General features: G+C 43.0%; 1 protein-coding gene across 1 annotated transcript; it reads left to right on the top strand.

Moving 5' to 3' along the window:
- Positions 1–16,556: 16,556 nt before the first annotated feature.
- TOMM40 (translocase of outer mitochondrial membrane 40) lies at positions 16,557–55,711 on the top strand. The gene is made up of 10 exons (XM_077457224.1): positions 16,557–16,715; positions 25,519–25,722; positions 31,436–31,503; positions 33,095–33,187; positions 36,790–36,891; positions 43,923–44,028; positions 47,012–47,134; positions 51,178–51,254; positions 53,352–53,454; positions 54,651–55,711. Exons 2-10 carry the CDS (start codon positions 25,524–25,526, stop codon positions 54,788–54,790), a joined length of 1,011 nt encoding a protein of 336 aa, XP_077313350.1. The 5' UTR covers positions 16,557–16,715; positions 25,519–25,523; the 3' UTR covers positions 54,791–55,711.
- Positions 55,712–72,089: the final 16,378 nt, after the last annotated feature.

The raw sequence follows: 72,089 nt of genomic DNA, 5'->3' as shown, positions 1-72,089 counted from the left end.
CCATTGATTTCAAAGGAGGTCGCCTCCAAGTCGGATCTCCGTCTATACGGAGGCGACTCTCACAGAATTATCAGCTCTCAAGAGGGAACTCCACACCAAATTTATGAAAAAAATTTGGCTTGGGTTCCCCCTCTGAGAGCATACCAGGCCCTTAGGTCTGGTTTGGATTTTAGGGGGAACCCCCATACGCCGAAAAAATGGCCCTCCCATCCATACCAGACCCTTATCCGAGCACGCTATCAGGCCGGCCAGAAAGCCGTACCAGGCTGCGCGCCCTCAACATGGGGGGGTGCCATGTGGCCCCCCCACCCCAAAGCACCTTGTTCCCATGTTGATGAGGGCCTCTTCCCAACAACCCTGGCCGTTGGTTGTCAGGGTCCGCGGGCGGGGAGCTTATTGGAATCCGTGAGCCCCCTTTAATAAGGGGGCCCCCGGATCTCGGCCCACCACCCTATGTGAATGAGTATGGGGTACAATGTACCCCTACCCATTCACCTGTGAAAAAAATAAAAAATGTAAAAAAAAAAAACACAAAACACAAGGGTTAAAATAGTTTATTGCACAGCTCCGGGGGTCTTCTTCTGTCTTCTCGCCGGACTCCTCCGCTATCTTCTGCTAGCTCTTTTACTAGCGGAGGAGCCCGGCATTCTTCTTCGCCGCCGCCCTCTTCTTCCAACTTCGGGGGTCTTGTTCCCCTCTTCAGCCCCCCCTTCCCCAAGGCACCCCCCCATGTTGAGTGCGCGCAGCCTGGTACGGCTAAGGAGGGGGGGGCGCTCGCTCGTCCCCACCCCCTTTCCTGGCCGGCTGGGTAGCGTGCTCGGATAAGGGTCTCATATGGATCATGGGGGGACCCCCACGCCGTTTCTTTGGCGTAGGGGGTTCCCCTTAAAAGCCATACCAGATACCTAAGGGCCTGGTATGCTCTCGGATAAATTTGGCATGGAGTTCCCCCTTGAGAGCTCATTCTCTGATTGGCCGTGGCAAAAGTCGCCTGGCCTGGGGCGACTTAAAGTCATGTTGTAAGTCGCCCCAAGTCGTGTTCAGGTCGTGTCCAAGTTTCCTCCAAAAGTTGTGTTGAAAGTCGTGTTGCCCCTGTGTGAACGGACCCTAAAGATGATGACAACGCCTAGGCAAATTAACCCTTGTCAGCTTCTTCCCAAGTAGAGGTAAATGAATATGTGATTCCTACTTTGTTCAGGCAGGCTGTGATTAAGATGATGGTGACCAAGTTGTCAAAATTAAGCATATGGTCAAGACACTCTAAAGGTTTAGGAGATATTTCCAAAAAGATAGCCACCACTGTCTACGGCGCATGTGCACTGGGCAGATCGCGGCGATATGCTGCGAGTGTCGGCTCCCGTGCGCATGCGCAGGAGTGATGTCATCGCTGCTCCGGCGAATCACAGCGCCGGAGCAGCGAGACCCAGAAGTCACTCCGGAATCCATGGCAGCAGCAGATATGAAGACGGAGGAGTGCTTTGGGGGCTTTGTTCTCAGGTAAGTTATTCATAATTAGCTAGTATGCTATGCATACTAGCTCATTATGGCTTTGCCTTGCAGGTTGCTTCTTTTTTTTTTTTTCCCCATGGGTTTACAACCACTTTAATCCAGCCTCTGACATTCTCAGGCTGATGACCTGGGTCTAGAGAGGCAGAGGCTAATGGACTTTGAATGCTTTGTGAAGATTTAAATACTCTCAAGAAAACAAAGGACAGCGCTAACCGTGCCTATAGTAGAATATGGTATAAATTCCCAGTATTATTGCTGATTAAGATTTTACGCTGGACTCTTCAGAAGTCAGTTCTGAAGTGCCTGCAGGTGTGGCTTGATTTAGAGCTATGCGTAAGAATGCTATAGGCACACATTTTGGCTATCTCTGCCTTCATCAGCATACAGTGGGCATCCAACACTTAATTATACTGTTTTTCAAGAAGCAATATGGTTGTGAGGATCAAGGTATAAGAATAAAAATGGTTGACAGTATATTTCTTTAAATGCTTATCTCGTCTGTTTTCAGTTGTTTTAAAGACATCATTCTTAAAGGCCGGATGGGTGCAGTCACGTACACACAAAGAGGAAGCCATGTCATAAGGGTCAACTGCTGCATCAGCTCTAAGAGCAGAAGACACTTAGAAATTGCCTTTTATAGAAGTTGATTTGTTTCAACATTTTTTAACGCCTGTTTTTCCTTTGTGTATATAAGACCTGTGTGATAATAAAGAGACTCAGAGTGAGTGAGTGCGACCGTCTGAGCAGACATACTGAGAACTTTTTCCGTGTCTCCTTGCTTAGATAAGACTCTAATAATAATTGGGAAACGGTAACATAACTTATGAATAGGTGACTTGCAGTAGTCACACCTAACATTTTTGGCGCCCGAACAGGGACTTCGCTAAAGAAACTACAAGAGGCGAACGAACATAAGGACGGAACAAAGAGGTCGGGCACATCAGGAACCACAGACAAATCCTGCGCAGGTAAGAAAAGCTTTATTTTCTTATAAACTCTGTGCTTCTTAGATTTGTGCCCACCCGATCTGTCTGTATTGTTCTTCAGGTAAAACCAACCTCTGTAGTAAGCGAGTCTTGAATTTAATATTTGACTTATGTTACCGTTGTTTCTTGTCTGTCTCCTTGTCATCTGTCTGTTGTGACTGAGATAAGCCCTGTTTGTATGGTGTGAATTGAAACATATATCATCCCAATGGGTAACGGAATGCGCCCTTAACTCGTAAGAGTACTTGGGGGTCCGACACTTAAGTTTGATATACGCTTTTTGATTCATGAGCCTAAAAACGGGTTGAAAGTATAAGTCCTGACTGCCTCAATAAAGCAGGAATAAGAAACGATTGCTGAGAGATTCCATGGTAATGGGAAGGGAATAAGGTCTCCACAAAGTCCGGAGATCTAGTCATATGTGTTTGGCCACCAAAAGGAATGCTTGTATATGTTGTAGCCGTCAGTCTGGTCATAATATTTGTCAGTTGGCTAGCATATAAAGTAATTCGATTTCAGAAATCTCATCCAGGAGAGGTTTTTAGTATTTTGGCACCCTAGGAGGAGAAGGCAACGAGACACTTAGTAAGTGATCCAAACGCCACCTAGGCAGGACTGTCAAAATGGGCCAGACACATGGTAAACCCCAGGAGGAATCTCAGAAATGTTATGCTGTTAAAGACATAATTACAATGTTGTATGGGAAGGACAAGGCACAGGGCACGAATAGGGTTCTCAAGAAATTTGGAATGGATGGAGAAAATGGGCTAAGTGTAGAAGGTTGGGAGAATATAAAGAGAGACAGACAGGGGGAGGTCCTGCAGAACAGATGGGTATCACAAATACAATGTTTAATTAAGGTTTCCAACAGGGCTAAAGAGGAGGGATGGAAGTATTGTCATGAACAGGGTGGATGGGATATGAAGGTCCGACGCAAGAGTCTCCCTTCTGCTCCCGAGGATGGAGTAAAAACGGAAGGTACTCCACCTCCTTATACCACTACCACACCAGGTAGCGAAAGACCAAAACTTTATCCTTCCTTAAGAGGAAGAGGATGGGTATGCCGAGTATGCGGTACCCAGAATACAGACTGGGCACAGGAATGTGTACATTGCGGAGCTCAAAGACCAGAGTCCGTAGCTCCAGTCCACAGTCGGACTAGGGTAATACAAGTAAATAATCCAAATGCGGGTCAAGCAGGACAGCCACCTACAGTGACTCGACAAGTCGTTCTGAGGACATGGACACCTTGGTCGGCTGACACTCTTATGGCATTAATACAGAATGCTCCTGATCCCGTAGCAAAACCTGCCGCATTCTGTAGATTCGTGACACAATTACTAGACACACATGAAGCAGCTTGGCAAGATGGGGAAGATTTGTGTAGACATAAAATGACACTGACGATGTTTAATCAATTTATGAATGAAATTGCTCCACATAGACCACAAGGGGATCCAGCGGCAGATCCACCAGGAATACACCCCCGTCATATAGACTCTAGACTCCTGTTTATTAATCAGTTACGAGAATTTTGCCAAAGGAAACAGCAGGAAAGGGGTTCGACAGCGCCCATAAAACAGGCCCCAGGTCAGACTGTTACAGAATTTTACCTCAACATGGAAAGCATGATGGCTGACGAAGGTCTAGATTTAGCCTTACCCGTCACCATTAGGGCTTTCAATCGACAGTTTATGGAAGGACTAGTACCCCAAATAGGTGACAAATTGAAGGCATGTACTCCCGAATGGAGAGCCATACGGGACAGAGGAACATTGTTGCAGAAAGCACAAGGCATAGAGGCTGATTTAGCAGAAGCTAAACCCAGAAGGACACCGGGAGTTAACACTGTTGCCCGGGTCAATGAAGGAGGGAATTCCTCCCGTAAACCTCTTACCTGTTATTACTGCAACAAGGTGGGACATATAAAAAGAGACTGTAGGAAAAGAATAAAAGACGAACAGGAAGGAAACACGGACAGAGACACGAGGGACTACAGACAGAGGCGTACCAACGATAGGGACGATCCGACCGCATGACTTGCCCCAGTCCTAGCTGAATCAGAGAATAAAATGCTCCACATGTTGATGAAGGTGGAAGGTAAACATATTCCTTGTTTAGTTGACACAGGAGCATCACGCAGCTTATTATCTGATTCAGTAGTCCCTCCACACATGACATCCCGTGACACCATACCCATAAGTGGTTATGACGGTCTTTTGTCCGATGCCCCACTGACTAAACCTTTAAAAGTAAAAATAGGGAATCACATGTTTTTGTCACGCTTTTTGATTTCCAGAGGAGCCCCTACTAATTTATTAGGAGCAGATATTCTTCAGAAAATAGGAGCAAACATTACTTATCATCCAGATGGTATGGTCACCTTAGCAATAGGAGATGACCCAGAGGGTATAGAAATCTGTAATAAAATACAATGTTTGGAAGTAGAACCAGAACTGTCCAATACACCCTCGCCGGAAATAGATCAAATTCTGTCTAGCCTTCCGGAAGGGCTATGGGAAACACATCCAGCAGACGTTGGGCTTTTGCCCATACCCCCGGTTACTCTACAGCTGATTCCAGGAGCAGTTCTCCCCCAGCAGAAACAGTACCCACTCAGTGCGCCCCAGGAAGCAGCTATAGAACTACAAGTGGAGGCTCTACTCAAAAGTGGAGCATTAAAAGAAATACAGTCACCAGCCAATACCCCATTGTATCCGGTCAAGAAAAAGACATTGGGGGATGGCCCAGTAAAGTATAGAATGGTACAAGACCTAAGGGCGGTAAACAAAATATTGGTCCCAATAACGCCACTAGTACCAAACCCGCATACTTTACTTTCAGAAGTACCATCAGATAGCTCCTCATTTACTGTTATAGACTTGGCTAATGCTTTCTTTTCTGTACCCCTGGCGGAGGAATGTCAACCGTGGTTTGCGTTCCGTCTCAAAAACCGCCAGTTGACCTGGACACGCCTACCGCAAGGAATGGCGCATTCGCCAACTCTATACTCGCAAGCCCTACAGACAGTGTTGGGGGAATGGCAACCACCTGACACTTGTGTATTGTTGCAATATGTAGATGACCTATTGTTATGTTGTCCGGATAACGATACTTGTTTAAAAGCCACTCTATCATTGTTACAATTCCTGGCTGAAAAAGGGTGCAAAGTGAATAGAACTAAGTTACAGGTATGCCAGAAAAAGGTTGTCTTTTTGGGCCACTGTATATCCCAGGGTACTCGACACCTCACTGAAGAACGAGTCCAGGCCATAAGACAAATGAATGTCCCACGCAACTTTAAGCAACTTCGTATGTTTCTGGGAATGGTATCATATTGTAGACAATGGATACCACATGCCAGTTCTCTGATGCAGCCATTATATGATTGCTTGAAAATAGTACCCTATGTACTCACAGAAGCAGGTCATAAGTCTTTTAGCACCTTAAGAAAGTTACTAATTTTGGCACCTGCGATCGGGATCCCTGACTATACCAAAACATTTCATTTGTACATTTCTGAAATCACGGGACACGCAACAGGGGTGTTGACACAACAACACATCAAACAAAGGCCGGTAGCATATTTCTCAGCGGCTCTCGATCCTGTCTCTAGAGGATCACCGTCCTGTGTACGAGCAGTCGCAGCAGTGTCAATTATCATTGACAAATCCTCAGAAATTGTCTTAGACAATCCTGTAGTGGTACATACCACACATGACATACACGCCATCTTGTCACAAGTTCAGCCAAAGCACATATCAATGGCGAGGCAGCTGCGTCTGCAATGCACCTTGCTCCTACCTCCCAATGTTACCTTCCAGCGATGCACTTCCTTTAACTTAGCACAACTTCTACCCTTACAGACAGATTTGACAGGGGGGAGTAATGGTGAAGGCACAGCACAAGAAACTCAGGATTCTGACACACTTTCATTTCATGACATAACATCTGATGAACACGATTGTTTTCAACTTATGGAACAAGAGATCACGGGGTTCCCACATGTCACAGACACACCCATTGCAAATGCAGAACACACACTGTACATAGATGGTAGTAGATTTGCCGATGACAAAGGTAAATATCACACAGGTTATGCTGTGGTAACGGACACACAGGTAATTGAGGCAAAGTCATTACCAGCACACATGTCGGCACAAGAAGCGGAACTAACGGCCTTAGAAAAAGCCTTAGAACACTTAGAGGGACAAGAAGGGAACATTTACACTGACTCTGCCTATGCTTATGGTGTTGCACATGATTATGGCCACATATGGAAAGCTAGAGGTTACCTTACAGCAGCAGGCACACCTGTTAAACATGGTGAAGGAATCAAAAGAGTCCTGAACAATCTTCAAAAAGTTAGAAGAGTAGCCATTATGAAGATAGCGGCACACACGAGCGCAAAAACAATTGAGGCAAAAGGAAATGCATTTGCAGATTTAACTGCAAAACAAGCAGCTCTAGGGGAAGTAAGCCCTGAGACCTTAGCTACGGTAAAGGTGAGCATCCCAGAACCAACATGGCAGCAGATGAGTAAACTACAGGAGCAAGCAGGAGAGAGCGAGAAAGATAGATGGGTAAAAATGGGAGCAGCACCAGGCCTTGACAATATATGGAGGGAAGGAGGCAGAATATGCCTACCTGCCTCTCTATACCCAGCAATGGCAGCGGCTGTCCACTTGCCCACTCATGTCAGCTCCAATTCTATGTATAGGATTGTAAGCCAAGGATGGCTAGCCCCTGGATTCAGTAGTACTGCAAGGAACTACTGTGCTGCATGCCAAATCTGTCTGTTAAATAACCCAGGACAGAGAGTGAAAACCCCACGTAAACATCAGGTTCGGGCCCAGTATCCCTTTCAGAGACTGCAAATTGACTATATCCAAATGCCTAAGAGCGGCCCATTTGAATTTTGTCTCGTGTGCATCTGCTTATTTTCAGGCTGGCCAGAAATTTATCCAGTGAAATCAGCTACAGCGAAAGCCACAGCGAAGAAACTGATCACAGAGTTAATACCTAGGTTTGGTCTTCCTGAAACCATAGAATCAGATAGGGGAACACACTTTACAGGAGAAATCATGCAGAATGTAATGGCTATGTTAGGGGTTCAACAAAGTTTCCACACCCCTTACCACCCACAGAGTTCAGGATCAGTAGAAAGAGTAAATGGGACAATAAAGTTAAAAATACAAAAAGCTATGCAAGAGTTAAATAAACCTTGGCCAGAATGTCTGCCTTTAGCTTTGTTCTCCATAAGGTATACTCCAACGGGAAAAACAGGGTTATCCCCATATGAAATACTTTTTGGGAATGCACCCAGACTAGGTTTATACTTTCCACAGAGTATGCAATTGCAATGTGATAGTTTGACTGCATATGTGATACAATTACAACAGCATCTAACTAAGATCCACAAAAGTGTGTATTCTTCTCTTCCAGACCCTAACTCAATAGCAGGTACTCATTCGCTGAGCCCCGGAGATTGGGTCTATGTAAAGAAACATACCAGAAAAGCTTTAGAGCCACGGTTTGAAGGACCATATCAAGTACTGCTGACCACTCCCACATCGGTCAAGTTGGAGGGTAAAGCAGCCTGGATCCACGCTTCACATTGTAAAAAGGAGCCAGTTGGCAAATGACAACATGTATCTTTTTATTCTTTTTGTTTCAGTAATCCTGACCAATAGTTTGGTTACCTCACAGAATGAAATTCACAAGGATGAAGAATTTTCTAAAAAAATGTTATTACTGAAGTTTAAATATGCTTATGCTCGGAAGTCAGGATATGAGAAATGTTGGATTTGCAGTAAATTACACCCCAGTACAGCAAACATACCACTGATGGCAGTTCCTATAAATTATACTGACCTTGCTAACAGTAGCATTAACATAACTGGAACAAATACCAGCAAGACAGTAATGTTTAAATCAAATGGTCTCGCCTTTCCCCCTGCCTGGTGTTTCAACTTAGGGAACACAACGGGAGGAAATAGAGAATGCCAAGACAGCAAGTTTAATTTGTCCATTGTCGTATTAAATGGAAGCTTCTACCCCAGTAATTCCAGCACACACCAGACATTATCTGACTTCCTCACTAACATTGTGGATAATAATGTTAGGTGGTTAGTATCCAACTTATCCCTCTATGGATACACCTCTCGTTATAGAAATGATATCAGTTCAAGATCAGTAGCTCTAGGAAACAATATATACATCTGTTGTGGGGATAAGTGTTATACCTGGATACCTAGAAGGGCTCAGGGATGGTGCTATCTCGCAAGTTTGGTACCAGTAATGGGAGTAGTGGGTGATGAACGAGGTGATCACCTACTAGAAGCTAGTATACACCCCAGATATCCCCTCAGATATCGTAGCAAGAGAGAAATATTCTTAGAGCAGGACATGGCATGGGCTTGGTTCCCGTCCTGGACAGGATGGGGTATAGACTTAATGAAGCGACTAAATAACTATACTGGAATAATTAATGATATTTTGGAGAAAAACTCTGATGACATTACTAAGTTAAATCTAGAGACCAGAGCCATCACAAAACAAATAGAATTACATGAGTTAGCGATTGAAAGTATGAGTGCAGCATTAACAGGACTCTGTGAGGCTACAGAAGACTATGAATGTTGTACTTGGATACATAACACCAGCATCGAGATACCCGACTATTATGACATCATTGCACGACACCGCACGGAAGTAAAGGATCTACAGGAGAAGGCCCGTAATATATTGGCCGTGACTGGGATCCTTTTGGTGGAACTTTTAGTTTCTCAGGGTTATTTTCTTGGTTCAAGAAGGCAGCAATGACGATTATAGTGGTGCTTTTATTTGTATTTCTTCTTTATGCGTGCTTTAAACTGCTCATGTGCTTTTGCAAGAAAGCCAAGGTAAATGCTGTAGAAAAGATGGAACTTTTGTAAGTTGATAAGTTGGATAAGATAGGTGGATTTAGTTTCTTGACATCACCCATCTTTCAGAAAGGCCACTCTTCCTGAATTTTAGATGTTGGTACTATCCAGGGGGATGGGTGTATACCCCTCTGACAACTCGCGGTCAGGGAGAGTACTTTGGACATAGGCCGACTAGAACTTGTTCAGGTGGACCCAGGGTAAGAGGGAGGGGTGATGTCAAAGGGGGAAGTTGTGAGGATCAAGGTATAAGAATAAAAATGGTTGACAGTATATTTCTTTAAATGCTTATCTCGTCTGTTTTCAGTTGTTTTAAAGACATCATTCTTAAAGGCCGGATGGGTGCAGTCACGTACACACAAAGAGGAAGCCATGTCATAAGGGTCAACTGCTGCATCAGCTCTAAGAGCAGAAGACACTTAGAAATTGCCTTTTATAGAAGTTGTTTTGTTTCAACATTTTTTAACGCCTGTCTTTCCTTTGTGTATATAAGACCTGTGTGATAATAAAGAGACTCAGAGTGAGTGAGTGCGACCGTCTGAGCAGACATACTGAGAACTTTTTCCGTGTCTCCTTGCTTAGATAAGACTCTAATAATAATTGGGAAACGGTAACATAACTTATGAATAGGTGACTTGCAGTAGTCACACCTAACAGTTGAAACCTCAAATTTGTTGTTTCAGAAATGGGATCTCCCATAGCTGTTGGACATTATTGCATCAGATGCCTTTAATCACCCTGTGGTACCCCTCACTGAAAACTGCTTTACTGGTGGCAATAACATCGGCCAGTCAGCACTGGTGGCCTTGGGGTTTAAAGAACCCATACTTGCGTACTTCCAGACAGGGTGGTACTCATGCCAATGCTCAAATTTTGTGCCTGAATTGACCTTCAGCATCCATATTACACAAGAGGTTGTCTTCCTACATTCATTTCAGGGAGTACTCAAGAAATTAGCCCGTTGGATGTGGCCAAGCTTTAAAATGTTTAATTAAGGCGATTTCTGCCATCAGGAAGTCAGAGCATCTGTTTGTCATTCCAGGTGGATTTTACGGCTTCCAGTAAGATTATTGCCTCTTGGTTGGTAAAGCTCATCTCCTTGGCCTACAAGTTGAAAGGGTTGGCTGTGCCAGGAGAATCACGGCACCCTTCACTAGAAGGGTCTCGACCTTGAGAGTGGCAGCAGGCCGAGTGTCTGAAACTATCTTCAAGGCAAGTACGTGGGGCACCAAAATATTCATATTCATGGCTTAATGACAGTTGAGTTTGGCAGACGCATCCTGGCTTCTGTTTTTTTTTTTTTTTTTTTGTCAGAATTAAGGAGTGTGTCGCATTATCTCTCCTCAGTTCCCAGCTGACATGGAGCCGTCAGGAAAGGAAAATTATGGTATTTTAATTCAATTTTCTGTTTTTGTGTGACGGATTTCTGTACTAAAAATCAGACGTTGAGTTCACATCAGACAAAAATTTCATAGCCTGCACATCCAGATTTTGCCTGATGAAAAAGTAAAATCGCATGTCGAATTTACCGTACTAAATAATGCAAATCAGTGTATATTATTTAGTTGGTGGGAAACTTATAGAGTCCACAAACTATGATATATATCTGAAAATTGATCAATCCTCATGTACTGACAGCCTATCTCATTACTTGAGGCCCTAAAATGCCAGGACAGTACAAATACCCCCCAAATCATCCATTTTTGTAAAGTAGACAGTCCAATGTATTTAGTAAGAAGCATGGTGGTTTTTTTGGAGTTGTCATTTTTTTCATGATTTGCTAAATGAAGGATTAAAAAAAAAAAATACATTTCAAAAATGTTTTTACATACTGTCACCAGTACAGTACCATCATATAACGGGTGTGGTGGTGATCAGGGACACTGACTGATGACAGTATGAAATATGTAATACTTTTTTTTAAATTTGTTATTAATTTTTTTTTTTTACACATTATGTTTGCCAATAGCAGTAAATTACATTGCTATAAGCAAGCAATTCTCTGAATGAAACTGAATCATTCAGTCTGTTTTGTTGCAATTAGCTGTGATTTGTCAAGGCTAATCACATGGTGCAGATGGGCTGTGATTGGCCCTGTATGTGCCATGTGATCAAATTCACCAATCACAGCTAGCAACACATTTGTGCACATTGGATGGCTTGAAAGAAAGCCATCCATTGTGTACAGCTATCATGTGACCTACTTTGATTCGTCAAAGGGGTCAAATGGTACCGACAATGAGCCATTACTCTGATCGGTCATTGGCTGTGTCCTGTGGACATGGCCGGTGACAGATTGCGCTGGGCATCCTGATGGGACATCATATGACGTCCAGTCAGGATGGGAAAGCACTTGCCCTTTAATCTGCAATTGGCTGGACGGGAACTGGTTGAATTTGAACTCGAATGAAAAAGTGTTGGAAACTCCGCTCAGGTCCCTGTATCTAAATCCAGCAGAACCACACCAAGGGTGCTGGCTCAGGGTAAGAAACTGTCCCAGCTCCACATGTGCAACTATAAAGAGGAAGTCCTGATGGCTGCAGTACCAAGATAACCTGATGCTCAGACAAGTAGAGGCAGCCTCCACCTAGCTCCAAGCCACGCTCTGACATGTTTCACTTCGCAACCGGGGGCTTAGTCAGGGCGAAACGCATCACGGACATTCTGCCAACCAAATCCGTCGAATTTTGTCCGTCGGATTTTGTCCATCCGATCTTGTCCAAAACTGTTGCATACACACGGTCGGACTAAGTTGTCGAAAAATCCGATCATTCAGAACGTGATGACGTAATTTCGTTACGATGGGACTACGTTCAGGCTAGTAGCCAATAGCTTTGATGTAGAAACTTGATCTGAGCATGCGTGGCACTTGGTCTGATCAAAATTCTCTACACATGATCGGAGTATGTCCGATCGAACCAGTTGGTCGGAAAATATTTCCAACAAGTTGGAAAATTGGGTCCGACGGATATTCCGACGGAATCAGTCCGATGGATACCACACACAGTCGGATTATCCAACAACACGGTCCAATAGGACACATTCCGACGGATTCTTCGACCGTGTGTACAAGGGCTTAGTGTACTCACTAACATAGAGGCAGGAGAGAGAAGGGAGGGGGAGACTTCAGTTACAGACAGTGGATGGTGAGCTCACTCACCCAGGGATGGAGGTAGAGTTTTATTCCACAGTGTATTTATTCCACAACGCCTTTATTCCACAATGTATCTATTGGCTGCTGGGCTTCAAATTTCCCACTCACACATCCCTTTTCTGAGGCAAAACATGCCGTTGATTGGAGTGTGGGTGGCCAGACACAGAGGGCTACGGGCAGGAGGAGGAGCAGATCAAGCCCTATCTCCTCTCCCATCCTTGTGGGGGCAGAGGAGAACTGTGATGGCTCTGGGTAGTGTAAAAGAGAGTGTCAGACGCTCTGCTTAGACAACTGCAGTCACCCCGCTGGATGGTTGGAAATCCTGGTGATTGGGGTGAGCCCAGGCACATCCAGCTCGTGCGCACGCCTGCTGTATGCATTTGGGGGTTTTGATACTTCGGGAGCCACGGTCTGGTCTGAATAATATGTCTGGGTTTCAGGCAGTCTGAAACAGGTGGCAAACCTATGAGGCCCTGATGGAGATTGATAGGTGGCACTGAAAGGCAGCACTGATGGGTTTCCCCTGTGAGGAAATTAGTACTAATATATGTGGTGCTTGCTTGATAAACAGTAGATAATGTGATCAATCTTCAAACACAGTGTATAGTGCAAATATGCAAAAAGTGACAGTGCACAAATATAAAGTTTCTTCACACACAGTAAAGGGTATATATGATATACAGTAATACCTTGGTATACGAGTAATATAGTATACGAGTGTTTTAAAAGATGAATACATTTTTTTTTTTATTTGTCTTGATATATGAGCAGTAGTTTTACTGTAGAAACAAAAGAATTACACTCACAATATTCAGGAGTTTGGTGTTCCTCAATGTAAAGCCAATGTAAAGCTGTCGGAGACGCCCAGAGACACTCCCAGCTGGGAGTGCGTTCTAAGCACCCGGAAGTGATGTCAACAGTTTCCGAGTGTCTCTGAGTTCTCCAGGAAATGGTGGAAGCCACCATCACCCCAAACCTCTGGCCACATATAGCGCGGTATACTGTACACCAGCGGCTTTACTGTAATATACACAGCGGCTTTACATGGATGAGCTCCAGACAACTTAAAAGTGGTTGTAAACCCTTAGAAACCACTTTGACCCACAGGTAAGCCTAGATTAAAGGGATTGTAAAGTAAAAAATTTTATTTTTTTAAAATAACAAACATGTTATACTTACCTCCACTGTGCAGCTCGTTTTGCACAGAGTGGCCCCGAACCTGCTCTTCTGGGGTCCCTTGGCGGCTGTCTCTGCTTCCTCCGGCAGGTACTTCTCACGTTCATGCGAGCTCCCTCGCATTGGTGAGAAGCACCTGCGAGCGCGCTCCCATGATACAGCCAGCGGCTATAGCCGCTGGCTGTATCACAAGGCCCCGCCCCCTGGCGCACTGCTTCATTGGATGTGATTGACAGCAGCGCGAGCCAATGGCTGCGCTGCTTTCAATCCATCCACTCCAGCCAATCAGCGGCCAGGCTGAGCGGCGAAGAGGAGGGCGGGGGCGAGCATGGGATTTTTGAGGGGTCAGGTAAGTAAAACGGGGGGACTGGGGGCGTCGGCAGTGTGAGATGTTTTTTCACCTTAATGCATAGAATGCATTAAGGTGAAAAAACATTTACCTTTACAACCCCTTTAAGGCTTATCTGTAGGTCCAAGAAATATCTCCTAAAACTACACAGTTTAGGAGATATTTACTAAAATACAGCGTCAGCTGTCTACAGCGCGCAGGCGCACTATCGCCGTTAGAAGCATGCCGCTGCTTATGGCGATATGCCGTTAATGGCGGCTCCCGTGCGCATGCGCGGGAGTGACGTCATTGCTGCTCTGACGCTGTGAGTGGCCGGAGCAGCAATACCTGGATGAAGATGGTTGCTCCGGACTACAGGGGACAGCGGTGACATCGTGGCTCCTGTGTCAGGTAAGTGACACATAATGGGCATAGTAGCCCATTATGCTTTACCTTTGCAGGGAGACAAAGGGGAAGTAACACCCATCTGGGTTTACTTCCTCTTTAACATTGTGAGTGTATTTCTTTTATTTCTTTTTTTTTTTTTTTTACATTATGGGCCAGTTCACACCAGATGCAGTTCCGTGCAGTTCCGTTTTTTCTGCGCCAATACGGTCAGTTTCCAGTCAGTTTCCGCTCCAGAAACTGACTGCATGGTGTGAATTAGAGCCATTGGAATACATGAAAAACATTGCAAATGCATTTTTAGCACTGAAAAAAAGTGCACGGAACTGAATGGAACTGTGTCTGGTGTGAACTGGCCCTTAAAATGTGATTCTTATATAGTTAGATAGCTTTTGCTTATATTTTGATCTTTTTTATATGAATAAATGGTTGTGGAACGAATTATCTGAGTTTCCATTATTTCTTATGGGGAAATTTGCTTTGATATAAGAGTGCTTTGGATTACAAGCATGCTTTTGGAACAAACACCCATACAGTCCGATTCTGCTACAGACAAAAAAAAAGGGGCCCTGTGTGAGTTTGATGCGAATTCAGCCATACGATCTTTATGGCTGAAATCGCATTGCACATTGATCGCAATGTGACTTTCACTGCAGTGCGAATTCCATCCAATCTCTGACATGGCACCAGTGTAAACCGTCCCTAAAGGTGCAACAGTTTCAAAGTGACAATACAGTGACTAAACCTGGTAGATGTGCCCAGTCCAAAAGTTCATATATAAAAAGTGCTTGTGCAAGAGAAGTAGAATCCAATAACTCCAAATGCTTCCACCATCCGTAGTGTGCCTGTGGTTTGCTCCAGCCTCTCACCCCAGACAAAGACCCCTACGGGTCTAGTTTAGCCTTTGTTTATAAGTGAGTTCAAGCTCCAAAGCAATGAAGTCCTTCTCCTGGGACATCCAGCCAGATTGATAATAAGGCTTCCACTGGTGCTGATATTCTCCTTATAGATCCTCACTCGCCTCCATATAAAGTTCACGTGTAACATAGGAAAGTCTCCATGGTGCAGTAATCCAATAAAGCATTTTAATAACACAGCAGCAAACTTACAGTTAAAATGGCGATGATCAGCTTCACAAACAACAGGATTTCTGGTCTCGGCCGCAACCGGAAGTGACATCAACTGGGCTTCTCCCAACGCGTTGCGTCATAGATCACGTGACTTCATCAAGGGTGAGGAAATGCCGCTGATAGGCTCTCCTCACACACTGGCATTTCCTTGTTTACATGCAGTCAGCTGTGATTGGAGACAGCTGATCACATGGGTAAAGAGCTGCGTCACTGGCTCTCTTCAGAGATGGGGGAAGCGTTGTATCCCAGGGACACAACACACTGCCAGCCGCCACACTTGCCCACCCCCACACACAAGCGCGGTGATGTCGTCCCAGAACAAGAGAGCCTGCCCGCCACCATCATTTGTCTATATGGTGGGTGGGAGGTGGTTGATAAAGTTTACATTTCCACGCCGAAACGCGTCCATACGCATTGCACTGCATTTTTATTCCCATGAATGGGGCACATAGAGAACAATTGTTTTTTATTTTTCCTTGTGTTGAGCTTTTATCCCTGCAGCTCTAAGCGCCATGTGCCCGGGCCCTGAGAGGACACGTAGGGGTGGAGCAGTGGCCATACACTCTCCTATTATGTGGAATTGCCATTCTGTTTGGAGCCTGACAGGGTCTCTTTAGCCCCCCTCAGATTCATTGTCAGTACTGGAGGAAAGGATTGGGAACTCAAACCTACTACCCTCAATGTCCTTAATTAACTGTGAAAAAAACGTCATCACTAGTCGCCAAAAATTACGTCACCGTAACTACGGCAACCACCCAAAAAAATGGCAGCCTCAGCCTGTAAGCGCGTGGAACTGTGGGGCGGCTCACATGACCTTGCACTACGACCTCGGTGCCGGGCTCCGACCAATAGGAAGCCAAGGTTGCCGAGAAGGGGCCAATCGCGGGACACCTGGGCACCAAAGCTAGGCTGCGCCGCAAGAAGCCGGCTGATTGACGGAAGTTGCGGACCAATGAGGGGATAGAGAGGGGGCGTGGCGTCGCTTCTCCGTCAATCGCGAAGAAGAAGAGGCGGGGCTGGGACGGCCAGCGGCCTCGGTTGCTCGTATCGTGTCTGAGTGTATGTGAAAAATCCCGGAGAGCGCAGGAGAGGAGAGGAAAGGTGAGGTTGGGCTGTGGAAGAAGGAGAGGGAGTGGGGGGGAAGGAGTACCCGGGGATAGTGGAGGGGGATGGTGGGCTGGGTGGGTCATAGGATGGCACACTAAGTATGAATGGGACTTGGTGGAGGAGGAGGAGGCGGCACACTGATACCAGGGGCTGCAGCTGGCCTCCTCAGGAAAGTACAAGGTGGGCTGAGGCTGGGGGTCAGTGGGGGAGGGGCCTGTCCTGATGACACCATGGCCTACATCGAGAGGTGTCACCCTGATTATGATCACAGTACCAAATCATAGGAACTACCTACCTACTAATACCCCCAGTGCTCATCAACATTCATCCCTGAGGGGTCCACACCCCATAGTATAGAAATACATGAATCCTACCAATACAAATCTCATCTATTACCGCTCAGGGGTGCAGCCTGCATTAGTTTTCCCTTCACAGGCCTTTTATCCCTCTATATATTCCTGCTAGTAGTGCACTTCCTGTCCTGGAGTGACAACACTCCCTGGCTCTATGGGGCAGTGTGTTGTCACCCTGAAACAGGAAGTGTGTGATAGGATTGACTTCCTTCTATGTCTCCAGGACAGGAAGTGGTGGGAAATCTCCCCAATGGGGACACAAGGCAGCTCTTTGCGTGGGGGGTGGGCAGATTTTGCTTACAGGTTCTTCTACAGTGCCAACAATTTATGCAGCGCTTAACACACAGTAGCTCACAAAAGTGAGTACACCCCTCACATTTTTGTAAATCTTTTATTCTATCTTTTCATGTGACAACACTGAAGAAATGACACTTTGCTACAATGTAAAGTAGTGAGTGTACAGCTTGTATAACAGTGTACATTTTCTGTCCCCTCAAAGTAACTCAACACACAGCCATTAATGTCTAAACCGCTGGCAACAAAAGTGAGTACACCTCTAAGTGAAAATGTCCAAATTGGGCCCACAGTATCAATATTTTGTGTGGCCACCATTATTTTCCAGCACTGCCTTAACCCTCTTGGGCATGGAGTTCACCAGAGCTTCACAGGTTGCCCCTGAAGTTCTCTTCCACTCCTCCATGGGGACATCACGGAGCTGGTGGATGTTAGAGACCTTGCGCTCCTCCACCTTCCATTTGAGGATGCCCCACAGATGCTCAATAGGGTTTAGGATTGGAGACATGCTTGGCCAGTCCATCACCTTTTACCCTCAGCTTCCTTAGCAAGGCAGTGGTCATCTTGGAGGTGTTTGGGGTCGTTATCATGTTGGTATATTGCCCTGCGGCCCAGTCTCTGAAGGGAGGGGATCATGCTCTGCTTCAGTATGTCACAGTACAGGTTGGCATTCATGGTTCCCTCAATGAACTGTAGCTCCCCAGTGCAGGCAGCACAAATGCAGCCCCAGACCATGACACTCCCACCACCATGCTTGACTGTAGGCAAGACACTTGTCTTTGTACTCTTCACCTGGTTGCCGCCACACACGCTTGACACCATCTGAACCAAATAAATTTATCTCAGTCTCATCAGACCACAGGACATGGTTCCAGTAATACATGTCCTTAGTCTGCTTGTCTTCAGCATCATCTTTAGAATAGGCTTCCTTCTGGGATGACAGCCATGCCGGCCAGTTTGATGCAGTGTGCGGCGTATGGTCTGGGCACTGACAGGCTGACCCCCCACCCCTTCAACCTCTACAGCAATGCTGGCAGCACTCATATATCTATTTCCCAAAGACAACCCCTGGATATGACGCTGAGCACGTGCACTCAACTTCCTTGGTTGACCATGGCGAGGCCTGTTCTGAGTGGAAGCTGTCCTGTTAAAACTCTGTATGGTCTTGGTCACCATGCTGCAGTTCAGTTTCAGGGTCTTGGCAATCTTCTTATATCCTAGGCCAGTGTTTCTCAACTCCATTCCTCAGGGCCCCCCAACAGGTCATGTTTTTAGGATTTCCATTATTTTGCACAGGTGATTTGATTAGTTCCACTGCCTTGGTAATTACCACAGCCGTTTCATCTGAGGAAAATCCTGAAAACATGACCTGGTGGGGTGCCTTGAGGACTGGAGTTGAGAAACATTGGCCTAGGGCAGTGTTTCTCAAATCCAGTCCTCAGGCCCCCCCAACAGGTCATGTTTTCAGGATTTCCCTCAGATGAAACGGCTGTGGTAATTGCTAAGGCAGTGAAACTGATCAAATCACCTGTGAAAAATAATGGAAAACCTGAAAACATGACCTGTTGGGGGGGCCTGAGGACTGGATTTGAGAAACACTGGCCTAGGCCATCTCTATATAGAGCAACAATAATTTTTTTCAGATTCTCAGAGAGTTCTTTGCCATGAGGTGCCATGTTGAAATTCCAGTGACCGGTGTGAGGGGGGAAAACACCAAATTTAACACACCTGCTCATCATTCACACCTGAGACCTTGTAACGCTAACGAGTCACATGACACCAGGGAGGGAAAATGGCTAATTGGGCCCAATTTAGACTTTTTCACTTACGGGTGTACTCACTTTTGTTGCCAGTGGTTTAGACATTAATGGCTGTGTGTTGAGTTATTTTGAGGGGACAGAAAATTTACACTGTTATACAAGCTGTATACTCACTACTTTACATTGTAGCAAAGTTTAATTTCTTTAGTGTTGTCACATGAAAAGATAGAATAAAATATTTACATAAATTTGAGGGGTGTACTCACTCTTGCGAGCTACTGTGTGTGTGTGTATATACACTCACTGGCCACTTTATTAGGTACACCTTGCTAGTACCGGGTTGGACCCCCTTCTGCTTTCAGAACTGCCTTAACCACCTCCCGCCCACCGCATAGTAAAATTATGGTGGGCGGGATCCCCTCTCGTTCAGGGACAAGGTCATGTGATGTTGCCCCACTAATTCCTCCACCCCACTGCAAGCTCTTATCTGATTTGGTTTTGAGATTGGCGCTTCTGTCGGACAGACCGCTGCACACACTGGCTGAGCTGTCGGTGCCCATGCAGCTGTTGTAGGGGTCCAAGTAATTGTAATCTCCGCTCTTCTCCCTCTTCTTTCTGCATGGCTTCTGGGGTGGATCAGAGCTATTCTGATTGGTTGGTATGGGCACGGAGCATGGCTCTAAACGATCACAGATCAGAAAGAAGAGGCAGGGGACTATGGACTTCAAAACCCTGGACTGGTGCAGCTCATTACTGATGTAGGTATGTACAGCGGAGACCGGAGGCGTATATGGTGTTAGTTCACGTTTCCCTTTTTTTTTTTTTTTTTTTTTTTTTTTTTTATGAAAAGGTGAACTAACCCTTTAAAGCCTAAGTTTACTCAAAAGTGTTTTTTCAAAAATCGGCACTAGGGACAATATATATACGTTCAATGTGAAGTGTATTGTATTGTAGTCCCTTGTATTGCTGGCTTGAGATTTAGTTTAACACATCAATCCTTTTAACCCCCTTCCGGTGCCATGGAGATTAATAGATCTGATGGAGCTGTCACAGGCACTCGCCAATAGTGCCGACTATGTCTACCTTTTCTGCCATCCATCTCCATTCATAGAAGCTGTATTAAAGCTTCCACCAATGAAAATTGATCTATGAATGAAGGAGGTTGACCTTTGATTCATCCCCCATTCATTGAGTGGTCTGTGTCCCCGTTGGGGAGATTCCTCGCCGTTTCATGTCCTGGAGACACTGCAGGAAGTAAATACCATCAGTGGAGACACAGGCAGCAACATGTACCCGATCGACATTCGAGCCCTATCCGTGTTGGCAAGATTCTGCTAACTTCCTTTCCCAGTAACACACTAAGAAGTCACTGCAAATAACCCCAGGCAGAGCTAACAATCTTAGAGAGGGGTTCTAACCCTTCCCTACTCTGTACAAATGGTGGGAGGGGGGAATTGAAGTCTATGTTGGCCTAAATATGGAGGCTGCTGTTGCTGACCACCACTTAAAATGCTAGTTGCCTGGCTGTTAATGACCTGAAACCACATACACTAGCAGGACAAACGTTCAAGAGTTTGAAGTTGCAGGGATAAAGTTTGATTCACACCAGATTCAGGTGCCAAACAGACTCCCCTCCCCCTTAATCTGGGCTATAAAAAGTCATAAAAATGCAATTAAAAAATATTATAAAAGTCACAGAATAGCTACCCATTCACATATAATATCTGAATCTGGTTAATGGTGAACACATTCAGATATTCTATTCAATGCATAGGCTTCATTGGCAAACAGTCACAGTAACCACCTCAATACAGTGCACTTACACCCCCTTCCTGACCAGACCAATTTTCAGCTTTCAGCGCTCTCACAGTTTGAATGGCAATTACTCAGTCATGCAACACTGTACCCATATGAAACTTGCGTCCTTTTTTCCACACAAATAGAGCTTTCTTTTAGTGGTATTTAATCACTAGTGTTTTATTTAAATTTTTTGTGCTATAAAAATAAATACAATTTAATAAATTTTGTGAAAAAATGCCCCTTTCTTTGTTTCTGTCATAGAATTTTGCTAATTAGTAATTTTTCTTCATAAATTTTGGGCAAAATTTATACTGCTCATCAGGGCTTGACAAATTTGCTTGGAATCTAGGAGCCAGCTAAAAAAGTTAGGAGCCAGGTCGGTAACGGCGATCCGAACCTGTCCCTGGCCTGACATGGAGACGAGTGAGGGGAAGATGGCCCCCGCCATTGTCTCCAAGTCATTGCCCATAGCTCTTAGCCCTTGTACACACGGTCGGAGATTCCATCGGAATGTTTCCTATCGGACCGTTTTGTCGGATATTCCGACTGTGTGTGGTCTGCATCGGACTGTTTCCGTCGGAATATCCGACAGACCAATTTTTCCAACTTGCCGGTAACATTTTCAGACAAAATGCTCCAATCGGACATACTCCGATCATGTGTAGCCTACTCCGACAGACAAGGTGCCACGCATGCTCAGATCAAATTCCTAGACCAAAGCTATTGGCTACTAGCCTGAACGTAGTCCCGTCTAACGAAATAACGTCATCACGTTATGTACAATCGGATTTTCCGACAACTTAGTCCGACCGTGTGTATGCAACATCACTTCCGGACCTCTTCCAGAATTACTCCGGATTTGGTTGTTGGAATCTCCGACCGTGTGTACAAGGGCTTAGAGGCACATTTTATTTATTTATTTATTTTTCAAATGACAATTTTTTTTTTTTAAATTGCATTTTAGTGTAAATATGAGATCTGAGGTCTCTCTGACCCCAGATCTCATATTTAAGAGGACCTGTCATGCTTTTTTCTATTACAAGGGATTTTTACATTCCTTGTAATAGGAATAAAAGTGACTAAATTTTTTTTTAAAGAACAGTGAAAAAAAAAAAAAAAAGAGAAGAATTTTTTTTTTTAAACGCGCCCTGTCCTGCCCGCATATGAAAGCGCTGTTCAAACCACACATGTGAGGTATCGCCGTGATCGGTAGAGCGAGAGCAATAATTCTAGATCTCCTCTGTAACTCAAAACATGCAACCTGTAGAATTTTTTAAACGTCGCCTATGGAGATTTTAAAGGTTAAAAGTTTGTCGCCATTCTATGAGCGGGTGCAATTTTCAAGCATGACATATTGGGTATCAATTTACTTGGCGTAACATTATCTTTCACAATATAAAAAAAAATTGGGCTAACTTTACTGTTGTCTTATATTTTTTTTATTAAATAAAATTATTTTTCCCCAAAAAAGTGCGCTTGTAAGTCCGCTGCGCAAATACGGTGTGACAGACAGTATTGCAAGGACCACCATTTTATTCTCTAGGTTGCTAGAATAAAAAATATATATAATGTTTAGGGGTTCTAAATAAAGGGAAGGAGATAGGCAGGCAATAAAAAACAGGCAGCGGAAGCTCCATTAGCATTGCTGGTTGTCATACCAACGGCCACCACAAGAGGGCGCCAGATTCCAGAAGGAATCATAGGACCGCAGAAGGCCTCAAAGCCGCGGCCTCAATTACCGGCGGAACGACCCGACGCGATCACGCCGGGGGGGGGGGGGGGGATGTCCGCGGATACCCCCAGCTGTGCTGCCCCAGGTGCCAGGTTGCTAATTCTAGTCGCAGATGCGACCTGACGCCCGGGTTTTGTCGAGCCCTGTGCTACCTATCTTTGGGAAAAATAACCCACACTGGTGTATATTATTTGGTCTTTGTGAAAGTTATACAGTCTACAAACTATGGTGCCAATCACTGAATACTGATCACATCTGATCAGGCCTTCAGTACATCAGGTGTATCTAATTTCTTGAGACACTAACAAGTCAGGAAAGTACAAATGACCCCTTTTTAGAAAATAGACATTCCAAGGTATTAAGTAAGTAGCATGGTGAGTTTTTTTAACCACTTACAGACCGGACCATTTTGCTGGTCAAAGACCAGACCACTTTTTGCGATTCGGCACTGTGTCGCTTTAACTGACAATTGCACGGTCGTGCGACGTGGCTCCCAAACAAAATTGACGTCCTTTTTTCCCACAAATAGAGCTTTCTTTTGGTGGTATTTGATCACCTCTGCAGTTTTTATTTTTTGCGCTATAAACAAAAATAGAGCGACAATTTTGAAAAAAACGCATTATTTTTTTACTTTTTGTTATAATAAATATCCCCCAAAAATATATAAAAACATTTTTTTTTTCCCTCAGTTTAGGCCGATACATATTCTTCTACATATTTTTGGTAAAAAAAAATTGCAATAAGCGATTATTGATTGGTTTGCGCAAAAGTTATAGTGTTTACAAAATAAATGATAGTTTTATGGCATTTTTATTAATATTTTTTTTTTTTACTAGTAATGGTGGCGATCAGCGTTTTTTTTTTTTTCTTTTTATTGTGACTGCGACATTACGGCGGGCACATCGGATATTTTTGACACATTTTTGGGACCATTGTCATTTATACCGCAATCAAAAAAAAATCCAGAATATGGTGGAAGAGAAGGAGAAAGAGCAGAACTCCATCCCTAACCGTAAGGCCACTAATCTCTATCTTTTAAAACGCCCTGCAATCTGAATGACTGAAGCTTCCGTTGGCACCCCCTGTTACATGGGGTGTTTGAAAAAATTCTCAATGGGTCATCGCTCATACTGGACTGCAATGCTGTGAGTGCTGATGATAGAGGCATGGCAACATGGAATTCTGTTAATCCTGTTTCAATCCATGGTGTGGCAACAGGATTATTAGTAATGGTACAATCGCGCTGTCAATGGGGCCAAAATGCACATGCAGCGGTGACGTTATTGCAGTGAACATCAGGCTCAAGTTTATTTGGAATCTCTTTGCTTTGTTTTACTGGATTACAAGAAAAATCTCAGACGATACCTGGGTCAAATTCCTAACAAAGTTTTCTTTTGAAGATCAGAAAATGTGTGGGGTTTTGTTATCCGATGGTGCCACCATTGATTGTGAAATTTGACCAACCAAGCCTTCAATTTCACCTCATTTAGCTACAGAAAAGAATTTTCGTGGCTGGGAAGCTTCTTTTTTTTCCAGGTCACAGCTCATGTGCGTTTCTTTTTCGATATGTATTTTTCACACGATTCTCCCATTATTGATTGTAAATTTTTTGAATTGCTAATGAATTTTTAATGTGCCGATCACTCAAATTAGATGGCTGCACGAAAATCGTTTGTTGCTGCGGCTCACTAATGGTATTAAATGTGAACAAAAATTCTTAGTTAATTCTTTTGCCATTCAATCCATGTATGGCTGGCTTTAGGCTTAATCATTCATTTATAAAAGTGGCTTTTTTTATTTTTTTATTTTTTTATTTTTTAGCCCTTTGATATTTGGCCTGTGTACTCAAAAGACCCGACTAGAAAGATGAATTTATATGCATAGCTCTACTTTTGGCACTTCGTCATCCAAGCCTCCCTGTTGGGGATTGAGGCTGTCCGTTACATTAAAGGACCAATAGGGTGTCTTAGGAGGGAGGGGCAAAGTAAAAGATCAGCATTTTAATGTTCTGATCTACAGTATGTTTTTGCATCCTAGTCTACGTGCAACTTCTTATCTGTCGTCCGGAACCTACTGCCTTGGTATGTTGATTATTAGGCCCACCATACAGAATTTAGATGGGCAGATCTATTCTAACATCCATGGTGAGACATGTGCTTGTTTATGGCCTTCCTGATTGGGAGGGGTGTAAATTGTAAACTTCCAGAGTAGAAAAAAAACACAGGAAGAAGGGTTAAGAAGGCTTCTGTAAACATTTGCAACCTAAATTCATATATGCACAGTACCTGCCCAAGGCTTTTCTTTTCATGTTGTTAGAGCTGTGACTGACCCTCTACTAAAAGTGTCAGTTTTTAATAATCTTGTGTTCTGGGAACACCAGTTTTTAAATTAGAACTAAAGGCAAAAAGACTAGTGTGTGTCTGTGTGTCTTTTTTCCAAGGCCAGAGGGGATCAGAGGCAGTCCAAAAATCTGTAGGGGTCAGGAAAGTGAAGACTTGCAGTTCTGGATGCAAACAATAGTGGGACCACAGCCATCAGATTGAGATAAACCTACATCTGGGGACAGGGGTTAGGCTATATCAGAGGAAGTGGGCAAGAAGCGATTAGTGCATTTTGTGTTAAAGTGGTTGAAAAGCCTAAAGGTTATTTACCTTCAGGCACTCTCTGCCTTAAGGTAAAGGACTGTTTACGTGCAACCCCCCCCCCCCCCCCAACAACCAGCTTGCTAGTGGGGTTATTAAAGGGTAGGAAAGCCAGAAGCCCTGGTGGGGGACCCAAGATAAAGAGGATTTAATAAAAAAAAAAAAAAAAAAAAAAAGCATGTCCTCTTAAATGTTTCCCTTTATTTGTTTTCACAGTAATCATGGGGAATGTCTTGGCTGCCGGCTCTCCCTCTCCGCCTCCTGCAGGGTCCCCTGTGGGACCCGGTTTAGTATCTGTGCCTCCTGGCTTCACCATGCCACCCGTCTCTGGCCTGGGACAAGTAGCAGAAAAGAAGGAACCTCAGGAGGAGCGCTTACCTAATCCCGGAACTTTTGAAGAGTGTCACCGCAAATGCAAAGGTGAGTCTGTGACACGGAGTTCTATAATCGTAAGAACAGAAAATGCAACAGCTTCTGCAATTTGACTTTTTCTCATGAAAAAGTATGACATGAGAATCTATACATAAAATTATAGAGCATTACACATACAGAGATCTTTTACTTTTTTATACATTTTCCGTTCGATGTGCTGCTTTGACAGCCTCTTGCAATTCTCCATGTTCCTCTGATAGATTTTTTTTTGTGGTCAATTCCCAAAGCTTTGGTGAAGGAAAACTGGTGTGAGTGGTATGGGCCCCTTTAACAAAGCAGATGGGGTTGTTTCAAGTCTATCTGTGGAACCTGCCCAGTTTCTGAGTATATTAGAAACTGCAGTGGGTGGGCAGTTTTCAGTTTAGAAAACTGACGCAGATCTCTGCCAGATTGGACCTGGCGTACAGGATGTGAACTTTTTTTTTTCTGGTAACCTGGCACCTGCTTCTCTCTGCCTAAACATTTCACACGCTACAGGGGAAGATCCTGCATATATCCTGTTTCCCCTAAAATAAGACCTAGTGTGATTGTCGGTGATAGCTGCAATAAAAGCCCTACCCCCCAAATAAGCCCTAGTTAAAGTCCTTGTAGGTCTTCTTTTCAGGGTAGGGCTTATTTTTGAGGAAACAGAGTAGGGCTTATTTGGGTGGTAGGGCTTATATTGCAGCCAACACCGACAATCACGCTAGGTCTTATTTTAGGGGAAACAGGGTAGGTAGTAGGGCTGAAACAACTAATTGATTATGAAATTAATTGATTACTATTTTCGTAATTGATTAATTGGCCAGTAACATAATGGGGTTAAAAAATAAAAAATTGAGCCCTTTATAGTACAAAAAGAGCAAATAATCGCTACTATAAATATTTCACAGTTCTACAGTAAAAAAATGAACCCCTTACAGTAGTGGTTATCTGCTTCTTTTTTTTTTTTTTTTTTTTTTTTTTTTTTGTACTATGAAGGGCTATTTTTTGTCCACATCTTTGTTTTTTTATTTATTTTTTGGTGCTTTTTGCAGAAACGCACTACAGTTCATGTACATGGTTTCCTATGGGATACGTTCACATCTATGCTTTTTTCAGCCGCTGCGTATTTGGAAAGGGTCAGGAACTTTTTTTAAACGCAAACCTTTGCTTTTTTGATTCAATACAGTATACTTCAATGGAGAAGCTGCAGACAAGCATGTAATGCGTTTTTGCAGCAATTTGTGTGCTTATGTGTTTTATTTTTTTTATCATCTGCCCAAAAACAATTGGTAAAAAAAAAAGCAAAAACGCAAATTGCAGCAAAAATCAACACAGCAAAAAGCACTGCAGAAACAGATCAAAAGCAAACTGAAATTTTCACTTGTTTTAAAAATGAGTGTAATTTCTGAACGAAAACCGCATACACTGTGTGAAAATTCCTTTGACCAAGAAGTTTTCTATTTCCAAATTTTCCCGTCACTATGGTTGAAAATGTTGATTTGACCCCACTAACTTTCAAAATCGAACGATTGTTCTTAAAATTAATTTTTTTTTATTTTTTTGAAGGAAGACATTTATTTTTTCAATTAAAAAAATAATAATCTGAGTCTGTTATTTAACAGATTCACCCTTTTAATAGTATATACAGTATATCTCTTCTGTCTGTTCTTCTCAGAATGGATTTGATATTTTGCTCTTTAACCATATAGTTGGTTATATTAACCACTGCATAGGGATATTTAAGAATAAATTGCCCTTTTTTCACTGTTCAAAATTTTTATTGGTAAAAAATACATAAAGTACAGAAAAATTGACAGTTTGTCTTGTACAAGATAAAAGAAATGAGAACAAAATGTACTCCAAACCAAGTCAGGTTATGATATAGTAAAACAGTATAATAGTACTGGGTAGATAAATCTGTAACCTAACCGATACCAGGTCTTCACTCCATATCATAGAAACAGAAATGTGTAGTGCACGTTGGGGTTAGGACACTATAGTGTACAATTGAACAGAATAACTAGCCTTCAGTTTGTGAAAAATCACAAGGTAATTAGACCGTAACTAGTGTAGCCGTATGTCACCACGAAGGTGGTCATAAACAGCATGTGAGTACAAATGGGAAAGAAACAGTAAAGTAGAAGGTGAGGAAGTTGGAGTAAAAGGGGAAGGAGGAAAGAGCAGGAGAAGAAAGGGGGGGGGGGAGAATATAGGGGAGGGGGGAAGAAGGGGAAGGGATGGGGGGGTCGGCCGGCTCTCATTGAATATATAGGGACCAGCAGTCAACGGCTGGGTAGGGGGATATATGTGGCTATGGTTCTAACAAATGTCTATCAAAATTTGGTGGTAAAAAGTGGTCAACCCACGGCTGCCAGATTTTAGAGTGCTGGGGAATAGTGTCCTGAACAGTCACTTCAATTCTGTTATGGATCATTGCTTGTGTGACCCTATTTTTAACTTCAGCAACGTGCAAGGTGGGGCTTTTCCAGGCCTTGGCGATAGTTTGTTTAGCGGCCGTAGTGACTTGCAGAGAGAGGCGCATTTGCGCTATAGTGTAAGAATTTGGATAGGAGTTTTAACACTACAATACAGGGCACTTTCACCCCCTTCCTTCCCAGCCCAATTTTCAGCTTTCAGGGCTCTAGCGCTTTCAGTGACAATTGCGCGGTCATGCTACACTGTACCCAAATGAAATTGTTATCATTTTGTTCGCACAAATAGAGCTTTATTTTGGTGTTATTTATTCACGACTCCATTTTTTTTTTTTTTTGCGATATAAGCGCAAAAATAGCGGAAATTTGGAAAAAAAACAATATTTTCTTTTTTCTATTTGAAAAGAAATCCAATAAAATCAAATTTTGTCATAAATTTAAGCCAAAATGTATTCTGCTACATGTTTTTGGTAAAAAAAATTCCGTTAAGTGTATAATAATTGGTTTGTGTGATCACGGACATATGTACGCAAATGATCATGTACATATGTGTGCAGATAATCATTGGGACATGTGATTTTAGTGGGACATATGTGGGGGACATGTTTTTATTATTAGGGACATGTGTTTTTATTATTTGGGGACATGTGTGTTTTGGGGACATATGTGGGGACTGTCTTTGTACTATGTGGTGTGTTGTGTGTTTACACTACACTGATGATCAGTGAGTAAAAAGCTGTAAAAAGCAGCCCATACTCACTGATCATCAGCCGGCTGCAGCGTTCTGCTCTCCTCTCCTCAGCGGTGACTTCCGTGTGAGGAGAGGAGAGCCGATTGCCTAGCAACCGGCTGTTTGTTTACATCACATGACGGCCATGATTGGACACGGCCGTCATGTGATCAGGAGGGCCAATCACAGAGCCCTCCTGCCGATCTGAGATGTGCCGTGTCCGGGTGACACGAGCACATCGGGATCGCGCCGCTGCGTGAGCGCGCGCGATCCCGCTACTCCTGAAGGACGTTCCTGAACGGCCTATCAGGAGTAGACGGCTCCCACCCGGCCGTATATATGCATTGGCCGGGTGGGAAGTGGTTAAGAGGGCCAGGGCTGGATCAGGGTCTAATGGTTCATGAATCAAAGTGGATAGAATTAGAATTTTTTTTGCCCAAAAGCATTGTACCACCGGACAAGTCCACCAAATATGTAAGTGTGTACCCCTTTCACCACAATTGCGGAAACAATTTGGCGAGTAAGAAGGCAGAAATTTAGCAATTCTGTCCGGTACTAAGTACCATCGCATGAGGACTTTATAACTCGCTTCCAAGGCAACGATATTTTGTGAGGAGAGTTTAGTATGTAGCCAAATATCAGACCAGTCGTGTCCATCCAGGTTCAGAGATAGGTCCCTGGACCAACACTGCGCATATGCTGGGAGCGCCGAAGGCTGAGAGGTAAGGTGTTCGTAGAACTGAGATATGATGCCCGGGGCATGCGGGTCGGAGTCGCATATTTTTTCGAATAACGATGGTGTGTCTGAGTCTGTAGCGGGGCCTATAATCCCTTGCGTAAAATGAGAAATTTGGAGATAACGGAAGCACTCTTTATTTGGGAGTTGAGCTTGGGCTTGAAGGGATAGGAACGGTTTAACTGTACCGCCTGCCACCAGATCGCATTTTCGGGTTAAGCCAGCTTGTGCCCAGGCCCGGAATGAGATGAGTGTAGTGTAGGCAGGGTAGAACTCGGGATGGCTCAAGAAGGAGAGGAGTGGGGAATGTGGGGACATTAATTTGAATGGCCTACGCAACTTATCCCAGAGTTTCAGTGAGTGTAAGGTTAAGGGGTTGGATATGGGGCCTCGAGCGGCAGAAGAAAGCCAGAGGAGATTTGTTAGGGGTATAATGTGGAGATCTACAGCTTCCAGACTCGCCCATATAGGGATTTCGACTTTGGCGTGGTAAAGTGTTATTTGGGCTAGCTGGGCAGCATGGTAATAATGGTGAAAATTGGGCACGCCCAGGCCCCCGGCTCTGTGGTGACGAAGTAGGACGGATCGTGTTATCCTGGGTCTCGTGGGACCCCATATATAATTAAATACTCAGCCCTGAATTATACAGTGGAAGTAAGGGGGTACTGGTATTGGGAGAACTCTGTAAAGGTACAAAAGCTTAGGGAGTAGGGATAAATTGCCCTTTTTTAAAACTTTACATATTAACTAAATTATACACCACACTTTGTTCAGTTAATAACCTTAAAAAAAAAAAAAAAAAATCGGTCAACTAATCGGTTATGATAATAATCGTTAATTGCAGCCCTAATAGGTAGGGAAAGATCTTCTCTACTCCTTTTGTGCCTGCCTTAGGCTGGTAAATCCTGTATTTGCCATTCTCATCCCTCATTCTCTCCTGAGCCATGACTGGTTGACAGAGGGCGCTACAGCTCCCCTGCCTTCTATGCTATATGTTAAAGTATAACTAAAGATAAAATTTATATGGGTAAAGGTCATTTTATTTAGCAGTGTTGGTTTCTGGTTTTCTAGTTAGGAGCATTGCATGTATATTGCGGCTACATGCACTGCTGTCCCTACACTACAAATGCCAGGAACCATTGCACCTGTCTATTGTAATGGGCACATCTGAATGTAGTCCTCAGGACCGCACAGATGAGTGGCTACATTCCCACATATAGTGGAACCTTATAGATCGTACGTATTGGATTTAGCAAGGCATTAAATAAGATTGCAGGCAAATGTCAAACGCCTTTTAACCCAGATGTGTTCATTCTAAAACAAAAAAATTTATGCATTAAAAAGAAAACCTATTGCTACCTGAAAACTGTCTTTATATTGTCTTTTCCCAGTCCCCTGTACAGCACAGTGTTTGTGATTGGAAGGTTCACATCTAACAACTATAAAACAATCCTACACAAAGGGGCTGAATACAATAAACAAATATAAATAAAATGCTACAAATTTCCTCTTTTTCTTCCTTTTGACTATTTTACTTTGTAAAACTAAAAAGGCTGCTAGCAGGTCTAAAGTGTATTCCTAGAGGTGCCTGCACATATCTGCAGCAGCTTCCACTGTGCCCAAATGGCAGTCCATTCTGGATGGGCGAAGTTCGGTTTCCAGTGTTGGAATCCCCCCACCCCGCTCCTTTTCAATGGTGTATTACTATGTTGGAGTGCATCACTGGCCCAAAGTAGTCTCCTAAGTACAAATTGATTGTAAAGCATGTGTCTGTCTCTCTTGTCAGATTACAAACTTCTGTGTATGTATTTACCTTTTTGATTTGCTTTCTTCTCACAGAATTATTCCCCATGCAGATGGAAGGTGTGAAACTTACTGTAAATAAAGGGTTGAGTAACTATTTCCAGGTAAGGCCCATTAATGCCTATCTATGATCAAAAATAATGATATACGTAATGATGCATTTAGGGCCAGTTCATACCATGCTCGCATAGGAACGGGCTGTGCAATTCACATGTGGTTCAGTGCAGTGCCATTTCAGCCCATTGATTTTGATTGAGCTAAAATCGCACCATACTGCACCAAAAGTAGTGCATGCACTATAACCAAATCGCATTTGTGCTTTTGTACAAAAGTACCATGTGGTTGCAACCTATGTTTGGGGTGTCATTAACTTTCTTTTGACACCTGCTGCAGACCGCAAATGGAGTGTTTTGCATGCGGTCTGAATTGCACGGGAATGCACAGTGCATTTCTATGTGAGCCATGTGCGGCCATGGTGTGAACCGTCCTTAAACAGTAATAAACCCAAAGCCAAAAATGTTATGTATTTGCAGCTTAGCAATCCTTTGATGTGGTGGCTGCATTAGTGTTAAAATATATTATAATATATTTTTCTTTTCAAAGCTATTTCTCCCTGAAGGAGCAACAGAGATGCATATATGGAGAGAAGTAGTTTATCTGGGGAGAGGGGAGTGTTACTAACAAAATATAATCCAAACTCTAGCTCACACTCTATAAGCAGTTAGTTGCGCCACTTTCAGATGGAGCAGAATCCATCAAGTGCATCTGCCTACTCGGCGGGGATCGCTGTTCTCATCCCTGCTAAACAGGCGGGTGACACAGCCTGCTGTTCTCTATGGGGCGGTCGGATGGAAATTTCCATCCGGCTGTCCTCCGATCTGACTGACGGATGGCGAACGTATTCCCATCTGTCTGTTTTTAGTGGATCGGATGTCGGCGGGCATCAATGGACACATGTAGGCTAACATCCGCCGCGTTATAGAGAATTGGGTCTTTATTGTGGCTGTTGAGAACCCATTGTTCCGGCTGGTAGTGGCCTTCTATAGTAAGGAATAAATGTGTTTTGTTTTGTTGTTTTTTTTTATTACTAAGGCTACTTTCACACTGGTGCAGGCGGGCGCCGGCGGTAAAGCGGTGCTATTTTTAGCGGCGTTATTTTGGCTCCTAGTGGGTGGTTTTTACCCCCGCTAGCGGCCGAAAAAGGGTTAAAACTGACTGCAAATCGTCACTGCGCCATTGTTTTCAATGGGTAGGGGCGCTTTAGGAGTGATGAATACAGCGCTGCAAAGATGTTGCTTGCAGGACTTTTTGACCATCCTGCAAGAGCACCGCTCCAGTGTGAAGGCCCTCAGGCTTTCACACTGGAGACACGGGAGAGGCTCTTTACAGGCACTACACAGCATAGAGCATGTAGTGCCTGTAAAGTGCCTCAGTGTGAATGTAGCCTAATGGTGTATCTTTACATATGGCTCCTGACTCAAGCAACTAAGCAACTTGTGTAGTGTTGAGCAGTGTCACAGAACACAGATGGCAGTCTTATCCAGAATGAATGACATTATTGCAGATAAAGTATATACTTGATTCAGAGCTTTTTAAATTAGTTTGTGACTTTGGAGCTGCTTTCGGTCACTTTTTCACAGATGGTCTGGCACATATAGCATGTCTGTTTAACTAATTTCTTGTCCTGTCTCGCAGGTAAACCATACAATCGCACTCAGTACTGTCGGTGATTCAAATTATCATTTTGGAGCCACATATGTTGGAACAAAGCAGCTGAGCCCAGCAGAGGTAAAATTATAATTTATTTATTTCAGGTACTTGTATAGCGCTGTCAATTTTTGCAGTGCTTTTACATATACATTGTATATTCAGTCACTACCCTCAAGGAGCTTACAACCTAAGGTCCCTAACACAGATTCATACATACTAGGGCCAATGTAGACAGGATCCAATTAACTTACCAGCATGTCTTTAGAGTGTGGGAGGAAACTCATGCAAGCACAAGGAGAACATGCAAACTCCAGGCAGATGGTGTCGTGGTCGGGATTCAAATAAGCGACACTATAATCTCTAACTAAACTGAAAATTCTACACCGTTAAAATTTTACACTAAAAATGTTTTTTAAAAGTTGACATAAAGCAGTAGATTCTTTCCATATATACTGTAATTATGTCATATGACTAAATGGCCATCTGCTATTTGTAAATAACATGGATACAATTCTTTCACTAGTGTTGGTAATTCATTTTTTCTGATAAATTATTTAATATAAAAGTTATATTGATTTGGAAAATGCACATCTTATTTATGCATAGCACAGATATCAAATTTCTCTCTGCATGGCTGGTTAATTAAAAAAAAAAAAAAAAAAGCCTGTAATTACTGGGGCTTTCGTCTTATAGATCTTTTGTCTGCGTTTCGGTCCCTTTTGTTCCCCTAGAACACATTCTTGTGTCAGAATTTCTGAAAGATATAATAAAGGCCGCCCTTGTCTTTATTTTGAACTAACCCTCATTTAAAAGGTTAGTTCACTTATACAAGAAATTGCCAGTGCAATTAAGGGGTGCCAGTAGATAAAAGCAAATAGTACAGCTTTGACTAAAAAATAGACTTGCCCTAGCATATGTACCTTCTGAAGCCTGGTATAAAAAATCCCAAAGATGGTGTTCCGCCATCCTACCTTGCTAACATGCTTCCAGCTGATACTGTTTGCCCCCACAATCACAGGAGCGCCCTGCCCTCTCCCTCTCCCGCGCATGCATTCATTAACCCCTCACCAATCACAGTAGGTCTGAGCTCAGCACTGCAATGACAGGGAAGATAGAACACCATGTATGTTTGGGTTTTTGAATCTGAGCTCACTTTTGTGATGAGGGGGGAAAGCAGTAATGGCTGGGAGCATCATAGTAATGTCCTAGCAACAGGGGAATGCCGTTTTTTGGCTTGGCTTTAGGAGGTATGCAAATGACCTACAGCTATGACCAGTGCATTGCTCCACATCAGTGAAAGCTACAGGGTTTTTTTATTTTTTTTTTTGTTTTTTTTTTAAACCAGAAACTCATGCAAGGGAGACAATGCAATGCTTTCATGAAAAGAAAGCCAATGAAAGTCTTGTGCAAGTCCCTAATACAGTACAATATACATTTAAGTACATCTCAACTGTTAAGGTAACCTTAAAGCTAAATGGTCTCATTGCACAGCATTAATAATTGCCGCAAAATAGATAACGTAACTGGAAGTGTCTACAAGCACACATGATGGCTTCATATTCAGGAGTAAAAAAGAACTCATTCCAATAGAACAAGCACAATATATTGAGAGTGCTTTTGCTGTAAGTAGTAAAGTCTCAATTGGCTTGTTATCTTTAACCTTGTCTATCCCTCAGGGTAATTGAGATTGTTTCAACATATTTGGGATGCATCTCCTGGCTGTGTGGAGTAAATGGGGAAGGGTCGTGATCCTATACAGCGCTTTACTTTTTCCACATTTTGTTATGTTACAGCCTAATTCCAAAATGTAGAATTTTGAAGAAAATAATGAATTTAATCCAAATAATACTCCATAACGATAACGTGAAAGAAGTTTGTTTGAAATCTTTATTATTATTAAAAAAAAATAAAAAAAATCCCATGTACATAAGTATTCACAGCCTTTGCTCAATACTTTGAAGCACCTTTTGGCACCAATTACAGCTTCAAGTCTTTTTGAGTATGATGCTACAAGCTTGGCACACTTATTTTTGGGCAGTTTCCATTCTTCTTTGCAGGACCTCTCAAGCTCAGTTTGGATGGGGAATGTAAATGCACAGCCATTTTCAGATCTCTCCAGAGATGGTTAATTGGGTTTAAGTCTGGGCTCTGGCTGGGCCACTCAAGCACATTCACAGAGTTGTCCGGTAGCCACTCCTTTGTTATCTTGGCTGTGTGCTTAGGGTCCTTGTCCTGTTGAAAGATGAACCTTTGCCCCTAGTCTTAGGTTCAGAGTGCTCTGAAACAGGTTTTCATCAAGGTTGTCTTAGTACATTGCTGCATTCATCGTTCCTTTGAGCCTGACACTTAAAGACATCCCCACAGTATGATGCTGCCACCACCATGCTTCACTGTATTGGTCAGGTAATGTGTGATTCCTAGTTTCCTCCAGACATGATGCTTGCCATTCAGGCCAAAGAGTTCAATCTTTGTTTCATCAGATCACAGAATTTTGTTTCACATGGTCTGAAATTCCTTCAAGTGCCTTTTGGTAAACTCCAAGTGGGCTGTCATGTGGCTTCTGTCTGGCCACTCTACCATACAGGCCTGATTGGTGGACATATGGTTGCTTTTCTGGAAGTTTCGCCTCTCTCCACAGAAACGCTGGAGCTCTGTCAGAGTGACCATCGGGTTCTTGGTCACCTCCCTAACTAAGGCCCTTTTCCCCCTGATTGCTCAGTTTGTCCGAGTGGCCCACTCTAGGAAGAGTCCTGGTCGTTCCAAACTTCTTCCATTCATGGATGATGGAGGTCACTGTGCTCATTGGGACCTTTAAATGCTGCAGAAATGTTTCTGTACCCTTCCCCAGATCTGTGCCTTGATACAATCCTGAATCAGAGGTCTACAGACAATTTCCTGGACTTCATGGCTTGGTTTGTGCTCTGACATGCACTGTTCACTGTGGGACCTTATATAGACAGGTGTGTGCATTTCTAAATTGTGTCCAATCCACTGAATTTACCACAGGTGGACTCCAATCAAGTTGTAGAAACATCTTAAAGATGATTAGTGGAAACAGGATGCACCTCAGCTCAATTGTGAGTGTCATGGCAAAGGCTGTGAATACTTATGTACATAGGATTTAGGATTTTTTTATTTTTAATAAATATAAATAAATTTGCAAGGATTTCAAACTGATTTATGTCATTATGGGGTTTTGTTGGTAGAATTTTGAGGAAAATAATTAATTTAATCCATTTTGGAATAAGGTTCTGACCTCAGCAGTCTGTAGTGGGAGCGTTGGATCTCTACTAGCCTCATGTAATATATTCCCAGTTTCATATTGTCTTCTGCTGCATATTCCCAGAAAAACGATTTAGCATGTCCACACTCTGAACCGCATTTTTCCTATTAGGTCTGCAGTTTCTGACAGTCTACTCAAGCATTACATATATTGAACATTATATGTGGCCCTTTGTTGATGACAGGGGCTGCGTTTGAGGCTTTCTTTAGCTCATAAGTTGATAACTGTCAGAGCACATGTGTTATAGCTTAGTAAATTGAGCCTCTGTCTAGCCAGGTTGCAGTGACACAAATATTTATAAGTGTACAACATGTGCTCAGCAGGGATGCCTTGAGGTTGAGCACTGAATCACTTTGTTAAGGTGGCTTGCTTATGCTCTTGTGTTTTGTTTTCCCAGGCATTTCCTGTTTTAGTTGGAGACCTAGATAACAGCGGCAGCCTGAACGCACAAGTAATCCATCAACTCACTCAGTGCGTCCGATCGAAAATTGCCATTCAGGTAACAAAAGTGCCTGTGCATAGTTTAATTACAGAAGCCTCACTGTCATGTCCAGCAACACTTTATTCAGGGTGCTTTATGTTAGTTGATTAAGGGACTAGTTTATACCGAAGAGCAGCTATTGCTATCTGCTTCCCGTTATACCCTATTTGACACACCCACCTCTTATGACCCATTAATAAAATGCAAACGCCAATGTTGAACCTGCAAGACTGCAGATCTGCCTAGCTCCATGATTGGAGAAGGGCTGCTCATGTGACTTTGATTACATAACTAGGCCTTCCGCCCCACTTTGTTTTCTTGAAACTTCCATTCATTTACTAGTGCTCTGCTGGCTTCAAGCTCCCAAAGCTGGCAGTGAGCTAAGCACATTGCTGTGCTTTTTATAAATGTTTTTTTCTTTTTCTTTTTGTAAAGCGATATGGCTGCGGTATGGCATGTTTTTCATTCCACTATTAATAATCGCTGTTCAGTCTGGTTATCTAAAGGATGAAGACCCGTATTTAGGCTGGAACATGTAACATGTTCCAGCTCCTGCTGTCTCGTGCTCACACACACACACACACACACAAAATGGGCAGTGGATCCTCTTTCTGCACCCACTGTCACAGTTCAAAAACATAGTGGCTGTTTCCTGTTAATGAGTAAATAAGTACAGTCAGCCACATCGGCAGGAGGCTTGTCGCTTTGAATGAACTGTGTGGTCGCTGATGATTGCGCCCTTGTATTCATTCACAAGCCCTGCAGCTTTCAAACAGTCAGTCCTATGCAGGTATGGACTAAAAGCTGCAGGGCTTGTCTGCAGAAGCCATGACTTTGCACCCCTGATCCACTCATCACAGGTACAATGGTTTCCAGGCTCCTACAGGAAAAAATAATCATCATTTTTTCTGCAAAAATATGTGTATTATTTTTGCTAAAAAGGTGATCTTATCCCTTAAATTTTAGTTTCTTGGCTGCAAGACTGACTGGTTAGTTTACAAAAAAAGCAGTATGGCTTAAAAAAAAAAAAAAATAATAAAAAAAACAGAAACAAAATACACAGAAGTGCGCTTCTGGACACTAACACATGCAAATTGGATACAGGTTTTCCCCGCATCCAATTTGCATGATAGCAGAGTGTGTCTGTCTCTCAGTGGAGTCAGTTCACACAGCTCCTGGGCGGCTGCAGTTTGCATTTAGAAAGGGTCCTGTGCATCTTTGGTTCTGATTCAGGTGCAAATTCAGGCAAAAAATTCAGACTTGAATCGGTGAACAGGGATGCACCGGACCCCCTGCTGTGACCCGCAGCCGCAGCATGTGTGAACCTAGCCTACTGCAGTAAAAGTGAATGTTTTAATGGACACTGGAGGGTTGAATTAAGGTTCCCTTTAAAGTAGTTGTAAACCCTTACAAACCACTTTGACCTACAGGTAAGCCTAGATTAAGGCTTACCTGCAGGTCCAAGAAATATCTCCCAAACCTATGCGGTTTAGGAGATATTTGCCCGATGCATAGTAGTCCATTATGCTTTGCCTTTGCAGGGAATGAAAAAGGAAGTAAACTCATCAGGGTTTACTTCCTCTTTAATACTCCAGTAGCACGATCTCCTTGCTCTCCCCTGCTGATATGTCCAGTGTGTAGCCAGGTGAGAGTTTTGCATGCTTTGTAATATAAAATAACTTCATGAAGATCATGTAGTAAAGGTTATTTTCCTACTAGTGGCTGCAGCTTTGTGTATGTACTAACTAAATTGCACATATTTTGCTCCTTGAAGTCCCTGAATAATGTTAAATGTAATTGAGTACAACTTTAGGAAGACCTGCATTTTAGGTGAAATTGTTCTTCTCTGTAGCTTTATATGTTCTCTATTAGCTTGCTTAATAATTCTTTCAGATGAGAATTGAAACTTTTTAATTTTTTTTTTTTTTTTGAAGAGTAACCCCTGTCAAATAGCTAAATACACGATTTAAACCCATGGAAAGGAACTATATAATATTATTATTATTTTTTCCAAATATAAATTTTATTGTTTTAAGAAAGTCAGGGAAAAAATACAGAACAAGACCATCATGACATCAGAAATGGTGGGAAATGGGTAATTTCAACGAAAATCTGCTGGTTGTTAGATACATACAATACATGACAATTATAACTGTAAATCGTGACAGTCTGTACCATGACTTCATAAGTCACCTGATATTCACATCTTAAGTTGTTGCGTGAGGAATGTTATAATCCCTTTTGGTGTAAAGCAGCAGTGCAGCTGCTCTGACCCAGAGTATTGATAGAGTGAATAAAGGAACTGAAAAGATCAAAGAGGGGATCCGTTGGGTCCCGTGGAAAGCATTTGGAGAATGAGGAGAGGGGCAGGTAGACTCGAAGGCAATGAGTGCGTTGGCGCATCGGGTGTTTTAGCGATTCTAAGCGATGTTCAGGTTAAGAGTTGAGTAGGAGTAGTCCATCGTCAGAATAAACATGTTCCATAGCCTCCATGTATTAGAATGTTTTTCTTGCTTACCTTGTGCAGTGAGGACTAGATGTTCAAGTTGTTTAATTTCCTCTACTGTCAGCAACCACATTCCGATAGATGGAGGTGTTTCTCTCCCCCCCCCCCCCCCCCTACAAGTGGGGGATGCAAGATTCTGTGGCTTCCAGTAAATGTCTCACTATTGATTTTTTTTTATTTTTTTGTGACTCTGTGCTGGGATCGTATGGTCTGTGAATGTCTGCGTTTATTCTAACTGTTATTCTAACAAACTCGTTGTAGCAGTGAGCAGGACCAGAAGACATTGAGCAACATTCCTGTGTCTCTCTGGCATCTCCAGCACCTGCCAGTAGTATTCGGGGAAATAATTCTGTAGTAGCTGGGGTGTATGGTACCACCTGGTCAGTATGTTATAGTTAGATTCTTTGTATCTTCGTACATATAGACTATTTTAAGGAGAAGTTTATGATGGGTTTTGTTTTTTTGCCATCTGTAAAGCAGTGTTGTAAGTAATTCTCCCATTTCTGTATAAAGGGCAAGTTTGGTTGGTCTGCTGGGGAACTGAGTAGAATGTATGTTTAAGAGAGTACATGTGTCAGTGCCCCCTCTTCCCTACAGTAGTCCTCAAAGGTCGTTGGGAGACAGTTGTAGTGTGTCGGGTTGGCGATGGAGTGTAGGAAATGATGTAGTCTTAATGCCTGCCAGAATGGGAGTCGAAAGTGACTGGTATTGTTTGTCAGTGTTTGTATGGAGGGCAACTTGTTGGCATCTAAAATATGTGAAGCACGGTCTTCCCTGGCAGCAAAATCTTCTTATATTCGGATTGTTCCAATCCCGGGGGCAATGCCAGGTTTCTTAGGATTAGCAAAGAGGTGAACCACTAGTGGAGATGGCAGTCCTGTGTATGATCTTTGAACCTATGCGCAGAGTGTTGCCTATTATAGGGTGGGATGTCAAGACTGATGGTAACTGGTCACGGCCCCTTTCAACAGTACAGAAGCCTGGCCTTGCTCTATTGTGTTCAGAGTTTTATACTTAATGTGTCGGTTCCAATCAATAATTTATCCCAGATGACCTGCTAAATAATAATTTTGCAGGTCTGTGAGTGAACTCAATCGCGGCTTAGAGTGTGCCCAAACAAATTTAGTAAAAAAGAAATGTGTTTGGTTAAAGTACTCGGGTGTAATTTTGACTGGTAATGCTTGTAGTTTAATATATGTGGACCAGAGTGCAGCTGCAATGTGAAATTGGTGTAAGCAAAAATTTAAAATACTGAAAACAATAAATAAATAACAGTCCCCAGTGAAAAGTGGTGGTGCTTATGGAACAATGATGAAAAACTCATATACAGTGCCCTGACTTTGATAAGTAGGTCCATGCTCCTTATGTGCTTAAATAGGGTGCCCCCTTAGTAGATGTGCACTCACCCTTGAGATAGTGCTGGGCCATTTTTTTTTTTACCCCCCCAAAAAAATGGGTATTTTTTTATTATATTAAAGCGCATCAACAAACAAAATTGCAAAGGCAAACCCTTTCTCTAACTGAAAAGTCATTGAGCAAGTAAAGCGGCACATTTAATACACATACTACAGGAGAGGGTCAGACTGCGGACACACTGCACGAGATTACCAGAGACTGCGGACACACTGCACGAGATTACCTGTGAATTGGGGCCTCAATGACAACTTTGCAGAGTGCACTGCACAGGGGACGCAGAAGGCTGTATTCGTGTGCTAGCTAGCAGAGAGGAGGCGGGGCCGAGAGCTCCACTTGGAACAGAGCAGCGATCTAAGTGGGTGTGCATCATTGGAGCTTCTGGCCCCAGTATAAAGGGGCGGGACGGGAGCTCCAATGACACGCGCCCACTCCAATCACTTCTCTAACTAGAGCTGTTCTTTTATGAGCATACATGCTACATGGGGCAGAGTCAGCGCGTCAGTGGAGCTCCCCGTCCCATCCCCTCTGCTGTCTAGATCGGTAATACAGCCTCCCATGTTCTTTTGTGCGCTCTGCAAAGCCGATTGTTTTGCTTGCTCTGTCACGACGGGCCTGCGGACATGCCCCCTGTTACGGAAACTCTGAAGGGAGAAAAATCGATTTGAACTCGCAACTCAATTCAAGATTAAAATCTTTTTTTTTTTTTTTTTATTGTATCCATCTATATGAGGAACATTAATCATAGTTAACCAACGGTCCAGAGGATATCTACAGGGGACGCCCCCCCACACACACATTTGACCTAACTAGCAATAGTTGGTCCAATCCCAAGGGTGAGCGCACATCTACTAGGGGGACACCCTATTTAAGCACATAAGGAGCACGGAACTACTTATCAAGTCACAGCACTGTATATGAGGTTTTTCATCATTGTTCCATAAGCACCAGCACTTTTCACTGGGGACGGTTTTATTTATTTGATTGTTTTCAGTATGTTACATTTATTTTTCTGTATGTAGCAATATATTGCATATAGCGCAGTATATTATTTATTTTTTAATGCTTGTAGTAAGTATAGGAATCTCAGAAGTGCACTCATTTTGAGGAGGTTACACCTACCAAACCAGGAGTGAAGTCCCTTATGCCCCATACACACTATCAGTTTTTCTGTTGAGTTTTTCCATCAGGTTTACCAAAGCCATGTAGTACAAGGGCCTGTCTGATTGCATACAATTGGAAACTCCTAAGGTTTGACCTCATATTATATGGTTTTGGTAAATCTGAAGGAAAAACTCAGCAGAAAAACTGATAGTGTGTATGGGGCTTTATTCTACTCCTCTAGTAGCAAGCATGTCTTAGTTAACAGAGGTGTAAAATGGAGTGCATAAGTGTGTCAAGTCGCTCGGTGTAAGGGTGCGAAGATAATTGAGGGTGCTGTTTGACCACTTGAATTTAAACTGAGATTGTAAGGAGCTCAGTCCACTCGGCGTTTATATTGATCCCCATCGCTGCGGATTTATCAAAGTTAATCTTTAGGATAGATATGGAAACCTAAGAAGATTTGGTAGGCAGACTATTGGATTAGTTAGTGAAAATAGGAACAATTTTTTTTGCCCACTGGATAAGTGAAGACATGGATTTGCTCTTGTGATGTTGCAGCAGATCCGCCGTTCAGTTCTTTGGAATGCTAGTAAACATCTGCCTTGACTCTCTCGTAGGGCCGGTTCACACAGCGAGGCGAGGCGACACGGCTCGCCTCGCCTCGCTCCCGCAAGTCGCCCCCATTCAGTACTATGGAACCGTTCTGAGAGGAGCGACTCGAGTCGCTCCGACTCAGAAAAAAGGTTCCTGTACTACTTCGGGGCGACTTCGGGGGCGACTTGCATTGACTTCTATACAGAAGTCCTCTGCAAGTCGCCGCTGAGCTCCCCGCAGGTCGCGGCGAGGTAAGTCGGAGACGCCTCGCCGCGCCTCGCTGTGTGAACCGGCCCTCAATCCCACGCAGCTGCTTCCTTCCCCACCCTATTATCTTTCAGATGGGCCATTCTCATTCCAAACGCAATTGCCCCTGTAATAGCAGATTTGGGGTAATTTCGAGTTAGCTGTAAAAAATATTGCACCTTTTGAAAGAAACTGAAACTATGAAGAGTTCTTCTTTATAGAGCACAATCGTTTTTCAGAGTAGTTGGTAATTGCAAAACACATTAGAGAGTGATACCTACTTTCTCTCTTTTGTTCATTGAGGGACAAAGCATCTTCATCTTGACCTTAGGGTTATATCGCCCCTTTAGGAGAGGACTAGGCAGAAAGTGTTAAAAACAGCAACACTTGCACAGTACCTGACTATACACTGGCTATAACCTCTCACACTGCATCCAGCAGCTCATTTTTTTTTCTGCCTAGTGTAGAAGGACCTGGCTCCCGGTGGGTCCATTGGTCCTGGGAATTTTTTTCTGGTTTTCTGCAATTGGTGCTTGGGCTTTCCGACATCAAGCGTCTGTTTCTCAAGTGTGTAAGGCGGCAACCTGGTCGTCCGTTCACACTTAAACCAAATTTTACAAGGTTGTTGTGAGCGCATCTTCGGATGCTTGCTTAGGCTGCAAGGTTTTGAAGGCAGCTGTTTAAGGTTGCAACTCCTCCGTTGAGGAGCTCTGGTTGTTATGGGTGGAGTTATTTTTATTTTTTTTTCTGCTGTTCCCAACCCTCTTTTTTTTTTTTTTTTTTTTTACGCTGCTTGGGGACGTCCCTAAGGTCAAGATGAAGATGCCGTGTCCGTCAATAAACGAGAGAGAAAATAGGATTTTTGTACTTCCTGTAAAATCCTTTTCTCTGAAGTTTGACAGACACAGCACCCTCCCCTCCTGTTTGTACTGCTTTTGAGGAACTGAGCTGCTGGAAGCAGAGGGAAGGGTTATAAGCCAGTAGGACCGCCCCCTGGGTGGTACTGTGCAAGTGTTGCTGTTTTTAACACTTTCTAGTCCTCTCCTAAAGGGGTGATATAACCCTAAGGTCAAGATGAAGATGTTCGACAATGAACTTCAGAGAAAGGGATTTTACGGTGTGTACAAAAATCCTATTTTTATCATTGATCCTTATACTTTCTGTAATCTGCATCTTGCTTTCTCAGACCCAGCAGTCCAAGTTTGTGAATTGGCAGTTAGACACAGAATACAGAGGACAAGACTTTACAGCTGCTGTCACATTGGGCAACCCAGACATACTGGTGGGATCTGGTAAGGAGAATATCAATAAATGAGAGCAAAGTGTTCTGCTCAATCCTCCTAAAGCTGTTCTTTGATAAAACGAATAAAGTTCAATATTTATATTTCTAATGCTCAGTTATGTTGTGTGTCTGTTTTTTTTTTGTTTCCCCCTTAAAAGTGGGCGTTCAGCTAAACCTACTGTCAGCCACATTCTAAACTAATCTATCTAACCCTGTAAAGAAGAGATCGCTATACTTGACTATTCTGTAGCCGGTCTGGTCCCACTCTGAGCTGTCAGTTGCGGCTTCGGTGTGTAGGAGAAGCAGCCGACAACGGAAGCCCCATAGTAACTCTATGGGTGACGTCACTTCCCAGGCATTTTAACAACCACTGTTGGCTTTCTCTCTCTAAACAGCAGCTGCTGCTGGAGACCGGAACGGTTTCAGAAAAGGTACATATATTGCTTTTTCCTTTTCCATGGTTAGTCGTTTTAGGATGTGGCTAAGAGTAGGTTTTGGCTGAACTTCCACTTTAATGCCAAATATGTTTTAATATATATTTTTTATTTTTATAATCTTTATCGCTTATTTTCCATTACAGTAAAGCCTTGGATTGCGAGCATAATTCATTCTGGAAACATGCTTTTAATCCATAGCACTCTTATATCAAAGCGAATTTCCCCATAAGAAATAATCTTAACTCAAATGATTCATTTCACAACCATTTAATCATAAGTGCTTCCGTTTATAGTCCACATAAAAAGATTATAGCAATGTGATAGGTTGTGTAACCATAAAATGTCCATCCACAAATGGAACCCTGGATTAGGAGCAGGATCTACACGGAGTATAAAAGAGAAGAGAAGCGCCTCTAAGTGTAGCAATATGGTTACATTTAATGAAGGTACAACATTTAGCAACTCACATGGTTGATGATTAAAACGGGCACATCTAAGTATGCAGGCATCCGGGGGAAAGCTGTCCACATAGACCGTCCTCCGCACTGCCGGCTTTCACTGCTGCCAGTTTGCGGTTGTGACCGGAAGACTACCCTGCAGTAGAGCAATCTGAAATCGAGGCTTGAAGCGCTCGTAAAACCCAGTGCGGAGGATGATCCATTTGGAAACTTTACCCCGGAGGCCTGCATACAGTAAAACCTTGGCTTGTAAGCATAATTCGTTCCAGAAACATGCTTGTAATCGAAAACACTTGTATACCAAAGCGAATTTCCCCATAAGAAATAATGTAAACTTGAATGATGATTTATTCCACAACCATTTATTCATAAGTCCTTCCGTTTATAGTCCATATAAAAAGATTATAGCAATGTGATTGGTAGGGATGCACCGAAATGGGTTTTTTGGTGCCGAAAGCGATACCGAAAATGAAAAATACACTAGGCCAAAAACAGATACCGAAACAGCACCGATACTGAAAATGACTGTTTTTAAAAATATTTTTATACATGAGGTGGTCAGAGACTGGGAACATGGTACAGGAGGTGGTCAGAGACTGGCGACATGATAAAAGAGTTAAGTGTGTTGCCCCCTGTGTAGTCAGTGATGCCCCTCGTGCAGCCAGTGTGTTGTCCCCTGTGCAGCCAGTGATGCAGCAAAGAGAGGAGAGCCACCTCCGCCGTCTGGTTCAATACAGCGCTGGGAACATCACAGCTTTAATTTCAATAGCTGTATGTTCCCCCGTAGCGCTCTGTCGCATATAGCCCCTCCCCCTTGTCCGGGGAACTGTGATAGACAGATCCCCCGTCCAATCTGGACACGTGATCTGTCTATCAATGTTCCACGAACAAGGGGCGGGGGGGCTGTATGCGACGGCGCGCGACGGGGGAACACACAGCTATTGAAATTAAAGATGTGATGTTCCCAGCGCTGTATTGAAACAGACGGCGGAGGTGGCTCTCCTGCGCTATGCACCTCCCATGATGGGTGGCACCAGGGGCGGTGGTGGTGCTCCGCCCCCAGGCCACGCCCCATTTTCGGCTCAATCATCGGCCATTTTTTACTTTCGGCAATGCCGAAAGGGGCATTTTCGACCGATATGTTTCGGCGGCCGAAATTTCGGTGCATCCCTAGTGATTGGTTGTGTAACCATAAAATGTCCATCTACAAATGGCAGCCTCCACAAGGGGATTGGAAGCAAAGTCCAGCAGGAGCTACTAAGTATAGCTCTAAGTGTATCAATATGTTGCTAAATGTTGTACCTTCATTAAATGTAACCATATTGCCACACTTAGAGGAGCCTCTCTTCCCTTTTCTTGTATACAAGTCAAAAATTATTAAATGTTGCTGGTCTTGCAAAACACTCTCAAACCAAGGTTTTACTGTAATGGCTGCATTAAGCAAATATCAAAGAACCAGATGTATGCAGCTCTGTAATGATTAACATATATTTATACCCTAGTTCTTATTTATTTTTCATGGAGTAGAGAGGTTAAAACCGCTGTCGGGGTAGAGGATGAGCACCAGCCTCTTGCAGAGTGGGGAATGAGATGAAGAAGCAGTGCAAGGAGTCAGTAGCATGCCCATAAGATCATAACACATAGAGGAACTCCTCACTATGCTGCTTCTCTGTTCACTGCTTGGGAGAGTGTACAGATTGACCTGGGCTCAGAAGAAGTGGATTGAATAATGTTAGCCATCATACTGAGAACATCCAGTGGCTTAAAAAAGTACAATTCAATAGGCTATTATTTATTGGTATCTTTTTGACTGGAGTTCAGATTACTGTAGCAGTACAGAGAATAACAAAATATTAGAAAATTAAAAATGTGATTTTATACCATACTAGATTTGAAGATCACTGGATGCCAGTGGCACATGATATGATTGAATAAATGTTATTTTAAAATATTTTCAATCGCAAGATAACATGACTCAGGTATGTCAAATTGTGCATTATATTAAAAATGTCCTGCCATAATAATATTACTCACTGTGTTTATTATACAATTCCAAGTGTTTCAGCAGTCCATAAGCAAATTAATGTTTTGTCTCTAGGTATTGTAGTTGCACACTATCTGCAGAGCATCACACCTAATCTGGCACTAGGAGGAGAACTTGTATATCATCGGCGTCCTGGGGAGGAGGGAACTGTGATGTCATTAGCAGGAAGATACACAGGTAATAATTCCATATACAACATATATGCATAAATTAATAAATGTACATTAGTGCACCGGAAGGATCCCCCCTTTCATATTAAGTGTGTGAATGGGACAGTTGGCGGGTGCCATGCGGAACTCCTGCACCACTAATGGTGAAATTCCTACCACTCCAAAAACGTAAGCAATAAATTGTGCTCTGTTCGGCAACAAAGAAATCGCTCTAATAATACGCTATGAGCATATTCCTGTATATATCCTGAACATTCAGTCCTAAGCGGAGCTTGCCCAATCTAAAAGGCATCTCACAAGAGGAGCTCATTTAACCAGAGCTTTACCAGGCCAATAATACAAAATCTTAAAGGTGCAGTGTGACCTGTAATAGAGTAAGGTGAGCAGGCATTGCACCCAAAGGTGTCTGGTGATGGCTTTCTAACACTTAGTTGCCGCTCGAGTGTTGTCCATTCATAAATAGACAACTAACGATTAGTTTGTCTGTCGACTAATCTATCTATTATTTTTGCTTTTAGTCATCAACGATACGATTATTTTATTAACAGACCTCTGACCTCTGTCCCTTTCTCTGCAGCCTCTGCTGCACTCATAATGAATGTAGAGAAGATAGCGGCTTCTCTCCATTCATTAACTGAGACATCGTAATCACAGGAGGTTACAATGTTTCAGTTATGTGAATGGACAGAGTCAGTGGTCACTGACTCTGTCCATATTGAAAAAGGAGCCGGGTTTACCGGCTCCTACCTCCGCTCTCCATCCTGAGATACCGAGGGGGGACAGCAGCACGAATGGGGAGAATAGAGGGGGACGGCAGCACAGAGGACAGCGGGAGACACGGAGCAGGATGAGAGAAGCACCGCGGTGGGGGTGTGGACCTGCAACTCTCACTGTGTGACGCATGGACGCTTTGCACGCCCTTCGACGTATTTTTGTAGTCGACTTAATCAATTACGTTGACTCGTCGTGGCAGCTCTAGACACCACGCTCTTTACCTTATATCCTTGGGAATATAGATTTTTTTTTTTTTTTTATTATTGGCCTTTTATATCTACTGGATGTTTGATGATGATTTCACTGTTTATATGATAGTGTTTTATTCCTGCGCTACCACTGGTGATCTATCAAATGTCAGGGGCTGCTGCTACTACCGGAATGGATCACACCGTATCCACTTAATATGAAACTAAAGATATGTTGGTATTGCGCTGCCCCTATATTAAATAACCCTCCGAGGATGATAAGTATAATGCCTAGTTACATAAATCAATAGTGTAATATAAAAATATATATCTATAAATGTCTACTGAATAGTATCAAAAAGTGCTACATTAAATAAAATAAACACACCACAAAGGTGATAGAATCCAAATAAATGAAAATCAAGTGAACAAAGGTAAGTAACTAAAAACAGTCTCTTTAGAAAATTACTATTTTGATAAAGTGCAGAAAAAATGCAAAAAAATAAAATAAAAAAAAAGTAAACGCACTACAGAGTCAATTGAAAACCTCCACAGAAACACAACTGCTTCAATTGAGTGCAAAGCCAAAAAACAGTGAATTGATCATAAAGTGCCAAGTGCGTCTTATAAATGTGCAAATAAGTAAACACTCTCCAGAGGTGATATAAGTGAACCACCCTAATAATAAACAAATGATATACAAGAAAATAAGAGAGTATACCTAGACCAAAAAGAGGGTACCCTCTCCTGATCACATAGGAATAAACTTTAGAATAAACAAAAAAATATATTTTTATATATTTTTTTGTTTATTCTAAAGTTTATTCCTATGTGATCAGGAGAGGGTACCCTCTTTTTGGTCTAGGTATACTCTCTTATTTTCTTGTATATCATTTGTTTATTATTATTATTAGGGTAGTTCACTTATATCACCTCTGGAGAGTGTTTACTTATTTGCACATTTATAAGACGCACTTGGCACTTTATGATCAATTCACTGTTTTTTGGCTTTGCACTCGATTGAAGCAGTTGTGTTTCTGTGGAGGTTTTCAATTGACTCTGTAGTGCGTTTACTTTTTATTTTTTTTATTTTTTTTTTGCATTTTTTCTGCACTTTATTAAAATAGTAATTTTCTAAGAGACTGTTTTTAGTTACTTACCTTTTTGTTCACTTGATTTTCATTTATTTGGATTCTATCACCTTTGTCGTGTGTTTATTTTATTTAATGTAGCACTTTGCACTTTTTGATACTATTCAGTAGACATTTATAGATATATATTTTTATATTACACTATTGATTTATGTAATTAGGCATTATACTTATCACCCTCGGAGGGTTATTTAATATAGGGACAGCGCAATACCAACATATCTTTAATTTCACTGTATATGTTATCACCGAACACACACTTGAATGGAATTTTATATTTGGTTCATATATGGTATTGGAGTTAAATTTTTTTGCACAACAGCGCACCATTTCTTTTTTCTTACATTTGATTGCTTATGTTGACATATTAGAGAAGGTGAGCAGTAGGAAAGCTTGTAAAAGAGTTCTGGCTTCAATGACTTCTTAAGGATGTAATGTTTAGAAGGAGAATATTGGTATAATGCCATATACTAGAGTCGCACCCATGCTGATCCTAGGCATTTACACAAGTATTGGTACTCGTGAAAATGCGCCAAAATATTTAAAAACTATACCTTCTGGTTCAGTTGTCAGTGGAATTCTCCTGCTGACAAGTGAACTGTACAGAAAAGAATGCTGCAATTATCAGTTGTTAAGGAGCAGGGCTGCCGCGTCCTTAACTGATGACTTATTTATTTGTCAGTGGGGTTCCTGCTGACAGATGAATGTAAACCCAACCAGGGGCAACTGCCGCTAGCCATCAGTGTCTGTGGAGTCTGCCATGGATGGAGAGAGGAACAGCCTGCATGTACCATCACTGGGTAGTGTGGGTATGCAGGAATGCTTCCTCAGCCCTCCAGGTGAAGATTTGACTGGGATGGGACCTTGGAGGTAGGTGTGTGACTGGCCATGCCTTCTCTCTCTGCCCTTTGGTTTAACCCTGTGCTGCCCTATAAGTGTGGACTAGGATACAGCTGTACTATAATCAGAAACCCATTGTTAACTCTGTGCTGCCCATATATATGGGGGGAAGGCCTTATGGGCTATAGTGGACATTTCCTTGTGCTATGTAAGCTGAGGAATGGGATTTGTAGTGCCATATATAATCTCTATTATTCTTATTTAAGGTACTTGTATAGCGACGTTAATCTACACAGTGCTTAACATATACATTGTACGTTCACATCAGTCCCTACCCTCAAGGAGCTTACAATCTAAGGTCCCTAACTCACATTCATATGCTAGGGCCAATTAACCTACCAGCATGTGTTTGGAGTGTGGGAGGAAACCCACGCAGGCAGAGGGAGAAAATGCAAACTCCAGGCAGGTAGTGTCATGGTTGGGATTGGAACCAGTGACCCTTTTTACTGCTAGGCAAGAGTGCTACCCACTATTTTTCTCTTCTCTCTCCCTCCCCCACCCTTTTTTTCCTCTCTCGCACCCCTTTGTGTCTTTCTCTTCCTACACCCAGACCCCACTCTCATCTCGACTTACCCTTGCGCAATAACCTATATTTTATGTCACTTACTCCTGCATGTTGTATAGACTGCAGGAGGCGGGGGACATAAGATGGGACTTGTGGCGGAGGCAGCGGACGTAGGATGACGGCATGGTTCTTGTAGTTGTGGGGCCAACAGTGCTGAGTGTTGGGAGTGCTGTATTTCTTCATCACTTGGTCTCATCCAGATGGTAATATTACACAGCACATGGATAGATGGAGACCCCCCTCACTGCTCCTCCTCATCTTGATCTCCCTGAATGACAGAAATGGGTATTGATAATTGATACCAGTACTTAAGAAAAAAAGGAATTGGTACTTGTTTCTAAAAAAAAAAAAGTGATATTGCGGCATCCCTACCATATACTCGTACATGTAAACTGCTACTATGCCTAGTTTAAATAATTTGTTTTAACTTCTTTTCTTTTTGCTTCATTAATGCTTTATAATTTCTTTGTAGCTCCAAATTGGACAGCAACACTAACGCTAGGACAAGCTGGAGCACATGCAACATATTACCATAAAGCTAATGATCAGGTACTTTAGATGTATATGAGCAGAATCTCTGGTCATTAATAGGTGCAGTTGGCAACCTCTGGCAGGTGTGGAAGGATGTGGCGGGAGGATGTTGTGATGCAAGTGTGGTTTTAAAATCACTCTGTTCCCTTAAAGTGACACTAAACAATATCCTTGTTCTTCAACAATAACCGATACACATTCACTACATAATGGCCCGTAATTTTTTTTATTGCTTACATTTGTTTTTCTGCCTCCTTGTATGCCCCCTGTAAGCTACCTCACCCCCCCCCCCCCCCCCTTCTGTTTGTTTGGAACAAGCAGTATACATTAGTGGTTATGTACACTACGTAATGCACACTACACATCCCATAATCCCTAGTTCATATCATAAGCGAGCAGGAGAGGATAGCTGCGTTCCTGTAGTATGCAGCGGGACCATTGAGAACAAAGGTAACCACCCTCCTACCAAGAAGTCTGATAACGGCAGGGGAAAATAGGTATTTAGAGGAAGCGGAGAGCATTTAGAAGGGACTGTTTGATCTAAGAATACACACTTGCTTAGATGTGTTTGTTTTTTTTTTTTGTTTTTTTTTAGTTTTGTTTAAAAAAAAAAAACGTTTAGTGTCACTTTAACCACTTGCTTACTGGGCACTTAAACCCCCCTCAGTCCCAGACCAATTTTCAGCTTTCAGCGCTGATGCACTTTGAATGACAATTGCGCGGGCATACAACACTGTACCCAAATGAAATTTTTATCATTTTTTTCCCACAAATAGAGCTTTCTTTTGGTGGTATTTAGTTACAGCTCGGAGTTTTATTTTTTGCTAAACAAACAAAAAAAGATGCAAAAAATAAATAAAATAAAATCATGTTTTAATAGTTTGTTATAAAATTTTGCAAACGGGTCATTTTTCTCCTTCATTGAAGTGCGCTGATTAGGCGGCACTGGTGGGCACTGATGGGCTGCATTGGTGGGCACTGATGGGCTGCATTGGTGGGCACTGATGGGCTGCATTGGTGGGCACTGATGGGCTGCATTGGTGGGCACTGATGGGCTGCATTGGTGGGCACTGATGGGCTGCATTGGTGGGCACTGATGGGCTGCACTGGTGGGCACTGATGGGCTGCACTGGTGGGCACTGATAGGCATAGTTAAGGCGGCACTAATAGGCACAGATAAGGCGGCACCGATGGGCACAGATAAGGCGGCACTGATGGGCAAAGATGGGCACAGATAAGATGGCACGGATAAGTGGCACGGATGGGTGGCACGGATGGGCACTGATAGGTACCACAGATAGATGGGACTGATGGGCACTGATAGGTGGCTCTGATAGGTGGCACTGCTGGGCACTGATGGGCGGCACTGCTGGGCACTGATGGGCGGCACTGGGGTGCAGCACCTTTGAGGCAGATTTTGGGTGGCACTGTGGGTGGCACTGTGGGTGGCACTGTGGGCACTGCTGGGTGGCACTGTGGGCACTGCTGGGTGGCACTGTGGGCACTATGGGCACTGCTGGGTGGCACTGACAGGGGGGCACTTACTTTATTTCAGGATGGCACTGCGGGTGGCAGGTGGGCACTGGCAGGGGGCAGGTGTCCGCTTGAATTGCTGGCCGTGATCGGGACTGATGTCCCGAACACGGCCGCCGGCGATCGGCTTTTTTTTTTTCTCCTTGCGCTGTCAGCGCGAGGAGGAATACTAGCCGATTACCGGCTCCGTTCTATCACATGATCAGCTGTCATTGGCTGACAGCTGATCACGTGATAAGGGGTCGGGATCGACCCCTTACACGGATCGGTGATCAGGCGAGTCTCACGGACTCGCCGATCACAGAGCGCGCCGCGCGCGCCCCTCAGGGGGCGCGCAGGCCGCTCGTAACCGGGACGACGTCAATAGACGTAGTCCCGGCAATCTAGGTCCGCGCTAATGCCGTCATTCGGCAATAGCGCGGATCCCAAGTGGTTAAAGAACTTTTTGAAGTACAGAATCGGACAAAAGTGAGTACACCCCTGACATTTAAAAAAAAAAAAAAAAGTATAAATAATTTACTCACCCCCATTACTGGGCAGTGTTCCCCTAAATGTTTATTTTTTTATTTATTTTTTCATCAGCTTCAAGTAGGAGTGGAGTTTGAAGCTAGCGGCAGGATGCAGGACACAAGTGTCTCCTTTGGTTACCAGCTGGACCTCCCCAAAGCCAACCTACTGTTTAAAGGTATGAACAGCTTTTATATTGCCCTCTAGTGGCCTAAATTTTATGAGCCATGTTTTTAAAGGGAGAAAAAAAAAAAAAGTTTGCTTCAGTTGGTGTACATTGCTCGACAGCTTTGTGATCCTTTTTTTTTTTTTTTTTTTTTTTTGTTTTTTTTATTTAAAGATTGTTTTAATCTTTAATGTTTCCATTGTAGGCGCTTTCACTATTTGAAATAAATAAAATAAAACCCTGGTACATAAATAATCAGCGAATCTAAGGCGTTATGTACACTGCTGCTGGTAAACTGATATTTAGGAGCAGTTGGGCTTTTTTTGTTTTCAGCTGCCCCTGAACTCTCCTCTGTTCTCTTATCAGTACATGTACACAGGGTCGTTTTCTAGTCGTTTCTAGGCAGTTGAGTTTAGCAGCATTTTTTGGAAAGCAAAAAAATGCCTTCAGGGCAGATGTTCAGAGGCATTTGAAACGCCAAATGGCCGTAACAGCTTGTAAACGCGTTTAGCCACGTTTTTGTTTACAGGTGTTTTTGACTATTTGCAATGCAAAAAAACACTTCTAAGCGCAAACGCGGCACAACAGACATTTTTAAATGTCGGCTACTATCTGTCAAGTTAAATCGTTTATGTACGTCCCGTGAACATGAAGCCTAAAGTAAAGCAATGGCCTTTTATTTAAAAAAAAAAAGAAAATATCCAGTGCTACACGGGAATGTAAGCACATATGCATAGTTTTTCTTTTTCCCCTGAAAAGTCTCACAAACGCACCTGTTAATTCAGCCAGTGTAGTCCACCTTTTTATGCATTTTTTTTTTTTGTTAAGTGCTGACAACACTATTGTATAGTTCCTAAATTCAGAGCAGAATTGTTGCTCTCTTGTAGGCTGCTTCTGCTGTAAAAATCCACATAGATTGCTAAAAAGTTTTCCAGTGCCAGATGTTTTGTATTCTTTGTAGCCAGCAGGTGGCGCTAGCTCCTTTTTAGTGTTCTAGCTTTTTCTTACCTTCTGAAGGAATCTAGAGTTTGCAGAAAGGAAAATTAGGAAGGGCAAATGCAACCCGTTCATTTCTCTCTCTATGGGATGCAAATAGATCATTTTGTTTTACTGGAACCAGAACAGCTGTTATGGTTATTTTTTTTATTATTATATATATTTTTTTTCACCTTTGTCCTTAGCTAATTTTGTATGTTCCTTTCTGGCAGGCTCATTGGACAGCAATTGGATAGTCGGGGCAACTTTAGAAAAGAAACTTCCACCACTTCCTCTCACGCTAGCCATGGGAGCCTTCCTCAACCACAAGAAGAACAAATTCCAGTGCGGCTTCGGCTTGACCATCGGTTAACATCAGCTTCCGTACACGGCTTGTGGTCTCTCCTCTACACCTAGACATGTGGCCTCTTCCTCTGCTTTTCTGACTGCCTTCTCCCTCTCCCCAGTTTCTTAACTCTCCCTTCTACCCCAAAACTCCTGCCAGGCACATTATTATTTTTTTTTATGGACTTTATTTTTATCATTGGGGTTAGGGAGGCAGTGGAGGAATTTCCAGATTATCCAATGTAGGTACCTAGTGTGGAGGGGAAGCCATTATTGTCTTTATCTCTTACGTGGGATCTTGTGGTTGGGTAAAGTCTGAAGGAAGAATTTGACTTGTCTGTAGCAACCAATCTGATTCTTCCTTCCATGTTTGAAGTATGGTATGGAATAGTAAGAGAACATTTGGTTGGTTGCTTTGTGCATAAAAAGTTCTGTCATCAGATATTGGATCACGAGGTCAGCCGTTACTTTGGTCTGAGTGAGTTTTCTTTTTGTGTGTGTCCTGTTCAGGCTATTTTCTCATTATTTTTATTTGTACCTTTAAAGCCATTAATGCAGTTTCCTCAACAACTCCATGTTATGAATGTGACTTGCCTGTCTGAGTGTGATGCCATGGATGATTGATCCTCCCCATCTTGTGTGTTTGATCCACCATCTTGTTCTGTTCTGCTCTAGCTTCTGGGGTAGGGAGGTGTCACGTCTAGGAAGAGGGTCTTCTCATGGGACCTGCCTGAGCCTTGTGTCCTCCTAGGCCTTGTGCTGCTGTTGGAGAGGGGAGGGACGCTTCAGTCCTGCTGCCTCCTGACCTCTCTGTAGGAGCTTGGATGTAAATCATGTTTAAGTTATAAAGAGAATGACACTGATCTTTTACACAAAACGGATGTGGAGCCCAGAGCGAAGTCATGACCGGGCATGTACAGCAACCAATAAACTGACTTCTGCAATGGGATTAATTTTTGTCCGAGTGTTTTTTTTTTTTTTTTAAGTCTAAGGTAACAGTTGCTGAAGCGGTAGTAAAATCCGCTTTTTCATCTGTACCTAAAGGTAAGCATATAATAAAGCTTACCTGTAGATACAGTAAATGTCTCCTAAATGCATACCGTTTAGTAGATATTCACATTTGTAGCAGCTGGTGACATCTGCGGCACACTGGGCTCTGAGGGGACGCCACACTTGAGTGTGCCGTTTGTTCAGAGCGATGTGCTGCAATTGCAACTTGATGCCATTGCGGTCAGCCATTCAAAAGGCTGAAGTGCCCGAACCCATAAAGAAGACTGGGTGAAGATGCAAGCTCTGTCATCGTTGGCAACGTGCCATTGGAGGGATCCCCCCTCCCCAGGGAACTCCCTATCAATAATTATTTTTACAGCTCAAGTGGCATTGATGTAAACCAGGGATATGCAATTAGCAGACCTCCAGCTGTTATAAACTACAAGTCCCATCATGCTCTGCCTCTGGGTGTCATGCTTGTGGCTGTCAGTCTTGCTATGTCTCATAGGACTTGAAGTTCTGCAACAGCTGGAGCTCCACTAATTGCATATCCCTGATGTAAACGGTAAGTTGTATTTCTAAGAATGACAGATTCTGCATTATTCTATCTAATCTGCGACACTTGGCATATTTGACACACGGGAGCTCTTTACCTCAGTATGAAACAGTAAATCACCCGTGCTGCATAAACTAACATAGTGGAATACTTGATGCTGCTGTTCATTACAAGAGTCAAAAAATTTTGAAAAAGGTAATAAACACAGTGCAGTCAAATCCAACAACTGCTGAAAATGCTGGTGTGCATCAATGCATAAGCCAAAAAAAAAACACACATAGAGAGTTTATTACCTACCACTTTAAGAAAAGGCTTCTTTAGTGTTACTGAGCCTGTTTACAACCAGAGCAAGTAATGTTGAAGACATTCCAATCTAATCATACAGTCTCCTTTAGGGCCATGGCACACTAGTGATCATTTTGCAGGTGATAACGGTAAAGCGGCCCTAAAAATATCACTGTTTTACCGCTGACACTGCTCCCGCCCCAGTGTGAAAGGGGCCTAAATGGCACATATCTTAGGCTGTACAATCAGATTGTAATACAGTTTACATGCGATTCAGTGTGGTGCGATTGGAGCCCATACATTTTGAATGTGCTAAAATTGCACCAAAATAGTTCATGCACTACAATGTGATCTGGTGCAGGAAAAAGCACTGCATTTACATTCTGCATTTGGGGTGTTGCTAACATTGCACTGACACCCACTGAAGATTCCATAGGCAGTGTATCTTGAATCTGGTGCTGGAACTGTGTATGAATTGCATGTTTTCCTCACCACATTTTAGTGCAGTGATGGCGAACCTTGGCAGCCCAGATGTTTTGGAACTAAACTTCCCATGATGCTCATGCACACTGCAGTGTAGTTGAGCGTTCCAAAGCATCTGGGGTGCCAAGGTTCCCCATCACTGGTCTAGTTTGAACCGGGGCTAATGGTGACGTATAGATGCTCTTATTGACTCAATGTTATGTGGATTTCTTGATCTAGCTGACCACCTGCCTTTGATAGTCCCTGTTTAGTTGAGTCGCCGAACCCAAGCCACCAGTCTGACATACCGAATATTTTCAGCAGACTGAAGATTTATGTCCAGCTCCTAGTTTCTACCCCATATTTTTACATAGAGGGCATTTCTTTAAGTACTGGCCCACACCATAAAAAGGCTACTTGTGTGTTTAGACAGCGGGGGCTGGATATGAGCAGTGTAAGCTGTCATATTGCTCGATGTAGACTCTCATTTAATGCAGTAACAGATGATAGTTGTTATTAGCAGCAATTCATTGCCATATGTGTATGGCAGTGATTCAGCTCCACTACCCATATGGCGAGTGTGACAGACATGCCAGACAGCTGCTGCCTAATACTGTGAAAGATCTGCACAGAATCCACTGATGTTTGTTTTCAGAAAAAGTGGCCTTATTCTATAATTATACCAATTTTAATTTATATGGTAATGTGATTTTACATGCAAATTCTGTGAAGCCTAATGGGTACAATAAGGAATTTAAGAAAAAGAAGCACATAATAAAAGATGCCCTTGGCAACCAGACAAATCCATTCTTTATCCGTTTGCTGACCAGGCCTTTTCTGTAACTTTTTGTTTAAAATAAAAGTATTGTTTTTTTTTATGGGCCATTCTTGCTTACCTAGGTGGATGCTGCATCTGTCCCCCGCCGCCTCTTCACTGAGAAGCTATGCTCAGTTCTCTCACCTCCCCGAGCGGAGAGAGCTGCTGCCTGTCAATCAGCAGCTCCCCTGCTCTGCAACTCAACGCTCATTGGAGCACTGAGTTGTGGAGGGGCAAGGAAACTGCAGTCTCAACCTCTCAGTGAGCCTTTGAGACAGCCATCAGTTCAGGCAGATGGTGGATCCAGACTTCCTGAGTTGGGACTGATGGCAGCCCATTCTTGCATAATCAATGCTTTGAGTTTGGCAGAATTTGTGGGTTTTTTTTTTTTTTTTGCTCACATGCCTCTTTAGGATTGACCACAGGTTCTCAATGGGCTTAAGCTCTGGGGAGTTTGCTGGCCATGGACCCAAAGTGTCCATGTTTTGTTCCCCAAGCCACGTAGTTATCATTTTGGCCTGGCAAGGTGCTCCATCATGTTCGAAAAAGGCATTGTTCCTCACCAAACCTTTTTTTTTGGATGGTTGGGTGAAGTTGCTCTCGGAGGATGTTTTTTGTACCATTCTTTATTCAGGGCTGTGTTCTTAGGCAAAATTGTGAGTGAGACAACTACCTTGACTGAGAAGCAACCCCACACATGAATGGTCTCAGGATGCTTTACTATTGGAAAAAACGATCAAAAACAGCGCATCAAAGGGACTAGTAGATTGATGTGAAAAAGACTTTAAAATGTCATTTATTAAATGTAAAAAATAAACACAGACATCTGATCCCTGCAGGATCTCAAACACATAAAAAACACCAATCATAAAACGGACAGATGTTTGATAATGAAAAGCTCCTCAGATCTCTCAATTATAACTTTGGAAAGGTCAAGACCAAAGACCAATGTGCACAGCTTTCGAATGCCTAATGAATGCAATCAATCATCTGAAAGAACCCAAAAAGTCAGTGTAAACGAATGGAACAACGTTTCTAGGGACACTCACTTAAGCAGGAGAGTCGGCATAGCAACCTTCCCCTTCACAGCCTTCCACGTGACAAGCCTCTCATGTGATCCACAGCCGCTCGGACAAGCGGCACTGCAGGCAGTGCAGCGTTCTCCAAGCTGCCTATGTGTACAGCTGATATCATCTGGTGACTAAGCTTGATCCTTACCACCTAGCGTGCAGCATTACACCTCTGCCTCCAAGCCGAACGCTTCAGATGGAGCTGAAATAAACACCTCCCCCTCGGTCATCAGACTGGACTCATCAGCTCTGCAGCCCATTGAACACCTATGAAGTGAGTGTCCCTAGAAACGTTGTTCCATTCGTTTACACTGACTTTTTGGGTTCTTTCAGATGATTGATTGCATTCATTAGGCATTCGAAAGCTGTGCACATTGGTCTTTGGTCTTGACCTTTCCAAAGTTATAATTGAGAGATCTGAGGAGCTTTTCATTATCAAACATCTGTCCGTTTTATGATTGGTGTTTTTTATGTGTTTGAGATCCTGCAGGGATCAGATGTCTGTGTTTATTTTTTACATTTAATAAATGACATTTTAAAGTCTTTTTCACATCAATCTACTAGTCCCTTTGATGCGCTGTTTTTGATCGTTTTTTCTGCTGCATCCATTTTTTGCCAAGTCCATAATGGGTTAACAGCCGCACATTGAGACCATCTACAGGACATTTATTTAAATAAACAAACATCCCACGAGATAGTCAAACGCTCTTAAAGAGACCATTCATTTGTGCGCCAACTTTATCTTGTTTTGTTTTATGCTTTACTATTGGCATGTGGCATGACACATGACTGATGGTATCGCTCACCTTTTCCTCTGCAGACAAGGTTTTTTCTAGATGCCCCAATTGAAAAGATGAATCCTCAGAGAAAATTACTTTATCCCAATCCTCAGCAGTCCAATCCCTGTACTTTTTGCAGAATATCACTCTGCCCCTGATGTTTTTTCTGGAGAGAAGTGGCTTTTTTTTTTTTTTTTTTTTTGCTGCCCTTCTTGCCACCAGACCATCCTCCATAGTCTTCTCCTCACTGTGCGTGCAGATGCACTCACACCTGCCTGCTGCCATTCCCGAGCAATCTCTGCACTGGTAGTGCCCCGATCCCGCAGCTGAAAAAACTGTGGATGGCGGTCTTGGCTCTTGCTGGACTTTCATGGGCACTCTGAAGCCTTCTTCACAAATGCAGTGGGAATATTTTTTATAGGATTAAGTTCATTTTCATGGCAAAGAGGGACTTTGCATATACTCCAGAGTGATCAGATGAATTGCAATTATTTGCAAATTACCATCATAACTGAGGCAGCAGACTTTGTGAAAATTTTTATTTTTGTCAGCCTCAAAACTTTTGGCCATGGCTGTAAACTGAGTTACGCATGCTCCGTCACTCGATCCGTGTCTGCCATTACTGACCACTCATGCTTAAAATGCTGTTTGCCTGGCTATCATACTGACACTTTGGCTTCAATCATTTTTAAGCCACCAACCCAGATCAAGTGTGTGGATGAGGACAGTTGCCTTTTTCTTAGACTGCATATGTTTCTCCAGGTCAGTGACCTCAAAAGTGTTGAAGTGAGTACGAGGGCAATGATAGTCTAGCAGTTTCAAAAGATAAGTAATAAGAACCCATTTATTTCTGCCCTGAGGTGTACATTTAGCTGTGCTTCCTGCTGAAGCACTATAAGGCTTAGCATACCGTATTATGATGGTTTTCTTTGGTCTGTCTTAAAAATAATAATCAACAAGGTGGTACTGTCCCTGTGTTAGAGCCACATATGGTAATAACTTTACACGGCAGTACAAATTTATCATGCACAGTATTCGATAAATACTATCCATTTTGTTGGTATTTAGACACATTTTGCTATTTGTTAAAAACCTTATATATATCTTATACTTTTTTTTTTTTTAATGGGATAGGAAAAAGTTACTTGTTTAGTATTTACTGTTGCTTGTGAACATCTAGAGACAAATTTATTTCCCAATGACAGAGGAAGCATAGTGGCGAAAAAAAATGGTCACGTTAAAGTGGAGGGCCCCCCTGAAAAAAAAAAATGAAAAATTACAAAAAAATCTAAAAAAAAAAAATGAAAATTTTTTTTTTTTTTTTACTTACCAGACATGCCTGTTGCTAGGCACATAATCCTAATCTTCCTCTTCCTCCTCCGCGGAGATCTTCTTTCTTCTCCCTCGTCACGTTATCAACTGGGAAATGGGTCGCGCTGTGTTCTGGGAACTTTGTGTCCCAGAACACAGCACGTCCCATTCACAAAGCGCTGCGCAACTCGCGCATGTGCAGTAGGAAACGGGCAGTGAAGCCGCAAGGCTCCACTGCCTGTTTCCCTTAGAAGGAATGGCGGCGCCGAGGGATGGGTCGGCCTTGGGCGGCCGACATCGCGGGCGCCCTGGACAGGTAAGTGTGCTTATTAAGTCAGCAGCTGCAGTGTTTGACTAGCTGCTGACTTTGAAATTTTTTTTTTTTTTTTTTAAACAGCCCTCCTCTTTAATGCAAAAAGTACTTTTATTCTTTTTTTTTTTCTTCGAAGCCTGGTTGAATTATGTTACTTAATGCGCTATTAAATTTGTTTTTGAATGAGCAGGAAAATATATATTTAAAAAAATCTTACACTTGTTATACAATGCATCCGGAAAGTATTCACAGCGCTTCTTTTTCCACATTTTGTTATGTTACAGCCTTAGTCCAAAGTGGATTAAATTCATTTATTTTCCTCCAAATTCTACAAATAATACCAATGTGAAAGAAGTTTGTTTGAAATCTTTGCAAATTTATAAAAAATAAAAATCCTATGTACATAAGTAGTCACAGCCTTTGCTCAGTACTTTGTTAAAGCACCTTTTGGCACCAATTACAGCCTCAAGTCTTTTGAGTATGATGCTACAAGCTTGGCACACCTATTTTTGGGCAGTTTCTCCCATTCTTCTTTGCAGGACCTCTTAAGCTCCATCTGGTTGGATCGGGAGCATCTCTCAAGAGATGTTTAATTGGGTTCAAGTCTGGGCTCTGGCTGGGGCAGTCAAGGACATTCACAGAGTTGCCCCACAGCCACTCCTTTGTTATCTTGGCTGTGTGCTTAAGGTCGTTGTCCTGTTGGAAGATGAACCTTCGCCCCAGAGCCCGCTGGAGCAGGTTTTTTTTTGTCAAGGGTGTCTCTGTACATGTCTGTGTCTTTACCCTCAATTTTGTCTAGTCTCCCAGTTCCTACTGCTGAAAACATCCCCACAGCAGGATGCTGCCACCACCATGCATTAATGTAGGGATGATATTGGTCAGGTGATGGGCGGTGCCTGGTTTCCACCAGACATGATGCTTGCCATTCAGACCAAAGAGTAGTTCAATCTTTGTTTCATCAGATTTTGTTTCTCATGGTCTGAGAGTCCTTCAGGTGAGCTGTCGTGCCTTTTACAGAGGAGTGTCTTCTGTGTGGCCACCCTACCGTATAGGCCTGATTGGTGGAGTGCTGCAGAGATGGTTGTTCTTCTGGAAGGTTCTCCTCTCTCCACAGTGAAACGCTGGAGCTCTGTCAGAGTGATCATCAGGTTCTTGTTTGCCTCTCAGACTAAGGCTCTTCTCCCCCAATTGCTCAGTTGGGCAAGGCTGTACCAAACTTCTTCCGTTTACAGATGATGGAGGCCACTGTGCTCATTGAGACCTTTAATGCTGCAGTAATTTTTCTGTACCCTTCCCCAGATCTGTGCCTCAGTACAATCCTTTATCGGAGGTCTACAGTCAATTCCTTGGACTTCATGGCTCAGTTTGTGCTCGGACATGCACTGTTAACTGTGGGACCTTATATAGACGGGTGTGTGCCTTTCTAAATCATGTCCAATCAACTTAATTTAATTGTAGAAACATCTCAAAGATGATCAGTGGAAACAGGATGCACCTGAGCTCAATTTTGAGTGTCATGACAAAGGCTCAGAATACTTATGTACTTGGGACTTATCAGTTTTTAATCTTTTTTTTTGCAAAGATTTCAAACAAACTTCTTTCATGTTGTCAGTATGGGGTATTATTTGTGGGAAAATAATTAATTTAATCAATTTTGGAATAAGGCTGCAACATAACAAAATGTGAAAAAAGTGAAGCAGTGAGAATGTTGTCCAGATGCACTGTATGTAAGTGCAGTGGTTCTCAAACTGCAGTCTGAGGGCCAGGTGCAGCTCTCTGCCTAATGTTAACTGCCTACTGTTATCTGACCCTTGGGACACTATTCCTTCCACTTTTGGCACCTATGGCACTTTTCTTCCTACTGATAAAACATATAAATACAGCGCTCGGAAACATACTAAATGTAAGTGAAAAAATATTTAAGATGAACCAACACAAAATCCAAAACAAATGACTGAAGGTGCTCCAATCCAAAGTGAATGAATGAAAACTTCAGGTGCACAACACCCCCTTAAGAGTCCCCACTCACCAGATCCACGTGACCCCCAACTTTTCAGTCTGGAGGGTCAATTAAGGCTTGGTATGGATGTCTTTAGGATGGTGTGTGGAAAGCCAGGTCAGCAGATCCAGGGTTCCTCAAAGAAGAGTTTGAGCCAGAAAGACACATACCCAGAAGAAAAAAAAGGAACTAAATAGTGAAGTACCATCAAAATTGATTTGTTTAATCAAAAGATGGGTACTTACAAAAAGAGGGATTAAAACGAGCATTAAGCATGGGACAGATCATATGAAACCGTCGTTGGGGGCGTGCATTCCAAACGTCCAGAGCTGGCGTCCGTATTCCTGGAAACAGCGTCATCTGTTCCTACTGACACCAGTGATGAGGCACTATTTCTCCCACTTAGCAATGGGGCACTATTCTTTAGAATGACACCAACGATGGGGCACCATTCCTCCTTCCATTGGTCAATAACTCATAGACATGCTAATAGACATAGACATGCTAATTCCTTCCTGCTGCTTTTCAAGGCTAACTTGCAGGTAAGGACCAAAGTTCCCACCCCAAAGTCTCTCTGATCCTCCAAATTATGGGTCCATTGAAAAGAAGCAATCAGAAGATGGGAAAATACTTTATTTTAATGAATACCAATTGAATTCATGATATCCATAAACTTCTAATTTTCATTTTGTGTTTACAGAATTAGGTTCTCCCAAATGTGGTTGTCCTTTGGTTGCTTGTATATAGTACACTAAGCTCATGCACCAATTAGTAGTCCATTCCGGTGAACTGAAACTCCAAGAAAAATAACTCACAGGTAAATACACTATATTACCAAAAGTATTGGGAAGCCTGCCTTTAAACGCACATGAACTTTAATGGCATCCCAGTCTTAGTCTGTAGGGTTCAGTACTGAGTTGGCCCACCTTTTGCAGCTTTAACAGCTTCAACTCTTCTGGGTAGGCTGTCCACAATGTTTAGGAGTGTGTCTAAGGGAATGTTTGGTCATTTTTCTTCTAATGAATGAGCGAGTTTGGGGTGGAGGAACTTGATTGAGTCCTGAACTCAACCTGATAGAACACCTTTGGGATGAATTAGGTTGTTTTCACACTGAATCGCTTTACAGGTGCTATAGCGCTAAAAATAGCACCTGTAAAGCGCCTCTCCTTTCACACTGGAGCGGTGCGCTAGCAGGACGCTAAAATAAATTCCTGCAAGCAGCATCTTTGAGGCCTTGTAAAGCTCCCCTGCCCCCCTGTGAAATCAACCTTTTAACTCTTTTTCAGCAATTAGCGAGGGTTAAAAGTGCCCCGCTAGTGGCTGAAAAACAATGTTAAAGCGGCGCTAAAAATAGCGACGTATTATTGCCAACTCTTGCCCTCTTCAGTGTGAAAGTGCTCTTAGAGTGGAGACTGCAAACCAGGCCGCCTTATCCACATCAGTACCCGACCTCACAAATGCGCTTCTGGAAGAATGGTCAAACATTCCCATAGACATACTACTAAACCTTGTGGACGGCCTTCTCAGAAGAGTTTAAGCTGTTATAGCTGCAAAGGGTGGGCCAACTCAATAGTCCGTAGGGTTCAATAAGACTGAGATGCCATTAAAGTTAATGTGTGTAAAAGTAGGTCTCACAATACTTTTGGTAATACAATGTATGTTTTCTGCTTTACTTGCCAAACAACTTGTAATTTTGTCCAGTCATTTTTGAATATATGTCTATTTTGACTGAGCATTTATCTGTTTTCTTGGAGCTCCGCTTTAATTCAAGTAAATATACTTAACTATCAAGTTTACAGTCCATGGTTTCCCTCAGGAACTGAACTAGTCAATACATGAGCATAGGGACAGCCAGAGGCCACAAGACTATACATGTCTTTGGAAATGGTTAAAAAAAAAAAAAAAATGAATAGGTATTTTTGGGTGAGCTCCTGGATCTTTGAACATTTGTAATTTTGGTTTCTTTTCTTTATTTCTGAGCTTTTGTTTTGTTTTATGTGAGTCATATCAGTTTGTTATGGTTTCCTTATGTCTACTTTCTTAAAATCAAGTACACTATATTGTTGTTTAGGTTGTTGATCATTTCTTTATGTTTTTAGGATGCTCTGAGTAAGGCCCCTTTCACACGGGATGGATCTGTGATGATCCACCCCGTGAACATCCGCTTGCTCAGCGAGGATCACTACATTGGTCCCCGCTGAGCCAGAGGACAACAGGGCGGTCCCTGCACACTGTGCAGGGACTGCCCTGTCAGATCTCCACTCTCCTCTATGGGGGAATCGGATGAACGTGGATCGTCTGTCTGTGTTCATCTGATCCGCTCTGAAGACGGATAGAAAAATAGGATTTTCCTCCTTCTGCAGAATCAGACCATATCGGGGACGGATGATATCCCATAGCGATGCATGTATGTCTGTATTTCATCCAAAAACGGATGGATGAAATACGGACTTACGGTCTGCACGTATGAAAGGGGCCTAAGGTGATATTAAAATGGGTAAGGTCAGGGATTTGATGTGGACAAGGGAGCTTTTGATCATACTGGCAATTAATGCCGGGGACAAGGACCTTGATTCCTGCCCTAGGTGGTGGTTAATAAAGTCCATCAAAAAGGACAACTCCAGATTGGCAATGCCTGCAGCTGTCTCAGTACCTGATCAATGACTACATCTGAATCAATACAGTTGCCGTTCAGCTGCATCCATTTTCCACCTGGCCCTTTCAATTTTTCAACTGAAGTATGTCAAGACAAGTGGTCCTGGTTGTTTATCAAGACTTGTACGGACAACTTTAGGGTCCTGGTGTGTAATGTATACATATGGGGTTTATTGCATTCGAGTACACTGCATTAAAGTGGAACTAAACATCAAATCAAAAATGTAATAAACTGCAGATTACCAATCATTCGATGTGCCGGCTGCATTCTTTTATTTTATTTTTTGTCTGTTTTCAACTGGTCAGTATCATAACTCCTATATTAGAGTGTCTCCACTGTAGATGAGTGCCAGTTCACACTATGTGAATTCAGGAACCGCATTCCTGTTCAAATCACATGCCATTCTTCAGAAGTGCAATTTGAGCCATTATTTTGTTTGGCTCAAATCTCACCGAATCACCACCAAAAACGTGCAGGACCCTTTTTTTGGCCGCACCAGAATTGGATTGCATGGGCATTCACACCTATGCAATCCTATTCTGCAAATCGCACTACATTTTGGGAATCTATTTCGGTGTGTTCTTAACTCAACATACACACTCACAAACTGTTCACATTAAAAGGCTGCGATTTGGATGCTGTGTGGAATCAGCACAGAAAATTTGCAGCGAATTACACACATCAGTGTGAACCGGGACTGAATGCGCAACAGAAACAGCTTTGGACAGCAGCATTGTCAGTCTGGGGGTAGGAGACTTTTGGAAATGTTTTTAGCTAGTTTTTTGCTTCTGTACTTAATATTACTTTTGGACTATTCATATTTCTTTCTTATTATTGTTTTTCACCTTTTTATTTGTGTTTATATTATAATTTTTGTACACATGGTGGAAAGTAAGTTTTGTTATGGTGGTAATGATATAATTTAGCACTATTTATGGTACATGTTTTTCAGCGCAGCTTTCTTTTTTAAATTGCTTTTCATTGTGTGTATCTCACATTAAGTTACAGCAGGAGTTTTTAATATCATTTTTCTTTTCACAGACATTCATTTATAGACAGCGCTGTTTTTTTCATTTTTTTTTCATATGAGAATTTTTGTATGGTGAGTAACCTCTTCACTATCGACATGAGACTAGCATGCTACAAAAAAATGGACGAATGGTCGTTTGAAAATCTGATCGTGTGTACGATACTTTACACTCAGTCAAAGAGTCAAAGTTAGAGATTCTGCAGGATTAGTGAGGTGTATGATTACTCAATTGTACCAAGCAGGTGCTAATGATCATCAATTTCATAAGTAGGCTGAAACACAGTAATTTACTGAAACAGAAACAGCTGTGTGGGAGGCTTAAAACTGGGTGAGGAACAGCCAAACTCTGCTACAAAGTTGAGGTTGAGGAGGACAGTTTCATGTCCCAAGTCATACACCATGGCAAGGCCTGGCAGAGCAACAAGACACAAGGGAGGTATACTGCAAAAGCAGACTGGGGTTTCAAGATGTGCTGCTCATGCTCTTTTGAAGATGCACAAAGAAACGGGCAACAATGAGGACTTTGAACGCAATGGTCACCAAGAAAACAATGCAGCAGATGATAAAACATCATGCTTTGGCATCAGAGGATATGCAGCAGTGCCATCAGCACAGAACTGTTGGAAACCAGTGGGACCCAGGTACACCCATCTACTGTCCGTCCAGAAGCAGTCTTCATGGAAGAATTGTGGCCAAAAAACCACACCTCCAACATGGAAACAAGTCTAAGCCACTCAACTGCATGAGAACATAGGAACTGGGGTGCAGAAAAATGTCAGCAGGTGCTCTGGGCTGAGGAGTCAAAATGTGAAATAGTGGGAGTAGCAGGAGGCAGTTTGTTGGTGAAGGTCTGGAGAAAGGTGCAATGAGTGTCTGCAAGCAACAGTGAAGCATGGTGGAGGTTCCTTGCATGTTTGGGGCTGCAGAGGGGGACTCTGATGTAAGAGAGGGCCCTGATGTGGGCTCTGATTTAAGGGGGACTCTGATGTAAAGAGGCAATCTGATGGGGATTCTGATGAAGATCTGATGTTATGGGAGACTCTGATGATAAAGGTGCAGACTGAAGTTATTTTTGTTTGGCTGTTTAACCACTTAAGCCCCGATCCAATTTTCAGCCTAAGGACCAGAGGTCTTTTTACAATTTCGCACTGCACTGCTTTAACTGGTAATTGCGCGGTCATGCAATATTGTACCCAAACGAAATTTGCGTCCTTTTCTTCCCACAAATAGAGCTTTCTTTTGATGGTATTTGATTGCCTCTGCGATTTTTATTTTTTATGATATAAAAGGAAAAAGACTGAAAATTTTGAAAAAAAAAGATGTTTTCTACTTTTTGTTATAAGAAAAATCGAATAAACTAAATTTTAGTCATACATTTAGGCCAAAATGTATTCAGCCACATGTCTTTAGTAAAAAAAAATGTCAATAAGTGTATATTTATTGGTTTGCGCAAAAGTTATAGTGTCTACAAACTAGAGTACATTTTCTGGAATTTACACAGTTTTGAATTTATGACTGCCTATCTCATTTCTTGAGGTGCTAAAATGGCAGGGCAGTACAACCCCCCCCCCCCCCCCCCATGACCCCATTTTGGAAAGTAGACACCCCAAAGTTTACAAAAAGTTGTCACTAAATGATATATTGCTCACACATGCCATAGTTATATGTGGAATTGCACCACAAAATATATTCTGCTGCTTCTCCTGAGTACAGGGATACCACATATGTGGGACTTTTTGGGAGCCTAGCCGCGTACGGGACCCCGAAAACCAAGCACCGCCTTCAGGATTTAAATATAAAACGCTACCAAAAAAAACTGTGATCGCAGGGATCAGGCCTGACTCTGCGAACGCTGCAGTTATGTGTTTAGTGTTTTGTAAGTGACAGTGATCGATCGATACTGCACTTGCATGGGCTAGGCAGAGGGGCAAAACGCAGGTGCTAGCAGGTATCTGGGCTGATCCCGCTAACAATGCGTTTTTTTGGAACCCTAAACTGCTGGGGACGCTAGTATAGATCTCATCAGATCAGATATTGATCTGTTCAGATACTATACCACTACGGGAGGTTTATGCTTTGCACGTGGGTGTTAGCGGTACTTGCACTAACCTAGCGCTGCCTGGGGCGACGCAGACCCTGACCCTAAAACCTAATTGATATCACCCGCCGGGTGATCAGGGGGTTAAACCTTTATTGGGTAATAAATGGTGGGTGCCCTGATGCTATAAAAAGCAAACTAACTAACCAGAGTCACCCGTAACACTTATACAGTGATCACTGGTGAAAGGGTTAATTAGGGACAATCAGGGGGTTAAAATCTTTATTAGGTAGTATATGGGGGTACCTAACGCTATAAAAACCTGACGGGGAACCTAAAAAAATAACTAGCTACCTAGCGGCACCAGTGACACTAATGCAGCGATCAGAAAAACGATTGCTTAGTGACAGTGGCAAAAGGGGGTGAAAGGGTTAACTAGGGGCAATCAGGGGGTTAAAACCTTTATTAGGTAGTATATGGGGGTCCCAGACGCTATATAAAAACCTGACGGGGACCTAAATAACTAACTGGCTATCCAGTGTCACCAGTGAGACTTATGCGGTGATCGCTGGTAAAAGGGTTAACTCTAGGGGAAATCGGGGTTAAACCTTTATGGGGGGGTAGGGGGCTACCCTGGACCTAACACTAACTGCCCTGACACTTTTTACTGTCACAACTGACACTAAATGCAGTGATCAGTAAATAAATGATCACTGCAATCAGTGACACTGTGGGGGGGGGGGGGGGGGGTGATTTGTGTGCCTATGTGTACCTACATGTCAGTGTAGTGATTGGTGCATTTACTATGTGTTCTCCTCGCAGTCCGGTCAAAAAGACCCCCCCGAGGAGAGTGACATCACTTCCTCCCTGCCTGTGTTTACACTACACAGGCGGGGGAAGCTTCTCATTCGCCAGGAGGGATCGAGAGGGGATGGCCAGAAACCAACGGCCATTCCCTCATCCCGGATCGCTCCTGAAGCGAAACAGACCGCCGCAGCCAGCGGGAGGGGGTCCGATCGGACCCCCCACCCGCTGGAAGGCAAACACATAAGGGGACGTGCTTGTGCGCCTTCATTCCTTTCTGCCGACGTATATCTCCATGCGCCGGTCCTTAAGTGGTTAAAGAGAAGGTTCAGTCTGTAAAAACAAAATAAATAAATACTTTTATAATTTACTTTTAATAAATTTACACTTAAGCCCCGTACACACGGGCCAAATGTTGGGAGACATCGGCTAGTTCAATAGAAACTGGCCGACATTCAGCCCATGTGTATGTCAGTCGGAAAACTAGCAGCTGGCTGGCTCTTGATCTGCACTCTCAGCCAATGGCTGAGTGCGGTGTTTGGAGTGCCAAACTGTTGGTGTGTACCAGGCTTTCCACACTGGGCTAGTTCTTCACTAGCTTTCGGTTTACCTGGCATCCTAACTGTGGGCAGCTTTTGGCTTCACAGCCATCTGCCCACTGCGCATGTGCGAGACACGCTGCGCTTTGTGAACGGTCCCGCAGTCTCTATGACCTATGACGTGTCCCAGAAGACTGCAGAGAGGGCGAGGGGAGGTGAACTTTCACTCTGATCACCTAAGCCAGGGGTGGCCATCCAGTGGCCCGCAGAGCCCTCTGATGTGGCCCGCGACCTCCTGCTCTGGAATGGCGGGTTAGCAAGCCCAGATCACAGGTTGCCAACCCATCATACCACAGCATCAGTGTTGTGAATGAAGCTGGTGGTAGAGGAAGAAAGCGGCTGCAGGGCAGAGCCACATAAGCAGATGCTTCCTGTACAGCGCCAGCTTTTGCCACAGGCAGAGTCTATGGCAAAGTTCAGTTAACCCACAGGATAGACACAGGTGCAATACGGGGCACACGCGGTTTGGGTAAACTGCAGCACATCAGTGTCAAAGCAGTTTTGGCCCCTTTCACATGATCGGCCCTACCCAATCGGACCCTCAATTCACCTCTAGAGCAGCAGATGTAAACAGACTTTTGTCCATTTACTCCCGCCTGCCTCCAATCCAATCCTAAAAAGCCGGAAAAAAAATATAAGGCAATACGTCCCCTTCCATCTAGGTAGATCGGAGGGCCTATAGAGTAGCCGTGACCTGTCATCCACTAGCTCCACTCATTGTTACCAAGTTGCTTAAGTGGCCCTCACTCTTAAAAAGATTGGGCACCCCTGACCTAGGTGATCCGAGCGGAAGTGGGAGCGACATACCAAATTAAACAAAGGAGGGAGGGAGTTCCTCTTTAACCACATGCCGACCAGCTGCCACAATTGTACTGCGGCAACATGGCTCGGCTGCGTGAATCACCGTTATGTTAGGTCGGTAACATAAATGGCCACTAGGGGGCGCACGCCCCCGCTCACTCTCTGAGCGATGCGAGTGCCGGGTGGTCTCACGGAGAACCGGGAGCTGTGTGTGTAAATGCAGTTTCGGGTTCTCTGAGGAGTGAACTGACAGATCATTTGTTCATACAGAGTATGAACAGCGATCTGTTAGTTTCCCTGCACACATTAACCCCTTCACTGTCAGTGACATTTTTACAGTAATCAATGCAATTTTAATCGCACTGATCGATGTATTAATGCCAGTGGTTCCAAAAATGTGTCAAAATTGTCCGATGTGTCCGCCATAATGTCGCAGTCATGATAAAAATTGCCAATCACCACCTTTACTAGTAAAAAAAATAATAATAAAAATGCCATAAAACTATCCCCTATTTTGTAGACACTATAACTTTTGTGTAAACTAATCAATATACGCTTATTGCGATATTTTTTTACCTAAAATATGTGGAAGAATACGTATCGGCCTAAACTGAGGAAGAAAATTTTTTATTTTTTTTTAAATTTTGGGGATATTTATTATAGCAAAAAGTAAATAATGCATTTTATTCAAAATCGTCACTCTTTTTTTGTTTATAGCGCAAAAAAAAAACAAAAAACGCAGAGGAGATCAAATACCACCAAAAGAACGCTCTATTTTTGTGGAAAAAAAGGACATCAATTTTGTTTGGGAGCAACG

This window comes from Lithobates pipiens, unplaced genomic scaffold, assembly GCF_037356315.1.
Source record: "Lithobates pipiens isolate NorthernLeopardFrog02 unplaced genomic scaffold, aLitPip1_a1.2 Scaffold_27, whole genome shotgun sequence".
In the NCBI taxonomy this organism is placed as follows: Eukaryota; Metazoa; Chordata; class Amphibia; order Anura; family Ranidae; genus Lithobates; species Lithobates pipiens.
Note: the sequence above shows the minus strand (reverse complement) of the source record. Positions and strands in the feature narration are given on the sequence as shown.

Bases quoted from the DNA above. Each gene is read 5' to 3' on its own strand.
- TOMM40 (XM_077457224.1), top strand. From the start codon at position 25,524: ATGGGGAATGTCTTGGCTGCCGGCTCTCCCTCTCCGCCTCCTGCAGGG. The intron at 33,188-36,789 runs GTAAAATTATAA...TTGTTTTCCCAG, and splicing joins AGCAGCTGAGCCCAGCAGAG to GCATTTCCTGTTTTAGTTGG. The intron at 53,455-54,650 runs GTATGAACAGCT...CCTTTCTGGCAG, and splicing joins AGCCAACCTACTGTTTAAAG to GCTCATTGGACAGCAATTGG.